This window comes from Cavia porcellus, unplaced genomic scaffold (assembly GCF_034190915.1).
Source record: "Cavia porcellus strain 051 isolate PalLab524CR breed Dunkin Hartley unplaced genomic scaffold, mCavPor4.1 scaffold_23, whole genome shotgun sequence".
Classification (NCBI taxonomy): domain Eukaryota; kingdom Metazoa; phylum Chordata; class Mammalia; order Rodentia; family Caviidae; genus Cavia; species Cavia porcellus.
In genome coordinates, this window is record NW_026947506.1 from 48,074,243 (window position 1) to 48,146,331 (window position 72,089).

At 41.9% G+C, this 72,089-nt stretch overlaps 1 long non-coding RNA gene across 1 annotated transcript; it reads left to right on the forward strand.

The window, feature by feature from the left end:
• Positions 1–17,143: 17,143 nt before the first annotated feature.
• LOC134472381 (uncharacterized) lies at positions 17,144–19,035 on the forward strand. The gene is made up of 2 exons (XR_010042186.1): positions 17,144–18,244; positions 18,491–19,035. It is a non-coding gene; the product is annotated as an uncharacterized LOC134472381 (long non-coding RNA).
• Positions 19,036–72,089: the final 53,054 nt, after the last annotated feature.

A 72,089-nucleotide genomic window follows, 5' to 3' on the forward strand; every position in this document is an offset into this window, starting at 1 on the left:
TATTACTCACTACGCAGAATAGAAATGAATAAATTTAGGAAGCAAACTTGTGTATCATCTTCTGACCAGCCAAAAATTAGACACAGTTGGCAAAATAAAAAACACTAGAGACCTATTTCATTAAAAAAATTAAAATCAACAGACGCACACACTCTGGAAAATTTGATTGTGGTTCGGTTTGAAGCTGAAAAATGAAACAATAAAAGTAAACTTTAAAGAGGTAAAGAATTGTCCAGAATGTCTTAGGGGAGGGAAGGGGCGAAACCAGGGAGAAATATAACTCCAGCCAGAACCACTTCAGTGCTTATCAGCATCACCAACTCCAGGGTAAGATTTAGTGGGTTAATAAATTTTGAGGACAAGAGCTGGAAATCAGCATTTTTATAGAATCTCTACGTTCTCTGTACTTCTGTACGCTACAATTTATGAAGCATCACCCACATTTAGGATGTTCTAGGTAACTTGAAGAACCTATAAGATAAAAATTAATGTAATCACAGGAATTAAAAAATTATAATCCATTTTGCTTTTATCTATTTAAAAGCACGCTGAGAGGTGACTGGGGGAGCTGCTGTCTAAGAGATGCAGAAGGAAATGTCATCCTCCATGCCCTAAAACCATCCTTATGTGAGTGAAATAAGCCTTGTGCACTCACATTTTCCTAAAATAATGTTTTTTATTAAGGACCACATCATACCACTGAAAGTTAATTTATTATGAATTATCTGAAGTACTGTGGCTTCCAGTCTGGCTTGGTCCATGTATAAAGCCAGAATCAGCAGTGAAGCAAACCGGCTTCGGAGAAGCTCTGGTGGTATTTTTCATAGAACACATTTGATAGTCATTAGACTTCTTAAGGAGTAAACGGAGATCTACATACTCTGAAAGTCAGCCAAGGGAAACAGGAGCTCAGTAATACGTGGACACTAGAGAGCCGAGCTCTGACCCTAGGGCACAGGTGGCTGAGGACATGGTGTCCCCTTGATTTTGCCTCCCTGAGATGCTCAGGAAAGAGGAGCTCCAGAGCCTCTCCAGAGACAGGCAAGGAGGACAGGCTAAGCATAGAGGCCAGGGCCAGTGTTTCCTGACCGACTAACCGCAAGGGTCTTTTTCTGTAGTTTTTATTCTTTTGAGTTTTCACAGTATAACTTGGTCACATTTCATAAATTGTGGGGTGACTTGGGGATAACAGAAAATTGGGAATAGGATATTGAGAATAGGGGATTCCCAATAATTTTGCACAAAAATTATTTCTGGATACTATCTAACATTTGTTGAAATAAGATAGCCCATCAAGAATTCCTAATTCTAACCAAAAGATGCATAAGACGTAAGCATTTTTAAATTATCAAATGACTGTAGTTGTTAGAGATGAAAATCGGTGCTTTTTATGAAGCTGCCTATTTTCATTAAATAAAATCTTTTCAGATAGGAAATGTTCATGAAAGTACAAAGCCCTATGCATGTTTTAATTTTATTTAGACTTACCCCTTGGAAAAAGAACAATCAAAAGATACTTATAAAAGGTATGTAAAATGATATCCCAAAAGATTTATGCTCTATTACTAAAAGTTTGATTTTTTAAAAATTTTCATGTTGTTACATTCAATTCATTGCCATTGTTTTTTATATACTTTATTTTTTATTTTAAGGAGTAAAAAATAAAATTTCATTAAAAAGATAATAGAAAGGTAACAATGGTTAATACATTGCATATTGTTATCTCTAAATTACTCAGAATCCAAGATATAGGCATTTAATTTGTCAAACAATATTAACTCAAATCTTTCTTTTCACTGAAATAATAGAAATTAGTAATATTGCTATGTTGAATACCTTGTGTGTGTGTGTAGGTACACAAATATATATGTATATTTTTTGTTTTTATCTTCCTTGTTTTCTCCTTTCCCCATCTGTTCATTACCATTATTTTGAATCTTTAAAAGTATCTGTTGTATTCTGTTTTATAGGCACTTATTAATCATTTCCCTCTCTGATTAAAGTGGTTTAAAAAAAGATAATGTGAGGCTAGGGATTTAGCTCAGCGGCATAAGTGCCTGCCTTGCAAGCAGGCAGTCGTGAGTTCAATCCCCGGTACCGATAAAAAGCAAAAAGACAAAAATAATAATAATAAAAAAAAGATGTATTCACACTGTATTTTACAATAATATTCATATTTAGACAAGTGTGGCAATAGTAAATTTGTTCCCTACAAACTTTAAATAAAAATTACCTCAGTCAGTGTTCCTTATTCCTAGTATTCATTATGATCTTTCAGTTTCTGTCACTGGAAAAGAGAAAGGCAGAGTTTTTGAAAAGTCAGTTGCCAGTAATCCCCACACTGGGGAGGCTGAGGCAGGGGACTGCGATAAGATTAAATTCAGGCTGACCTACAGAGTAAGACTCTCAAAAAACCCAAAACAAACAAACAAAAATGTCAGGTACTTGTGAAAATGTACTTATAGCCTGACTTGAATTGTCTGGACTCATGTTCATGTTGACAACGTTGTTCAGAAGCCGCTGATTTCATATGGAACACATGCCACATGCACACCGCACTATAGCTCCCCAAGGGGACAGGACCTAGGGTCTCCCTCTGGGAGGGCACAGCATCCGCCCACCCTGCAGCGCAAGTCAGGACTTCCAATGAGGAAACTCAGAATCTTTGTCTTCTGAATACACAGCCTTTAAAATGTCATTATGGTTCCAAACAGACTCTTCAAATCTCTTTCCTATTACTTTTTAACACAAATGGAGCTTTTTAAGTGGATACTACAAGACACAGAACAACCTTCCAAAAGGAGCATGGAAAAGGTTCCCTTGGGTCTTACTGAGTAATCTATCTCTATTATTTAATATTTTTCTTTAATTTTTACTGTAAATGGGTAAATTATGGTTGTGCAAATTTATGGGGCAATAAGTTTTTGATATATCAATACAAAGTGGAATAACTACACCAAGCTAACTTACATACCAATCACTGCAAATGCGTATCATTTTTGTGGTAAGGATGCTGGAAACCCACTCCATTAGAGATTTTTAAACACGCAGTGCTACCTCCTACTATACCCACCGTGCTGCACAATCTATCACACAGGAAAAGAAGTTCATTCCTCCTGTGGCCTGACCACCCAGCTCTCACTCCTTACATGCTGGAAACCCTCATCATAGTGGAGCTCGGGGCGCCTCTGCCAGCCTGGAAGTTGACTGACATGAAGCTGAAACTAGAGGAACCCCGAGGAGAAGAGAGTGCACCTTAGCGGAACCTCAAGCTGCACACCCTTGCGGGGGAGCCAAGCCGCTGAACCCCACGCCTGTCTGCCACCACCGACATTTCCTCCCTTTTGCTGAGCCTCCGCAGTTGGTCCCGGGATCTGTCTGTTTTGCTCCCTGCTGCCTCAGGGTCTGTACCGGATTTCACTCTCTTCCCCTTAATGGGAAGTGGAGATACGTTACCAGGTGCTGAAAATTCTACGTCTTTTGATTTGTCTGCCTGTCCAGATGAATCATTAGAACAATGAGTTTATTTTCTACACTACTTGAATTCTCATCGGATTTTAATGTCCCCACATTAAATAAGTGACTCTTGTAATTAATGAATATGCAGATTACCATTTTATTACATGTTGAAACAAATAAACCCCACAGGGGTATATTATAGCCTAAATTTATTTTTACATAGTATTTTTAATTCACGTATGTTTTCACCTATGTTTTGCCTGTGACCTGTTATATGAGATCAGTACAAAACACTGAACTTGCTGGGGGTTTAGCTCCGCGCCACAAGTGCCTGCTTGGCAAACACAAGGTCCTCAGTTCAATCCCAGTACCAAAAACATAAAATGTTGAACTTGTTAGCATCATGTTGATACTCAAAATGTTTCAAGATTTGTAGCATTTCAGACTTTGACTTTTCAATCATGGATGTTCAACCTGTAGAATATAAAATATCTAAAACACGTGTTAAACCTTTGCTCAGTGCACCAGCCATCAAATATTCAGTGAAATAGCCACTGTGTGGCAGGTGAATCATTTGGTTTGAGACTTGACTGGTGCCTGAGACACTGGCGCAGACTTTGCAAAGCAGTCAGGGAGGAGGGTGCATGAGAGAGAAATCACAGCATAGCCCAAACAGCACAAAGTTTCTGTCCTGAGCTGGGATCTGATGGGCAGCAAGGTCCACACCTCAGGCTGTGCTGATGAGCCCGGAGCAAGTCCATGCAGGGTGTGACTTCCGGAGCTGCATCCTGTGTGGTACTGAGGGAGGTTACAGCAGCGGTACTGAGTGCATTGTTTCAAAAGAGTTTCCTCACGTTCGACCTTCTTTGGTTTCTATGGCAAGCAGCAAAGGTCAGGCTGGAATGCTCAAAGCCTTTCTGGAGCTTTCTGGGTTGAGAGGAGGCATGGGGGTGTGAAGGAGTAGCTCTTCTCCCCAGCGTCCATGTAAGGAACCAGAGATCCCAGTGAGCGGCCCAGGACTGCAGGAAAATCCTTCCTGTGAGCCAGGTGCCACCTGTGCCCAGGCAGCAAGCTTAAAATCCAAGCCCACTCCTATGTTTTTCTCTGAGAGTCCACTCCTGAAGTACCGAAGCCATGCTGTTCCTTGGAAGGAAGAAGTGCCCTAAAGTCCGCGACAACACAGAGGCCTCCCCAGTGCACAGTTACCACACTTGGGTGCTGTGTCAGGGATAGTGTGGTTGTTAGAAAGGTTATGTGAAATCCTTGCAGTGAAACATCCCCTCAGTAAGTACTGAGCCATATGGGAGGGCTCAGGTTAATCAGAGGGGCCTCGTCAGCCGGATGGGAAGGAGCATGCGTGGAAGAGGATTGCATGGTTCATCAAGGACATCTCCCCACCGCCTGACAGCTGCTGGGAGCCACAGGGCTGCCACGGTGTGAGCTCCTGAAGATGCTGGTGGTGCACTTGCCCAGTGCTTTCTGCTTCCATGAGATCCAGGAGCTTCATGGTCCAAGGGGCTCAACAAAGGTACCGGCTCCTCTGGAGCACGAATGGAGAATTGCTTTTTAGTATCAGTTCTAAAGCCATCTTCCTGCCACACCCCGGTTTACACTAAACACACACACAGAGGAGAGGGAAGTGTGTGTTCTAAAACGTGCTTCATTAGAGCTTGTGAAACTGCTCCAAATGCCAGGCACACTGAGCACACTCGGAAGACAGGAGGACGCACAGGTGGCCCTGGGCTTTTGAGCATCAGCACTGCTGCCTTTAACCCCTGTCTTATCACTCAACGATAGTACAGAGAAACCTTGAACTTCAGAGAGAGCCAATAGGTAAAGCAGCTTAGAGATTATAGAAAATTAGGTAAAATGGTTCAATGGCACTCACTGGCCTTGGACTGAGGGTCAGCACACACACACTGGCTGCGTGTGTGTGTGGGCTTCTGTCACACACACATACACACACGGTGTTCCTGTGGGGAAAGAAACACATTGTCCTGATTTCACCTTGTGCTCTCTAATCAGCTTTCCTAAATTCAGACCTGCACAGAGTTCAGGAGTCCTGACTCCCTCTGCGTAAGTTTCAAGTGGAAACCATAGCAGGCTCCCCTCCGAGGGACGGACCAGCATCCACACCCACCCTACACTCATGGTCTGGGCATTGACGTTGCAGCCACAGATGTGCAGGGCAGCCTGGAACCCACATGGTGATCCTCACATCCCCTGCACACAGCTGTCTGCCAGGGGCACCAGCAAGCACAGAAGCACAGATTGGAGATATGGAGAAACACACACTCTGTCTGCAGGTATTGGCGGGGGTGACACAGAGCTGGCTGCGTGGTCCCAGTGGCCTGCACCTCAGAGGAGCGGTCGCCTGCCTGCAGCTGTGTGCTGGATAATCACGCGCTTTTCAGAGAAGCAGGAGCTGGAGCCCTGAGAGGTCTGTGGGGCCATTCTGGGATTTAAAAAAAAAAAGCAAAGAAAAAAATTCCCTCAAATCCAGCTGACTTCACGGGCAAATTCTGTGAATGGTCATTTTGATTATTTTATCCAAAGCTAAGATGGAAGAAAAGAGCGTTTTGCACAGAAACTGAAAGCCTCCGTGTCTCCCAGCCCTGACCTGTCTCTCCTGACATCACTGTTACGTCTGTGGTATGAGACGAGGATCCTGCTTCTGAACATCCATCAAACCTTTTCAAACTCACTACACATTGGCCAAATTCTTTACCACGTGGATTCAGTAGTGAGGTCCTCCAAAGAAGAACTGGAGACCCTCAGGTGTGTGTGTGTGTGTGTGTGTGTGTGTGTGTGTGTGTGTGTGTGTCTGTGTGTGTGTTCACATACAGCTGACTTTTTTTGTGTTTTGGGATCCATATCTCTGCATTTCACAATTAGTAAATAAAAAACATGCAGAACAAATTATGTCTGGTCTTAAAGTTTACAGATTCTTTAGCAATGCCATATGCCCAGTATTTACAAAGCACTTACACTGCATCAGGTACTTCAAGTCACCGAGAGATGGCTTGATTTAAAGAGCTAGCAGAGGTCTGCACATGTTATGTGCAGATTCTCTGTAGGTGGAGCTCGGGGTCAGTGTCCACAGGGCTTCTGGCCCTCAGCTTACAAGGCCATCTAGATAGACATGATAAATTAGCTCGATGGATGATGGTAGGTAGGTAGATAGATAGATAGATAGATAGATAGATAGATAGATAGATGAAACAGATTCTAAGGAGTCAGTGCACATGATGCAGAAGATGGCCAGCCCTGAGATGCACAGGAGAAACCCCAGGAGCCACGGCTGCAGCCCTGAGTCCACTATGCAGTTCAGCCTGCATCCGGCTGCCTCTTGGTCTGGCGCAGACCAAGGTTTCCATTCCAGTCCAGTATGGAGGACAAAATGACCCAGCTTGGAGGCAGCTGTGAGTAGTGACTTCTTCCTTCCTGAGGGGAGTGTCCATGTTTTCAGCTCTCTATGGGGCCCATGCCCACCAGAGGAGGCTGGCTGCTTCCTGCAGGGATTAACCTCGGTGTAAATCTTCTCTGGAGACACTGAAGACAATAAGCCAGAAAGGTATCAGGGACCTGGTGAGTCACATTCTGGTCCCCTTGAAATCAGTCATGAGCCATAGTTCTCTAACTAAGGCCCAGCACCAGCAGAGAAACACCACAGCGGTGCCACCCTCCCTGAGAGAGGCCAAGCTGCAGGTGAACCAGCTCAGCCAGCCCAGGACAGGCACAGCCAGCTGGGTTTCAGAAAATTCCCAGCCATGCAGATTCAAGCTGTTAGTGGAGAAGCCAGCTGCACAAGCTGTGCCTGGCTCTCTGCTGAGCCTCCCTCAGATAGGACTTCCTCTTCGGGGACTCAGCATCCCAGGTGATTCCTGCAGCCTGTGTCTGTGCCTGGACCCCATGGCATTTGGGCTCAAGTGGCTGAAATATCTATTGTTGGGTAAAGATAATTTTCCAAGAAACAACTTGGATAAGCTACTGACAGTAAGCTTCTGGACTTCAGGGCAGCTTTGCGATCAGGGAGCTTCCCAGGGGGCACAGAGGTCTCCACTGGGAACCCAATAGCATCCTGGGCCACCACACAGCATCCTCGGAGACAGACCTGCTCCTTATGCAAAGTTAAAAGGAAAATCATCCAGGTACCTTCCTCAGCACGACCAGTGAGAATCCGGACAGCCAGAGTTCTCGGATGTGCTGATGAGATGAAACATACCCAACTGCTTCCACAAAGAGTTTGTAACACTGAGATCGACCTGGATAAAGATGTCACAGTTCATGCACACAGAGAAAGTGACAGCAGACTGTTGTTTATTGTTCCTTATCTTTTTAAAATTAAATTTGCCAGAGATTTTTCTTTAGTTTTATTCCTCAATTTTTCTTTTATTCAATCATTTAGGTAATAATAATAAATGATAATAATATGCATACATTTTCACGGTAGTTAGCAAAATCCAGATCCTGTTGTCTGATAATTTTTACTTTAGATTTTTCATTTTATTAAATCCTGCCCATATTTTATATCTCTATTCTACTTTCTGTCTTTTGTTTTTTGTTTTTTGTTTTTTAGTACTTTAATGGGTTTTGGGTCTCATTTATTACCATTCTCACACTTTCTAATTACAAAATTTTATAGACTATACTTTTTTTCCTCAGTAACAATTTCATTACATTCCAATAAAATGATGTGTGGTGTTTTGTTCAATATTCACATCCAGGTTTTATTTTGTATTCCAGTATGAAATCTTTGATGCAAGGCTGGCTTACAAGTATCTTAGGAGATCTTTACTTTGTTTATTAAATCTTCACTACCTATGCATTTATATAGATAACAAGATTAATCAATTACATATTCATTATATATGCAAAGTTCACATGTAGATAAGAGCGCGCGTGTGTATGTGTGTGTTATGTGTGTGTGTGTGTGTGTGTGTGTGTGTGTGTGCTGTATACCTACATTCTCCATTCTCACTAAGAAAGCTATTCTTCACTGAGTCTACAATATGGAATTGCTTAATTTTTTTGCATGTTTGCTTTTGTAATGGGTATTCGTCTAATTATTGAAGAGTTCTGTGTTTTTAACTTATACTACATATAAATTAATACTTCATAGTTCTTCAGTTTTGTCTTTTTTAAATGTAGTAATCCTCGTACATTGTAACTGTGATACATTTAACAGATTGTAGGTGTGAAAAGGAGCCTGAAGCATTGTACAGCTTACACAAGAAACCCTCAAAGCTACATGCAGTTTGATACCAGTGATTCTCGGTACCGAATTTGGAACTCACTGGGCAGTGAACCTCCGCTCATGAGCTCAGCCTGTCCCATGATTCTGGAAGGATGCTGTGTTCATGTCTGTTAGGGAGCAAAAGCTGTGCTCCTGTTCATCCCCAACGCAGTGTTTGCAAACCAAAAAACAAAAGCAAAGTTTTGCCAAGTGTCTCTGTGAGCCAAATTGTGTGTAAGCAGAAGCATTTGTGACCCAGGCACCCCTGCATTGCTGTTTAGACATCTTCCTCCTCCAGTGATCACTCCAGCCCAACAGTGACTTCCTTGGGCGGTCCTGTAAGAAGGGCTGGTACTTTAAACTCGTGCATGGTTCACTTTCAGTCACATGAATATGCAACAGGAAACCTCAGACCAGTTCATCTGAGATCCTTCCGGGACGAATGTTTCCCACAGCTCTCAAACACGAGAGAAGCCTCTTGCTTTAGCTTTACTGCTTCCCGGCTTTCCAGGAGCCCTGCTGTGTGGAGTCTGTGCTGAATGGTTAAAGAAGGTTGTGCCTTTCAAGTCAGTGATAACTGGGCTGGATACAGTAAAATATGGTTTTCTTGCTAATTATAAAGAAATGACACATTCAAATTTGTTAGTCTATTTTTAATTTATTACATTAAAATAAACTCTCCACCTGGAAATCTACTTCCTGATGGCAAAACAGGAAACCAGACATCCAGACACTGAACTTAAGGAAGAAGACATGCCAGATACCTCCTAGCAGGGCATGGCAGTTTCACTTTATTCTCAATATTTATGATACTTTTATGAACATTCCAAGAAAACTGTTGGTCGTAGAATTTTGATGAAATTTGTAATGCAGAGGTAAAGCATGTTTGTTCTTCATAGAGCAAAGTCATCATAATGAAAATACTTCCTTCTTATCAAAATTTTTGATAAAATCTGTAGGTGAATAAAGAACATCAATTACCACACTGATCTGACCCTTTCTGAAAGGTGCTTTCCATGCTTTATTTAAATAATGTTCATTATAATTATTATAGCTTGATAATGTTATTTTCCAAATTAGCAAAATACATGATAAAAATTGTCCTTCCCACTTAAATTACAGAATTAATAACAAGTTGCACTGTACTTAAACCACTAACTGATCACTTTCAAGACTATCTGTTTGACCCTGTATCTCTTCTACTCAGGATGTGAGGATGGATCTTTCTGTTACTTGTTATGTACATTAAAATTAATTCTAAAGCCACTAAGAGACACGTGGTTTCCCCACTATCTAACGGAGAGGTTAGAACAGTCAGTTCTCCTTCTAAAAGAACTTACAGTGCATCCCCTCCCTTGAGGAAGATTTCTTTTTCTTCTCTTACTGTGTGTTGACACATTAAACTGTGCATATTTAAGCAGCAAACCGTGATACTGTGACTTTTGAGCACAATGCGGAATGACCAAATGAAGCTGGTGAGCACTTCTTATAGTCCCTTGTCTTTCCCCAGTTCTGAGCCTCGCAAAGGCTTTTCTGTTATAGCTTTAAACCACCCATTCTCCACCAACAGAATCAGTCGTTCTGGAAACAGCATGAGAACAAGGTTCCAATAATTCCTGATAATAATGCTGCTGCTGGAATTCTTTTCTTCAGGAAAACACAAGCCTGCAACAACTGGGGATTTAGCTCCATGTCCAAAGGACTTGCCTCACAAACATAAGGTTGGCAGTTCGATCTCCTGTACCAAAGAAGCAAAAAACAAAAAGAAAAAACATGAGCCTGTGATTCCACTGAGTTATAAAAACAGTCCCTAGTCATCGCCTGTGGAATCTGCCTAGAACAGAGAATGTCCTTTTCATGTATCTTAAAATTACTTGTAGTTTCTTAAATTCACAAGATATTTCTTCATGAAGCTTTTTAAACAATTAAATACACAATGTTATTTAGGTAAGACAATCTGATTTAACCGTAGTCCTTTTGAAAGTCCTTTATGATGAGAGTAGTTTTAGACAGAATTTTAAAAGTATATGAAAGTATGAACTCTTATACCTTACCACACAGAGCCTCGAGATTACTGTGAAGTTCAAAATAATCTCACGGAAAAAAGTTAATGTGTAACTGAAGTGTGAGTGGGAACCCTGGCTCTGCCGCACGTGAACACAGCTGAGGAGGTCATGAGAACACACTGCAGTGACCAGGCCAGGACTCGGGCATCTCCAACACGGCCTCTGCTCCTTGTTGATGTGTAGACAGACACACAACCTCTCTAGGGCCTTGCACATAGTACTGTTTGACTCCAAGCTGACCAAAGTCAAAGCCAAAGCCCAGCAGTAGACACTTGGACTTGGAGAAAAGGAAAAGTGGAAAGAGATGGCTGTGGACATCACAGCACAGCAGTCGCCCTGGAGGAAGGAGGAGCACACGCTGGGTGCAACACCAGGAGATGCCAGTGGGTTCTCAGTGGCCTTTGGAGACTCGAGCAAGCTGAAAACACAGGAGTGGACATCAAGCTGAGAGACTTCAGATTCCAAAGGGATGGGGCCAGGTCACCGGGACAATGGCAAAGCTGCAGATCCCAAATGGCATTTCCACCAGCCTCGCAGGCACTGCAACACGCTCTGTCCGGTTCCCACCGTGGCCAATAATGGATGGGAACCGTGAGAAATAAGACCTGGGAAAACACCGACAGCACCTCAGTTACTTCACTCATCCAACCTGCAGCAGAGGAGGGCATCTGCCAACAAATGGCCCTCTCTTCCAGTGGAGGAGCAGAGTGGGCGAGCTCGGCCCACTGCCCATGCCCCATACCTGCCCCGGCTCTGCGGAGGGCGCCCCTGGTCTGTGTGCAGGGCTTCGGTGAGTGCGGCAGATGCAGCCCCATCTCCACCAGTGTCCTGTCCGCCTGCTCAGGCTGCTCTTTCTGCCCTGCAGGCCCGGCTGGGGCTGGGGCTCTGAACCCTCCTTTATCGTCTCTTCCGCTGAGCGTTGCCTCTGACCAGGTGGAACTTCAGGCTATAGAAACTGAGATGTGCGCCTCTTTGACTGGATTCTCTCTTCAAAGTAAAGAAAAAGCTGGACTGTCACTTGCCAAACATTTTACTTTTTAATTTCTATTTTCTTATTTATTTTAAAAAATACATTAAATGTCATTTTGCATCAAACTTTGTGAAGTGAATCAAGATTTCCTTGATCTAATATAACCTGCAAAATAAAATCATGTAGTGCTCTTGAAGTAAAATGTGTATCTGCCACCAAAATTCTCATAATTAGCAAATCTACAGCAGAGACCCAGTCACACTCATGTGTTCTCAACACAGTGCTTCTTTATTTCTCAAGACAGCCACGACAGAACTTTGAAAAAGGGCAATCTGTGTTTCAAGGTTGGCGAACAATTTTCAAAGCATTTTTATTTTAAAACTAGTGCAAATCACTGCAAAACAATGAAGGCAGACTATGACTTTATACAGGAAATCACACGAGACAGACCGAAGGCCTAACTGGGAGAGCTGAAATGATGGAACTTTTGGGGAAGAAACGCTTCAATTGGCGATGTTCCTTTTGACATAAAAAAGGCAAAAACCAAGGAAGAAATGAAATGACAGAACTTCATACAGTTAAAATGCCAAGAAAAAAACAGTTGTACATCAAAAGACCCACTGAGTGCAACAACCAAATTAAAGACGAGAAGACCAGTGAACACACAGTCCCCAGAGAAGATGACAAAGGGCTAAGCAGCGCGGGAGAAGATGACAATGGGATGACAGTGGGGAAAGGCAGCGGGCAAACCCCTGGCACAGCGGTAGCCACTGAGGCGCCATATGTATTGGTAGCGGACCCTCTGGAGTAACGGGGATGCCTCCTATCTATTGGAATAATTAAGGTATATTAGTAATATGTGCACATAGGTGACCCTTATGTTATACACATCTATTTGCATGTACACCTTACAGACAGCAGGAAATCCAGTGTACCAGGCTGTGTAGAAAATGCAATCCCCCTGCTCTGTGGCAAGAAAGTGGAAGTTTCCATTTGCTGGAAGTTTGCTAAGAAGGCTGGAAGAAGTCACCAGGCCAGGTCCCTCTCTCTAGGCATCCAGCTCAGGGCTGAAGCTGGATGTGTCGCTGGTCTGTGGTAGCCTCGTCTCCAGCTGACTCAGGAGCCGAAGGCGGAGGCCAGCAGGCACCCACGGGCAGCTGGGGGGGGGGGGGCTTGCCTGAGCATCCCTCCCAGATGTGTGCCACCCCAGGACGAGCCAGGGCGCAGAGTGACGCAGCCGCAGGGTGGCTTGGCGCACTGTTGATTCCAGTCACGCGGGACAGAGCAGCCCGGGTAGACACGGAGATAGGCAGGGAGCGGCTCCTTGGGTGGGTGCCTCCAGTGTGGTGGGAAGGTGCAGGGCCAGCAGTCGTGCCCTGCTGGGTGTGTCTGGTGTGCCCGGTGTTCTGGACATGGGCTCTGGAGACGCACAGTGGGTAGCAATTGCGCAGCTGTGAATCAGGCGCTGGCAGATCAGTGAGGTGCAGGCCAGCGAACCGCCCGGCAGGGCCTGGACACACACTGGCTGGGGGCGCATGCGGAGATCGCCCCGCCTTTGAGAAGCTCCCTTCTGCTGCTCCGGCTTCCGCTGCTGCCCTTACCTGTGAGCCTCAGCCTCCAGCTTCACTGCGGACTCGCACCCGCGACTGTCGGGGGGTTTCCGGGGGCCCTTCAGCTTCCTGCTGTGCTGCACCCTCCGTCCCTAGTTCCTCTTCTTCCAGCTTCCCGGGCTGAGCAGCTGCTGGGCCCTCACTCTCCTTTGTGCAGAGGCTGCTGTGGGCTCTGCATCCTCTGACCCTGGAGAGGGACCTAAGGGGAGGGGGGAGAGACAGACAGAGAGAGAGAGAGAGAGAGACAGATGGAGGGGGAGGAGGAGGAGGAGGGGGAGGAGGAAGATGAGGAGGAGGAGGAAGGAAGGAAAGAAGGAAGGAAGCAGAAATAAAGAAAGAAAGAAAGAAAGAAAGAAAGAAAGAAAGAAAGAAAGAAAGGAAAAGAGAAGAGAAAGAGAGAAAAGAATCCTCTTCAGAATCCTAAACAGCAGACAGGTATGAGCTGTTGTAAACTGTGATGCTGGTAATCACAAGTCCAAAGGCCCCGCAGCCTGAGGAGGCCAGGGCATGAATCTGAGCAGTGAAAGGCAGACTGTGCTGCCCCTGGGATGGTAGGTGGTGGGAGAAGTCTGCGTCTCAACTGTGGGACCAGAGAGAGAGAGAGAGAGACAGAGAGAGAGACAGATACAGAGAGAGAGAGAGAGAGAGAGACAGAGAGAGACAGAGAGAGTCAGAGATACAGAGAGAGAGACACACACACATACAGAGAGACAGAGACACCTTAGAGCGGCTTTTTTGTTCTGAAAAAGTTGAGCCCCCACGAGCCCGAAGGGGATCCTGCTGGGCTGCAGACTCCCCAGGAGAGGAAGAGCTCAGAGAGCCTGGTTGCTGCTTCCAGACGTAATCCCCTTCTTTCCACCCTCCCTCCCTACAGGCCAAAGATGTCACCGTGAGGGGTGAGGACGGGAGGAAACCAGGCATGCTTATGACTTTTGGTGAATACACTGGGGTAATTATTGGTGTTTATCATAAATTATGCACATTATACAACCCTTTTTCTCATGAAAAGGTGAGTGAAGGGTGCTTTGGGAGGTTCAAAACACATTCTAAGTGTTTCCATTATTGATTTTGGAAAAAAGAGTCTTGACTTACAACCAACTTGAGTTACAACCAAATTGAACAAATTGAGTTCATAAGTCAAGGGTCCACTGTTTTAAACATCACACTTGATTGTTAAAACACATATTGTTTGGCTTATTAAGTTTATTGTACACTTTAGATATACATAATAATCACACTCATCATGGAGAATTTCTCCCTGTGCAGATATATCTATATTCCTCCTCTTTTCCCATTCTCCTCCCTCTGACACCTCTTACAGGCTTTTCAACCTTTATTAACAGAGCAGTTATGGTTGATCTGAATTTTTACTTTTATTTAAAAGCCTTTTTTCAAATATTTGCTTCTTTGCTTTCCCCTTTTGTAATATGGTTTTGCCTTCATGTCTTGTGTTACTATCTTTCTTTACATTCTTTTATCTCAGTTTCTCACTCTTGCCTTTTAATTCAGAAAACCTCTGAAATTGTCAGCCTGGTTGTACTATTAAGTTTCATTTTCTTGGGACTTCCAGGAAGATGGTGTGATAGTAAGTTTTATATTCTTTGCTTATAATGTCAAAAAAAAAAAGACTGTTGTTGAAGAAGTTGACAACGCTCTACTTTCTTTCACCTCTTCTTCTGCCCATCTTTTGTTTTCAGGATGTCTTCATCATGCGGTTAATCAGTATAGGGGCATGAGAGACTAAGTCTCCATGCTGGTCAGGTTCTCTAGAGAAACAGATTCAGAAAAAGCATGCATCTGATTGTACGTGGGATTCATCAGGCAGCCGCAACAGGGTGAGAAGCAGAAGGTCCCTTCGCCCTCTGCAGCATCGGGATGGCAGAGCTGACAGTGATGCTCTGGTGCTGCAGACCACCAGATCCGGAGCATTCAGGGTCGCAGACTGAGAAGCTCACTGCAGAGACACCCGTGGGCATCGCTGCGAAGCTGCAGAGTCTGCACTAGAAGCTGACAGAACTGGAGACTCCAGGACAGTGGCAGTCACCAGAGATGCCAGAGAAAGGGAAGCACTTTTTCTTTCCCTTTTTATTCTGACCAGGGTACACGACTATTGGTTAGAGCCTCTCACCGGCAGGCTGGCTCTTCCCCCGCCATTTGCTGGTCCTCTTGTCAATCATCCACAGATATCATAACTCAGTGATCCGCTAGGTGGATCTCATCTTGCTCAAGATAACACAAGCACAGTCAGTGTTCTTCACTCCACAACCCCTACTCTTGTGTGCATTTGTGAACACACACTCTGGTGTGGGTGAGAACACAGACACTCTGACCTCTGTCTGGAAGAAGTCTGAGGATGGACTAACTCTGTTCCTTCATCGTACTTTGGGAAAAAAAAATCATGCATTTAAATATGTATGATTTTTTTTTCTCTTTCCTTTTTTGGTGTCAGGATTGGAACTCGGGGCCTTGAGCTTGCCAAGCGGGCACTGCACCAATGAGCTGCATCACCAGCTCATAAAATTTTCTGCAATGCTCTGAGTGGTATTTTTTGGTGTGTGTGTGTGTGTGTGTGTGAGTGTGTGTGTGTGTGTGTGTGTGTGTGTGTGTGTGGCAGGAATCGAACTCAGGGTCTCAATCTTGCCAATATATGGATTTTTTAAGCTTTAATATTGCATAGCTTCAGCAGAACATAAATGTATATTGGGTCCAGAACTTGTTTTGCAATTTGTAATTAGTGTTCAGTGTACAGGGTGCACATCAATTCTGTACAGAGGGATTCGTTAATTTAATAACCAGTTTACATTTTTTACAGGCTGGTATATAGACAGTTGGGTCACACCTGTGGCGTCTGCTTCAGGGACATCAATCATTTGATTCTTTCTCCTTTTCTGCCTTCTTACGACTTTAATTTTAATTGTACTCCCCTATTCTTATGCTTTTACCCTCTGCATGAATTTCAGCCCATATGTAATTACAGTGTAATCTCTTTAGGAACCAGCACCAAGGGATTATGTTGAATTATGTGACAACTGATACCAAGGGTATGAGAGATGTCCACAGGTGACAGGTGATTTCTTCATACAGGGAAAACTACATTTATCTTTATTTTATGACTTATGTGCCAGTGATCATTCAACTTCATGTTTTAATTTCTCTCCTTTAGCCAATTATATAAGTGCATCTGTTCATTAGATTTAGTCAGACACGTTCTTATCATATAGTCCTTCTTCACTGGTCATGAATTCATTAAAGTTTCCCAGACACTGTTTTATTTATTAGGACCATCAACTCCAGATATGTTTTATTATTTTTGCAATAATTGATTCTATCAGTTCACTTCTATTCAAGAAACAGTGAACTCGAGTTAAAAGGAACCTCAGTATTTCTGAAGGTTTTCGTTAGATTTCCTTTAAAACTTTGCTACTCTTATAAGACACTGTCACACATTCACCTGTATTTCTGTGCCTTCAAATAGCTTTTTTTTTCTTCAAGATTTGAATCACAAAAGGCCAATTTTGCAGTCTACCATTGTCTGTAAATAGAATGTTACTTGTATTTATCTAACTGACTCTGGGTAATTTTGTTCTTTCTGGTTTCATTTGTATATCCAAAGGACATTTCTGTAAGAAAAAAAATAAGCCATGTCCAAATATCAACGGAGATGGTAGGTAGGGAATCTTAAGTAGTAAAACCCATCCTTCACCCAACCTTCTGATAATCTTTGGTGCATATCTGGTCCACACTGCTATCTCCAGATTCTTTTGTTCCACCTGCTTTATTTCCCAGCTGAATACTAATTTCATGTCAGGTGAGGAAATTGGATAAAACCTTCATGGTGTTGGGTGTGTGGAGAAATCCTTCACCACTCTAGTGTCCTGTATTTCAGACCAAAATTAACACTACTTAATGATTTATTTCCAGCATGCACTTGTGATTACTCTCTTATTTAACTGAAGATGTTTGTCCTACTCTGTTGTGACAAAATGCCTTACACCACATCATTTATGAATGACAGAAATGCACAGCTCAGGAGTCAGAGGTGGTAGACGCAAGGTCCAGGCTAGCAGGCACTGTCTGGTGAGGACTCTGTCCCTCCATCCCTCTGACCCGCTGTCCTTCCGTCCTCCATCCTTCCATCCTTGCTTTGCAGCGGGGCCCCAGCCACTGTTGCTCAGGTGGCAGGGAGAGAGGACACTGCTGAATTCTGTCTTCTTGCTTACAAAAGAGCACAAGGTCCAGACTCACACCTGCAGGCTTGTACAAGGGACTCAGACAAGAGGCTGAATCAGTCCTGAAAGCCCCTTTAATACTGCTGCATTGCGTGTCAGATTTCAACCAAAAGGTTGAAAGGCTCAAAATAGTCAGACCCTGGCACTGCTGTATTGCATTTGTGGTTTGAAGAGAAGGACGTTACTTGCTTACAGTTATTCCTTAAAATAGTTGATTCTTACCAAACTACTTGCAAAGAAGAACGTAGGACCAGTTATGTTGCAACATACTCTTCCAGGCGTTTCCTCTGTAGTTCACCACAAAAGCCTTCCTGCCTCCTTCCCTGCTTTGTCTCCCAGCTGTTTTCAGTCTTGAAGATGTGGTACACGGAATGTGAACATCTGTCTCACATCTCAGCTCTACAGAAGTCCTGCTGTGACAGTGGTGCAGTCCAGCGCAAGCCTGGGCGCCTGCTGGCCAACATCCAGGAGCTCCTCAGCGTGTCGGGCTGCGGAGATGCAGCGGTTCAGCTCCAGGGGTGGAGGGCACCGCCAGCCATGGCATCGCTGAAACCACACTGGGCAGCGGAGACACCAGAGCGGCTGCCCCACCCCGTGTCCTCAGGAGCCTGTGTGACAGCTGAGTCCTCCAGGCTGGGCGAAATCGCTCCGTCCTCCACACCGTGAAGAGATTGGTAAGAACCACTCTTGATAATGTATCGGGGGCAGTTTTCTAAAAGCTGGGAATCTTCTCTGCGTGGGGAAGAATAAAAGAAGCTATCAATTTTGTATCTTTAGACTTCTTAATTTTAATTTTCTCTATTTCTCTATTTTAAGAAATTTAAAAATGTCTTCCTTGAATGTGTTTTTGCCTTCATCACTGTGTCTGTGTGCTCCTAAGGGTCTTCCTTTTTCAAGTGTTCATTCTCTGTTTACTTCAGAGGACTAAGAAAAAAGGAAGCAAGAAACCCAGATCACCTGCCTGGAATCAGAGGAAGACCAAGAAGAACAGGAGAAAAACAGAAACACTCAGGAAGCAAGCTCCTTTCTGTGCACCTGCCTTTTCCTCCGAGAGTACTCCTTTTAAAACCAGAGCCTGGACCTGTGGCTGCAGCAGTAGCACCCTGGGGTGCTGCAGGGGTTCCAGGGTGCCCTGCTCTGTCTGAAAGGAGCCCCCCTGGGATTGAGATGATCAACTGTGAAATCCTGCTCCTTCTTTAGGTCTTATCTCAGTGGTTCCCTTTATGGGGTCTTTCCTGTGCCCTCCAGGCCAGCTAAGGGAAAGGACTTCATGCGTTTGCTAGGAACTTTCACTGTAATTCTTGTCACAAATTGTTATTTAGGATTCACTTGGTAGTCCTGCACATTTACTGCTCTTAGTTTACTACAGTATATTATGTTTTTCTTTTCTTTTCCTTTTTTTTCCTGTAATTGAATGCAAAGTCTTTAATAACAACTTCTCCCAATATAATTTTAACCAATTCTATCCACTATTGAAATACTTACAGACTGGAAAGAATATACAGCCCGTGCAGCCTTCTCATGCATGGAGCAGAGAGGCAGTCCTTTCCACCTTCCTGAGACCTTGCTTTCAGATGTGTGAATCCCACAAACTTCTACATAAACTGGATCTGTAACATTTCCCACCCAATTCTTCACTGGCTCTTGAATGGTGATAAGAAGATGGTCCAGCCTATGACTGAAACAAGGAAATCTGGGAGGATTTCTTGATGAAATTATATTCACAGGAATGAATGAATATCAGTATGTGTGATTGCTGATGAAAATATCTGAGAGTGGGAGAGAATGAAACACAGTGAGGGAAAAGTATTTGTTAGCTTTCTGCTGTTGTGACAAATGCCCGAGAAAAACATTAAAGGAGGAAAGATTTATTGAGCTCAGTTTCCCAGGATACTGTGTTTGAGCCAGGATGAGGCAGGCATAATGGAAGTGGAGAGAGAGAGAGACAGACAGGCAGAGAGACAGAGAAGAGACAGGATAGAGAGAGGAGAGAAACAGATAGAGACAGAAAGAGAGGGACAGAAAAAGAGAGACAGGAGAGGAGAGGAGAGAAGAGGAGAGGAGAGGAGAGGAGAGGAGAAGAGAGGAGAGGAGAGGAGAGGAGAGGAGGGGAACACAATTGTAGTCCCCAAGAGCCCAGGTTGCATCCCGGTCTCTTCAGCTAGATCTCACTCCAGGTTTCCATCACCTTCCATTCATACAGCTCAGGAAACCACAGAGAATAAAGCCTCACACCCAACCATCTTTCAAAGCACCACTGCTGAATACTGTTGCTTGAGGGGCAAAGGTCTCAGCACCATCCTTTTGAGAGGCTGGTTAGGACTCGAACCATACCAGAAGATGAGGTGCATTGCTGAGTTGAGTTCCAGTGTGAAAACAATTCTTGTGTGTGTTAAACTGTTTTCATATAGTTTCCCAGCACAGCCACACACACACACACACACACACACACACACACACACACACACACTGCCTTCCCTCTGTTTTTTCTCGGAAACAGAAGGGGTAGATTCAGGGGCCCAGGAGAATGGCAAGGTCACCATCAGCCGAGTGAGCTTGGGGAATGGCCCAAGGAAGGAAATGAGAAACAGCTCAGACTAACACATTGCTAGCATGTGATGAAACTTCTGGAACTCATTAGCAAGGTAATCAGGGAAAAGATGCTGTTCAAAGAGCATTTAAAGAAAAAGAGTTAACATAGTGATGCTGAAATGGCTTTCAAACTCAGAACTTGCTCTAGGATATCTGTCTTTCTATCTGTCTATCTATCTATCTATCTATCTATCTATCTATCTATCTGTCTGTCTGTTTGTATGTCTGTCTGTCTTTCTATCTATCTATCTGTCTGTCTACCTATCTACTTATTGACTTCTAATCCAATAGACTGTGGCATGTGTTATGTTTTGGTACCAGTAACCAAATGCAGGAACTTGTGCTTGCCAGGCAGGCCCTTGTGCAACTGAGCTATATCCCCAGGCCCACATATGTGTTCTCACTGTTAAGAAATGTTAACACAGTTCTCTGAGCCAACCAAGTAATCAAATGAAACCAAGCCTACTAATTATAAAAATTTCAAGTCAGCTTACAAGAAACAACTCTTGGTAAGCAAAAAAAAAAAAAAAAATAGATGGATCACAGAGTTTTAAAGAGCTAGAAAAACAGACACAGAAATGGATAGATATGTGGACAGAATGATGAATAGATGGATAGACCACATTATCATGCTTTGTTTCCACACTTAGATTGACTCAGTGTAATGGAAATGTAGACGAGATATTTTAGGTCCTCATAAATTTTTAGCAGGGCAACTCTTAGGGTACCTCATGGTACCTGACCATTCTTCCAAGTCTGATTCCTTGTATCTCTCATGATAATGTGGATGCTGCATTGGAAATCTAACACAGGTAACTCTCTCCATGACAGGGAGCAGTGGCTAGAAGCTACCAATGATTTTGTGTAACCTGATTCTTGATCCAGATGTTCTTCTCAAACTGATTTGGTCCATTAGGAGTTTCAAGATAAAGCTTATACAGTCAGAGAAGTGAGAGAAGGAAGCCAGGTGGGCACACAGCCCCCTGAGCACAGCAGAAAGCATTCCCTCCTCAGACCTGGTCCAGGGCAGACCACAGTACAGACACTAGAAGCTTTTAAATGCCCAGGCCTTCCAGCAAAAGTTAACATTACATAACCATTTATACATCCTTATATATCTCCTTCTATTCATGTATTCACATATATTTCTTTTGCCTCTTCAAGTTTTCTCTGTGGTTTCAATTAAACACATGAAATTTGTCTAACTTTAGCTGTCTGATAGCAGTAAATTACTGCTAAAACATGAGAACTACAACTACTTTTACTTTTTATTACACTGAATATTTTTGAAAAATGGATTTTGGTGATAAGAAAAAAAAAAAAAAAAACTGCAAGTAAACCAGCCACTGGGGCGAAGTGTGTTCAGTTTCTGCCCGTCACGGGTGCTCTGGAGTCAGGGCTCTCAGCCTGGTCTCTCTGTTATTTCTGTTCCCCCCCCCCAACAGTGGAGACAGCCAAACCCACGCATGAATACCATCCCCACAAGCTCCTCCACTTGCCTGTTCACGTCCACATGTGGATGGGAGAATGAGTGAACCTCAGCAGGCCTTGTCCTGCTGAGTCAGGTGAGGCTCAGGGATGACCACGCCTGCAGAAATGGCCAGGGTGATGCCACAGGAGAACCAGGAAGACACACGTGGATTCTGTATATATTTGGGTGGAAGAAGCCACAGTATATTATAACATTTTGGGATTTGAAGAGTGAGAAAAAGGTTGTGAATGGAGGTTACCTTCAGTGTCCTGGTCATGAACCTGGATGCAGTCATGGTGCACAGGACTGGAAAGCCCTCAGTGGAGCAGGTCGGGTTATGGTGCTGGGCCCAGATGATGGCTTCCTTGGTGTGTTATGTGTGAAATGCACACGGATCCCCAAGGCGAGTCCCACACAAGCTCTAGTTCTTCACAGTGGGATCCCAGTGGGAGTCCTTGTTCATAGATGTCAATTCTGCAGTCAGAGAAAATGGAAAAGTTCCGGCTTAGGGAACTCGGTGGCTCTCCACAATCTCATTGCAGAAATGACCTCAGTGTAAGGACGCAGGGGAATCAATGTAGATTAAGTATGTCGTTCTCAATTTCACATCCCTTCCTTAGGCTCTAACATTACCTTAAAAATATGTGTGTAAGTGCTCAGTAGCCACACGTAATGTTTGGTAATTGCATAATCATATTCTACCCACATTTCCCAAATGACACTCATTTTCACAGTGAATAACTGTGACTATGAAGTGGGTTTAAGTTTGTCTTTTCTGTCACATATTGCTTCCTTCAACTTGATTTTTAACTCAAGCCATACAGGGTTTCTTCTATGACTCTTATCACATTGGTAAGATACACTGAGGGCTCTGCAGTAGAGGAGAGAAGAATGCAGTTCATTCCACAGTAAATGCCAGTGGCTATGGCTGGAGAACCTGCATTCATACCCTTCTGGTGGTGACTGCATGAGCTTCTGAAGTTACAGCACAAGAAATCTATACATCCAAACATTCGGGGGACAGTAAGTAGGTGGGAAATGTTTCCTGTAAGTTTCCAACATTATAACCTCCTTAGCTTCAGGATTGGCAGAGACTGGAAGTCCCCAGCTAGCAGCATGCTAGGTGAGACACACGGTGAAGGTAAATGCCTGTGGAATGGCCTATGCGTGCCCAAAAGCAGTGTTGGCTCCTGACCCTCAGTTTCTGTCTCCATACAACGCCCAGTCAGGATCAAGCAGTCTGCAGGATTTCAACAAGCATGAGCTGCTTCAGAGAACTTGAGTTCCACAAAACCATAAATATGCGATTTTATTCCGGAGAGGTGAATCTATTGAGAAGTCTGTTCAAATGCTGAATCCGGTCAGAAACAGTGCAGTGGTGAATTTAGAACAAGAAGAGAATGTAAGAAAGCACCACAGACATGGCCTTGCAGACCGCGTAATGTTAAGCGTGTCATTGGACTGCTTTCAAGGGAGAATATAGAGAACCTAAGAGTGTTTTTAATAAAGCAAGACCAGCTCTATACTCTGATCAGATCCACAAGGGATTAGAGGATTAAACAGCATGTAGAATTGTGGCTCCCAAGGAAAAACTAAATAGTTCCCAGGACCTCAGACCTGCCTGTCCTCCCATGGTGAGCTCCCACGCTGGCTACCAGATTCTGTCAGGGGACCTCGATGGCAGAGAGGTGCAGCCCCTGGCACCAGTCCTGCTGCCCATGGTGACCCTCAGGGCCTCCGACCTGCAGGGAGGGTGTGGCCAGAACCAGTAGAGACCAAAGACACTGCGCACAGCCTCCGCTGGCTGTGGGTCTTTTCAGTGCAGAGCAGGCGCCCTTGTTTCTCAAAAGAGCTGAGTGCTTGAAAATTGTCTTTGAGCAGAGTGTTTGAAATCATGCAAACTGGAGAGGCAATAAGGCAAAACCATTCCCTGCATGCAGAAAAATCAGCAGAAGCTTTCAAACATGCGAACTATGAAACCACGCAGCTGGGATTCTTTCAAAGCAGCCAGTCAGGTGATTACCCAAGCACTGAGGACGAGGCTGTGCTTCCTGCTCCATTTCTCTCAAAAGCTGCTGAAAAGAATTGACAGGCAGCAAGCAAGACATGGGGAAAGAGGTGAAAGGTGGGCACTGCTATTCGTACAGGAATTTTTTTCATTCAGGGAAGCTTCCGGCCTTGCTATCAGTCAAAGCTACAAGGAAGACCCTGTCTCTAATGTATGAGACCCTTTCCTGACACTTAGAGGAAGCACACCGAGGGGTGGGGGAAGGAAAAGCCAGGCTTTCAGCTCAGTACCTGTGGACCGCAGTAATCTGCATGCTTCTTTGCAAGAGAAATAAATTTCTACATTTCAAAGCAGGGACTGTCTCTCTCTGTTAGCTGTCTGTCCTATCGATCATCTGCTTATCTAGTACAATGGTGATTTAGAGCAAGAAAGGGAAAGTAAGAAAGCACAATAGACACCCACTTGGAGGCCGCCTACTGTTTAAATGCAAGCAGCAGGGAAACATGGAACCTGAAAGTGCTTTTCTTAACGAAGCCCTGCAGCTCTGCCCTGTGACCCGCATCCCCCAGGTTCTGGAGGATTAAACAGCACGTAGAAGGGAAAATAAATAGCATCCAGGACCTCAGCCCCTCCTGTCCTGCCATGGTGAGAGAGACAGACAGATTTCAACTAGTATAGGAATTTTATAATGAATACAAAAACTAATTTAAAAGGCTCTAACCCTTATGAGTAAAACAAGCAAAGATGGAAAACAACAAATTTTCCTGAGAATGAGAAAACAGTTGCAAGCTTGTGCATCTTGAGAGCAATGTACAGTGGTGTGGACTCCATGGAAAAGCCACTTCCTTGCAATGGTAACAGAGCTACCACACGGTCCAGCAATTCCACTTTGGAATATCTACTAAAACACAACAAACAAACAGACAAAACTAGGCCTCAAAGCTGTATTTGCCACCAGAGTTTACAGCAGCCACTCATAAGTAAAAACTGAAAATCCCCCTAGCACCACTGACAGTAGAAGGGATTGGTGAAATATTGTGTGTACTACGTGCAAGGGAATAAGATTCAGCCTTATAGAAAAGGCAGTGCTGACACTTCCTACAAGTTAGGCCTCAGGGACATTAAACTAAATGAGATGCCATCCGCAAAAGTTCTGCCAAGTTTCCACTGCTAGAAGATACTCAGAGTAATCAAATTTATGGGCACATAAAATCCATGAGTGGTCACTGGGGTTTGGTCAGCAGAGCCATGGTTTTTGTTTATGAGATTAGAGTTTCAGTTTAGTATGACTAACCTTTTAGAGTTTGCAAAATAATGCCAGTGAACACGTTTGAAAAAGTTTTATATCCCAAAGCAATTAGGATGATATATTTCACTTTCTGTGTGTTTTCCACAGGTTAAAAATAAAGGAGAACCAGGTAAGGGGGGGGAAACATCGTATGTTTATGAATATGAAGACTCAATATTCCCATGACATCAGTTATTCCAACATCAACCATAGATTCTATGCAATGTCAGTCAGTATTCTAGCAAGTTTATTTCATGAGATGAGAAAGACTGAAAACAGTGAGCTGAGTGTGGAAACACTATCAAGATAGATTGATGCTACCTGAACTGAAGACTTACTATAAACTGGAGTGGTTTTAGTGAGAAAGAGGCTACAAGATCGAAGGCCCAGGACAGAGAGCGGAGAAATTGCTCTGCACAAGTAGATTCAAATATAAGAGAGTAAAACGAAGTTAGTCAACACAGGTATACCCACATGCCAACAGAAAAATAAAAGTAAACCTAGACACCGAACTTAATTTTTCACAAAAATTAACCCAAAGTCGATTGTATAACTCAGTGCAAAAACCAGAGATAAAAACACTGGACGATCACATAAGGAAAATATCTAGAAAAACTTGAGTTTGGTTATGGATTTTTAAGTAAGGAATGATCTATGAATCAAAACATCTAATTGAAAGTTTTTACCTTGTGAAAGGCACAATTAAGAAAATGAAAATACAAGCCAAAAGCTGGGACATAGCATACAAAGCAAATGTCTGACAAAATTTTATGTGTAATATTTTTAATAAGAACTTAAAGTTTAAAAGTAGGAGCTCTCACTGCCAGTGGGTTTGGCCACTTTGGAAGACAATTTGTAAGATTTTTATAAAAGTAAACGAACATTCTCCCTAAGACCCTGCAGTGTTGTTCCTTGGTACTGACTTGTGAAGATGAAGCTCAAGTCCGTGCAAATGTTTAGAGACATTTGTTCATCACTGCCCAGGCTGCTGAGCCACCAGGATGTCCTTCTTTAGGTGAGTGTAGATGCTGGTACGTGGGACAATGGAATGTATTCAGTGCCAAGAAGAAACGTGCTCATAAACTATGAAAAGACAGGAAAGAGACTTAAGTTCATACCCCTAAGTAAAAGAATCAAAATATGACATTTCAAATTTAAACTATGACATTTTAGAAAAAGTAAAACTATGGGATGGTAAGAAGACCAGCAAAGTCCAGGGGTTATATGAAGGAAGAATGAATTCACAGAGTGAAGAGGGTTTTAGGACTGTGAAAATGCTCTGTGCCACGCACAGGAGTGGGTGAACCTCACTCTACCTTACAGACAGTGTACCACCAAGAGGGAGCACATGGGTGAACTGTGCACCGGTGATGGGGACAGTCCAGGGAAGTCATGAGCTAAGAAACACACCACCCTGGCGGGGGTGCAGAGTGATAGTGAGGGATGCTGAGGGTCCATGGGAGGAGGAAGCAGGTGGGACAGCACTTCAGCTTCTGTGTACGGGCCCTGGCTGTTACTGTGAACATGCTCTAAAAATAATGCCTAAAAATTGGGGAATTATAACAATGCACTGATGTCATGCTGTTTGCTACAGCTCCTTCCTCACAATCTCAGGGTCATTGCTGAAAATAGGATGGATCAGAAAGACTTGAGACAGTCTGCAGTCTGGGAGTCCCAGCCGGAGGTCGGAATGCAGGGAACAGGAGCTGGAGGAGTAATAGGCAGCCTGGACCCACAGATAAGTTTGCAGGGAGAGGTCAAGGGAGAAAGGAAGCAGGCTGGTGTTTTATCTGTGTGAAAGTTGAATAAGATTTTTGGCCCTGAAGAATAAGAAGGTCATATTATGACTATTTTAGCAATAGCTGTACATACTACACTAGCTAGAATTACTTTAAGTTATTGTCTACATTAACTATTATATGAACAAGTTACAGAAGGAAAGAGTAAAAATCATGCATCCATCTTTTCCATTTCTTCCGGATACAATGTTAACCTAAAGGATTTTAAAATGTGGCCATACAATTTTAAAATTCTTCTTTTTTTCAGTACAACTTTTTTTTTTTTTTTTTTTTTTTTTTTTTTTTTTGTCTTTTTTGCTTGTCTTTTTCGTTTTTATCGGTACCAGAGATCGAACTCATGAATGCCTGCTTCCAAGGCAGGCGCTTATGCCGCTGAGCTAAATCCCCAGCCCCCAGTACAACTTTTAAAGAGAGAAAAGATTCTTATTTATAAATTGCATAATATAAACTGCACATAAAAGAACTGAGAGCCTAAGTGCCAGGGATTTAGCTCAGTGGCCTAAGCACCAGACCGGCAAGTGCAACAAAATGAGCTCAAATCCGGGTACCTAAAAAAAAAAAAAAAAAAAAAAAAAAAAAAATAGAATTGAGAATTAGAATATAAGAAAAGAATGCTAAAAGTAAAAATGCAAAAAAAAGTACAAAAAAGTATTAAAGCAAATAACAAACAAATATAAAGTTATCCCACAATATTGAGTGTGAAATTCGTGTGCACAGCTGAGTGGGCTCTACGTTCTGTAAGCAGCATTGCAAAGCCAAATGCTGTCTATTTACGCCGTATCTAGAGACTCACACGCTGCCGTTTCATTTTCATGATGTTTTGCTCCTTATTACACAGCCATTGGGGGACAATAGTTAACCTCCATTCAGTATTAATAAATAACTCGGTTCCTGGGATTCTAGTCTAGTAGTATAATCTGTAATCTGTAATATATCAAATGACAATAGTCGATATGGAAAGTATTACAAAGCAATCTGACCTGACCATTCAAAAACTGATTATGCAAATTATTTCATATTAAAATACCAGGAAATATGCAATCATATATAGTTATTAATATTTCTTTAAAAGTGATTCATCACCATTGTGTCACTGCTTAATAAAGGGCCATATAGCCACCTGGGTGTCTGTCTGTCCACAGCTGGGCTCCCTGCCCAGCACCTTTGTATGAGCAGTGGTGAAGTATCCAGACTGCCCCACGGCTGCTCGTGGAGCTGGGTCCTCTGTCCCCAGGGGCTCCCTGTGTGTCTCTTCCCTGCTGGAGGCTGGGTGGATACTCTGTGGTCTCTAAAGTCACCCGCAGCTCCTGGCACCAGGACTCCCGATGTGTAGTTCACAACTTTTCATGTCCTGTACGATTGCTCAAGACCAGAAAGAAGGCTCCTGTTCCTACCTAAGGCAGATTTTATGTTTGTCAAGAAGCAATGGTGAGTGTGGTTTCCACCCTTACTGTCCTGTCCTGGACACACAGAAGGGGCCAGGGAAGGGCAGGTCGTCGAGGTCACCTCACAGTGTGTGGGTCACATGGCAGCGTGCTTCTTACACTGGGACAGTAAATGCAAGAGAGCAAAGCAGGAGGGGCCTGTCTAGAATGACACAAAGAATGGAGAAGTACAAAGTAAATAAACCAAGCAGCAGTTTCTCCAATATAATAATGGATCACTTTCAAGTTAAAAATACCTCAAAGCAAGAAGCAGCACATGAAAGAAGCCAGGAAGTGAGTGCTCTAACTGCTGTTAACCACAGGCAGGCAGCTACTCTACATCTTAACGTCAGGGTTCGGAACAGCAATGCAATTCTCACTTTGCAAGTTTTAAAAGTAGATTCTGAGACAACTTAACATGGCCAAGATTGAGTCCAAAATTATCTGATGACCTTTTTAATTTAATTTCTTATAAATAAAATCATGGAGTCTCAAATCAAAGAGTTTCTAAATAGTTGAAAATTAGAGGTTTGCGAATATTTAAAGAGTTTCTGGAGTTTATTTAGAAACTATATTTATTTTCAACACATCTTTAAATGAAGTCCTTATATAAGATCTGGATGCAAAAGGATTTACACAATTTTGGGAAAATCAAGACAAAGCAGAAGGGTCAGGAGGCAATGCACTTAAGGTTCACCTAGAAGAATTTGAGGGAAAAACACTAGTTGGGATTAAAACAAATGAATTCAAGAAAAAGAAATGAAACAAAAAAACATGCCCATGCAAATTACTTCTGGTACAAGAATATCATTTTAGCTGGAATAATTTCAGTGTTTTAAAATCAGTCGTTTTCTTGCAATGAACACTGAAATCTGAGCTGAATAAAGTGTGGATACATCTTTGCAGAAGCAACAGGCAGCATATTAACATTAAAAAGTCACAAAGACCTCTTGCTCGCCTGACCTGTGTTCCCACTGCCGACCAGGTCCCTGGCACTCTGTGTCTGCCTAAGACTGTGTGAGACCATCTCCTCCTGCATGGGCCATGCCTGACAAAGCTCAGCCTCAGATTCCCAGCTTCACCTCGCAGTGCTCCACCCTGGCAAGCTGAGCGAGAATCAGTGCCCAGAGAGGATTCTGATGCCAGCACTGCCTCCTGGACCAGCCAAAGGCAGCCATCCGAGGGTTGCTGTGTCGAGCGTTTCTTCCCAGGCGAAGCCCTAAACAAGGCCGCTTCTGCTCACAGCACAGTGTCAGGGTCCCAACCCCAGGAGAGAGCAGGAGAGAGTCTTCAGATCCCTGTTCTAGAAAGTCAGCTACACACGTGCTGGACACATACAGAAGAGCAACAATGCATTAGATAAGGTTCTGGACACCATAACTAAAATTTAGGATTGTAATAAGCTGCTAAAGCTATTTATTACAGTGTCCTTCAGTGTAGATCAAAAGAGCAATGCTAAATTAAATTTCAACAGTGTGGTCGAGGAACAACTGTCACTGTAACCAGAAATATTTATTCAACTGAGGAACTGAAATCTGAGGATTAGACTTAGCATACTTGAGCAAATGTTTTAGAAAAAAGACTACAAATATTTTTTATGCAATCATCATTAGCAGGTATTAATAAATATGGAAGTAGTTCAAAGTAATATTTTCTGTTGAGAAATTGCTCAGGTAGATTAAACTTTCATTTGGTTAACAACAGGAATTTACAACAGTCTTACAAAAGTTAGGGTACATAAGTCGACATGTCTCTAAGTCGACATGTCTCAGATAGTCATCTTACCTCTTCCGAAAATGAAGCTTAAAAGATGAAGGATTATTTATTTCAAGGAAAGAGCCCTAGATGGTCTCCAACAAATTGAGATTAGTAATTGAATTATGAGAATATTAAATTATTGAATTTTCAGTATTGACATGGATAACTTTTGACATAAATTCAGCATTGCAGTGAAATCTCTGGACATGGTTGCTACCATATCTATGTAATTTCACTTTCTAGTGAACCACCAAGATAAATTATTTGATACAACCAACTTGAGATAACGTATACCCTTTATATATTTTATGGACTCATTGGAAAAAATCCAGTTCAATACTTGGTGATGTATGCCAAAGTGAGTATTATATTTCAAACCTATTTAACACTGTGCAATTCTTCTTGCAATTAGTAAGGCAGGAGAGCTAATTGTCTTTTGAATCCACACTTACAATATGAAATCTAAACCTTTGTACTTAACATGGAGGTAAAGCCCCATTTGTTCTACCTAATAGCAGAAAGGATACTTTTAAGTTTATTCTAACCGGGATTTATGTCATTAGGGTAGGCTTAAATCATGAAAAAATGAAACAGGGATAAGGAGGGGCAAAGGATTATGCTAAAAACATTGACTCATAGTTTAAGATTGTTAATTGACCCTTCTTATAAAAATGTCTTAAAGTTATGAAACAATTGCCTTATCAAAATAAAACAAAGGGTCCCATAGATGTTTTTGCAGCCTCCCTTATATTGATTTGCATCATCTGTGTAAAGGTTTGAATAGGAAGTGTCCACTTTCATGCTGCAGGGTCTCCCAAGGTGACAGGAAGGGTGACCATGACAGGCACAGGAGGAGCCTGCCCCGGTACACAGCGGTGACCTCCACAGAGCAGGGGGAGCTCAGGCACATTCTGACTAGAGTTTAGGAATGGGTGGTGCACAGGGCAGAATGGCTGCAAAATTTCTACCAGCACATGCAGCTTGCTGTGGGCTCACCCCTACAGTACTGAGGGCCAGGGGAGGGGTGTCGGGGAGAGGCTCGCGGGGCAGATGGCATTTCAGGACCTGTTGTGTTTATTGTCAGATTACTGAATATTAGAAATGTAGTGCCTTTCATTTCATTATGTGTGTGGTGATAATTTCTCATTACAATACAAAGACATAATCAATGAAAGAAAAAAGATATATTGAGTGTTATGAATGTTAAAATCTTGAAGTCTGTAAAGATATTATTAAAATAATTCCAGACGAGACTCAGGCAACATATCTTTAGAACACAATTTTGATTAAAGGTTTGTATCCAAAATAAATTAACACTGAACAAGTAATTTCCTAATTAAATATTGGGCAAGTTATCTGTACTAATGCTTCATGAAGTATATACATAAACCGCTGATAAGCAAATGAGAACGTACTCACTGTCAGTTGCTAGAATTTGCAAGTGGAATACTAGTAAGTCTACAACCTGCAGGTCCTGGTGTGGCTGGTACTGCCCCTGAGTCAGAACAAAGGCGCTCCCCGCCAGAAGAAGCTGCAAATTTAACAGGCATTTGAGCAATGTTCTGTGTGGTTACCAAAGTCATGCCATGTAGTCTATAGTCATAATGTCTATTGTTTACTCAATTTAATTGAAAATTCATCTCCTTGTAAAAACCAGCCTATGTGGGTTTATGGCAACTGTAACTATAATTGCCAAAGGCAGGAACAGCAAATGTTCTTCTGTAGATGATGAGTAAACATGCCACAGTGCTTTTGTGCTGTGCAGCACTGTTCCAAAGTATGACAATGGAAAGACATTAAAGAATGCTAAAAGCATGTTCTGAGCAAAAGGACTTGGGCTGAAAGCTAAGACTTCAATTATGGGGTGTTCGGGAAAGGGCAAATGGCGGAAGCAATGGTGGTTCAGTGGTTGCCAAGTCCTGGGCTGGGGAAGAGGCTTGCCTTGGGATTCCTGGGCTGGGAGGCTAATCCTGGTGGTGCTCACTGGGATGAGGGATGCAGCAACTCTGCCTTCTTAGACTCCATATGGTTTGCCACAGGAAGGCGGGGTCGTCATGTAGGGTAATTTTCCATTAAATTAAGAGTCTTGGAAGTCGAATATCAAGTACAGCATGTGGAAAAGTGAAATAAATGTATTTCAAGTAGACAGAACAAATTCACTGGAAGGAGCAGCGTCTCCATGACTAATGACAGTAGGTGATCTGTATAGCTTAGGACAGGCTGTGAGCTTCTTCCCACAGGGTACAGCTTCATATGCTGGCACTGTAATGCAATGTCACATAATTAAAGACATCAGTAAGTGAGCTCTGATGGCAGGTTCCAGGATATCAGTGTACTCCAGTGCTGCACAGGAACCTGAAGACACAGTAAGCAAGGGCTGGAGGCAGTGCCAATGGATGTAGCAATAGCTTAGGGCTGGAGGTGTAAGTATGAATTCATGTGTAGGTTAACACAGACACAGATAGCCATGGACAGAAATGTTTACAGATGTGCATACACACACACGTACACACCATGCATATACACACTCCCCTCTCTGCGGCTGGAAAGGCCTTAGAAAAAGTGAAGTCCGTTAACCATGAACACATTTGGTGCACAGGCCTGGATGTCTAGTACTATTTTCCAAAAATCACAGGGTCATCTCTTAGAAGAATTGGCTGATCCCAGACCTGGGGCAGGAAGTGCAGAAGCTGAGCCCGGGGTATCCTGTAGGGCCAGAAAGCAAGATAGTGTTCAAAATCCCAGTGAACAGAACAAATCCAAGACAAAGCAGTTGTAGTAGGGGACACAGGAGCTGATGGAAAGACCTACAAATGACCAGTCAGGAAGAACTGAAACAACATGAAAGGCAGTCCTTGAATGACAACCTAAACATAAAATGAATAGCCGTGACTATATACGAATGAAGAACACAAATCAGTAAACAAGTGGAGAGGAGAGAGGAGAGATGTCTCCTGTGAAGAATTCCCAAATAATGGATGTGGACTCTCCACACCTCAAGAGTTGGCAGCTTATCCCCAGTCGTCCACAGTGACACCCTTCGCGGAGCTCAGGACAGGGAGGGGCCGCATGGGCACCCTTACTTCAGAGATGTCTGCCCACCCCTGTGTCATCCGGGTGACCAAGGCAGCACCAAGAGTGATGTCCTGTCAGGTATGCACCTTCCTGGGTGATGTCATGGACATGGCTCTTTAATTTTGCTTTGTCCCCAAAATAAGCAATCCTATGTACTGATTAGAACACAGCATAGTACAATGCAGTTAACTTTTTCTGCATCTTTCCCGGACATACTACAAAGAGACAAGACACTTAGAGATGTTTTATGACAGGACTATGCCACCAGCAAGTGCGATTTGTTATTAGCATGAGATAAACCAGATACATCCTGGCTTTCATGAAGTCACCTCTGTCCTGACCTCTTCATAAAGCTTTGTCTTTCTGATTGGAATTGCAAGGATAGCCCAGGTGCCACCGCTGCCCAGGGCCAACCTGCTGAAGGTGATCTCCCGGTACTTGGAAGTGTGCTATACCTGGGTCTGTCCACCTTCATCTTCAGTGTCAATGCATCTTGTAGCTGGCTCTCCTACTGTGGATTCCATGGTTTCCAGGACTCTCGGGGTCTTCTGGCCTCGCACTTTCTAGAGAAGCAGCTCAGATGTGTGGGGAGGAGTCCCTTCTTTTTCTCCAGCCTTTGTCCTCTGTCTTCCCCACTGGACTCTGGCCAGTCTCAGGTCTGTACGTGTGCTGGGTGCAGGGGATCGAGTGCTCATCTTTCAAAGCCTCGCTGCAGAAGGAGCCCTATCTCCCTGTGCAGGATTATCTGGGGTACTGGGACACACCAATGATCAGGTCTGCAGGTTGAGCTAAGGCTGGCATTGACTCTTATTTCTGTAAACTCACGTTCTAATGTGGCTGATGTGAGGTGATTAGCTGGCTCCTTGGAATAAGGTGTGGAGGGAACCCCATCACTTTTTACTCCCTGTTATGTTATGTATTTGATTGTTCATATGCAGTGTCACACTATATTAAATGCCAGTCCGGAGGCATGGAGTCCAACTGTCTGCACCTTTGGTAGGAATATAAATTAGTGCAGGTAATGTGGGAAACAGCCTTATGGGTTCTTCCAAAAACTAAAACCATAATCACCCTAGAAATCTGTCAGTGAATGGCTGGATAAGGAAACCTTACAGTGTACACTATGGAGTATCATTAAACCATGAAGACAAAAGAACTCATGTCGGAACTGGACAGACTCAGAGAGACAAGTACGGCCTGTCTCCTGCCATATGCAGAATCAAAACATAAAAATGGCATGAAAATAGTAGGGAGATGATTCTCAAGATGGAAGGGTCCCGGAGTAGAGGGGAGATAGGATGGGGTAGGGAAAGAGATACAGTCCAACCACCCTAGAGGCAAGTATAGAAATATCACAGTGTCACATTAATTAGCATAACTAACCTGTGCCAAAATTATAATAAAATCCTGCCACAAAAATAAGATGTAAAAGAAAAAAAAAAAGTAAAACACAATCACATATCTTCTCCTGGTCAGCACATGTGTATAAATATAAGTATACATTAATTGAAACATGAATCATCCAGGCCATGGCCTGCCTGTTCCACCACAAATCACAGATCCAGTAGCCTGGGCCCATCCCTGAGCAAGCCTGGGGTGTCCTGAGAAGTACTCAAGTGTTTACGACTGGTCTCCTGGTGGCTCACACAGCACTGAATTGATGGACCTCTGGACTCTTCCACATTATTTCTGATTCAATTTTGTTCTGGAGGGTGGGTCTGATGATAGGAATCTGGGTGCAGAGTAGAGGCTTGGGTACAAAGGAAGTAGAGATGTTGGGTTTTACATTTGAGACTCCTAAGATACAATGTTATTTCCATGCTCTCTAACTTTTCTCCAAAACTTTAAGGCCTAATGGGGTAAAGACCAACGTCTTGTTTTTTTGGCACAATTTTGATAGAGGAACATACAGGATTACCACTATGGTATTTCCCTTGGTTTAAATTTGTCTTTTTCACAGAATTAATGTTTGGGAGGCCAAATAATGGTTAAAGGCATAAGAATGGTTAAAGGCATAATGATTATTACAGAATAAAAAATAAAAAAGACAAAGGAATGGTGGCAGATATTCATAAATTATATAAGATCACAGATAGATTTATTAGAGGAGCATATCTACAGGACCTGTAGTTTATAGCATATTTTGAAAATGGATCCCTAAAAGTTTTTGAAATATCTTTGTGCACTTCTCCATCAGCTGCTCTCAGTGCTGACAAGGGGCCTGGCTGATTAGGGTCCCCGCCAATTAAGGTCCCCAAAGGAAAATATTTTGGGAAATGTAAATCAAGGTGGGGAAATGAAATGCGTTAGACTGCTCTCTCCTCTCATCATCAAGGCTCTAAAAGGTCTCAGGACAAGTCTTGTCATACAGAGGTCACCTGAAGACATTGTCCTGCAGACAGCAGTGGAGAAGACAAAGCTGATTGGTCCTCCTGTTTCTTAACTGTGAGCTTTCATCTTATGGAGTGCTGTTTAGCTAGTGTTCCACACAGCTTCAGAAAGTGTCTCTTTGATGAAAATCTCAGAAATCTGATGCAAGAATTAAGTTTGGAAATGGTGTAAGGATGCCCACACGGCCAGCTAAGGTGACGGGGAGGAATCTCACATTTTGACTCAGCTAAGGTCCTGGGCAGCGAGTTTCTGCTTGTAGCTGGGAGGAGGGAGTGTCCCATTTATCAACACTATCACAGAGTTAGTTAAGGAACTCATGTACTTAAAAGCTTTGCAAATGCAAGGGCTCATAGGTAACATGTACAACAAAATGAAGAAAGGTATCCATAAATTAATAACTGATCATTGAACCTTGAATCATTTACTATGTTGCACACAACTTCTGCACCATGAACACACACACATAGACATGCACACACATGTATGCATATACACACACTCATACACACATGTGCACACAGACAGACTTGAACACAGGACTCCTTTCAATTATTTAACTAAAAGTCAGAGATTAAGAAGCATTCTTATTTTTAATGATGGCACAGTGATGTCTTTTCTAATCTGAAAAATAATTGGGACAAGGAAGAATCATCAAAGATGAAAAGGTCACTTAGCTGAGCCCTCAGCCCCCTCTTCTCCTCCCTGGCCCTGCTTCCTGATGAGGGGAGCAGCCGGTGGGGACCTTAACCCAGGCAAACATTACATGGAAAGTGACCAGACGCATCAGGGCCAGCTGGGCATGGGGCACCTGTCTCCAGCATCGGCATTCTGGGAGGCTGAGGCGGGCATTCTCGGAAGGTGGAGCCCCAGCTGGACAACTTAGTGACTCATGAGAGACCCTGTAAGAAAAGTAAAAATGAAATAAAAAAGGGCTGCACATGTAGTTGAGTGCCAGTGTTCTAGATTTAATCCCTAGTACTAAAAAACAAACATGCGGATGCACACGTGTGTACAACACACACATACACACACATGCACACATTCAGAAATGCATGATCTGAGAATCCATATGCAATGGGAGGTAAAAGTCTTGCTATAGTAAATAACAATTTAAGTGATGAACTACTTTTCTTCTAAGGGAAACCTTATCCAACATTAATATGCCCACAACAATGTAAATATTTACACTTTTTATGTTTATTTGGTTGGAAAAAATAAGAAAAAATACTGAGAAATGAATGGTCCCACTTTTATGTCAGCTATATGTGAGCATCTTTTATGTGCTAATTATTTGTAGGAAAACTGGAAAATAAGAAATGACCTTTTCTATGAGACTCTAGTCTCCTGTACTTAGTGGGGAAAAGTTAATAATTTCAACAAAATGTGAAAGTAATCTATATACACAGCCTGCATCTGCTAGATTAATACTGTTCCTAGTAAGCAGAAAGATTCAAGTTTATTTTGTTAATCTGATGAAAAATATGGAGTGGGACAAAAATGGGGAAACACCACAGTCCCGCTTGCTGCTTTGTTGTTTAGAGTAGAAAGCTGGCAGTATTGTTTAATGATCAGAATGCTGTTTAAAATGGTGGTGTAACAGTAACCTGATAGAGAAAAACTACTGATTATTTGATTACATCCAAATTAAACAATTATAACGAGAAAGACATTGAAGAGTAAAAGAAAAAGAATGAGTTTATATAACATAGTTAGAAAAAGATATGTCATGCAATAAACAGGTATTAATACCCTCCAGTCTGTACTTAGAGATACAGCTAGGCTGTGGGGCTTAATTTCAAGGAGTACATAGAGTAGGTAAATAGGACGTGGGAGATTAAAAAGTATAGTTTCCCTACAGTGATATAAATCAAAAATTGTTTTTAAGCTTTAAGAAAAGGTAGCTAAACAGAGTAGACTTGGAGTTTCAGGAATTTTATAAAAAATAATCTAACACTGGAGCAGGAATTTCAGAACTATTTTGAGTTTACAGAAAAGAAACAGATAAAAAATGAGTTGTATTTTGGAGACTGACAGCCACTAATGACCATGAAGGAAATCCACATTGGCAGGCCCTTTGGTGACACCTAAGACAGCAAAATGAGGAGGTCGTCCTACAGAAAGGGGAATAATTTGAATTTACTGTGGAAGAAAAATGGACAGCTTTGATCAGGGAGTGAAGAACTCAGAGAGAGCATTAGAATATTTATTCTAGCTGAAGTCTAAGGACGGGCTGGAGAGAAAAGCAGAGCAAGCAGTTAGAGAGACGAAGGCTTGAGATTTTTGCTTGGAGCATGGGAAGTGGAGTTGGCAGGGCCGCCCCATCAGTCAGACACAGTAGAAGATGAGAGAGGCTGATGTCCGCCATTCAAGTCTCTGCTTACACTGTTGCCTGAGTGGTGGTGTGCTCACAGGGATGCTGCAAGTTCTCCTATTGTCTAGGAAGACCCTGAAATCACAAACTCCAGCACTCAGTCCTCTAAGTCCCCATTAGAATAAAACAGAACGGGTATTTCAGTAAAACTTATTCTTTGCACAGAATTTTACCTTGTTAAGCTTCTCTAGCCACCTACTAGATTTCAGATAGTTCACAGAAGACAACTGTTGCACTTATGAGGTAGGACAGAGCCACAGCAGGAACAGGGTAATGAGCTCCAGGTAGCAAAACAAAAATAAATCATCAGCAGCAGATGCAAGGCACTGAGCCTGAGATGTGAGGTGTCTCTGTGCTTTGGATATCCATGGCCTGTGCACAGAACCTCAGTCATAAAGAGCATACCATGTAAGGATCATCCTTGGAAAACAAAATTCATCCCATTTTGCCTACAACTTCCTCTTGATTCTACCTAAAAAGCTTCCTAGTTCCACGCAGTGTAGCACTGGCAAGCTGGGCTGTTTCGCTGCAAAGTTTCATCTTCACAGCCAAGACTTCTCAGGCAAGTATTATTTCTCTTTAACGTGGTTAAGCTCATTTGCAAAGTTTGCCATGTGATAACAGGCAGGCCTTTCTCATGGTGGGTAGAAAGGAATTTATCATAGAAACAGACTCTGAAATAAATAACTAAGCTAAAAGTTACTCAATGGCATTGACTGAAGGATGAGGCTCTGAGTGTAGTCAACGGCCAAGTGAAATTGGTTGCACGTTATGAACGAACACTTTCCTTTGCTTGGGAGATGGTGAACCAAACACAAAATATAATACTTTGCAACTTATATTTAACCATCCGTGCCCTCAATTTTATTTCAAGTGAAAGTACTATTATTTTGTAGTGGCTTTTCCTGGACTTTATCATGGACTCAGAGAAAACTGCTCAACAATTGTTTTCTACCCCAGGAAGACTGACATAAACATTCATTTAACTGTCAGTGTGTGGTAGGGGTTCTCCTGTTCCTAGTTTTGTCCAGCAATCCCAGAAACACTACGCAGTGAGAACGATTTCCTTTTTTTGCTGCCGCAACTGTTGTACCTAAAAGTAATAATAATGAGACGAGAAATTACAAGTTGAACTTAAACCAAAGCAGTCAGTCACTCAGTGATATTAAACATGCATCAGGAGAGTTATGACAGCAACTTGACAGTTTGGGTTGTGTCAGGGTCTAATTTAAAGGAGATATTCTGCTTCAGGCAGAAATCCACACTTCTCAACAAAGAATGCTTTGCTGTTAAATTTCCTTGTCTATCATGCTATGCATTCAATTTGTTTTTGGGGTTTTTGTTTTTGTTTTTGAGAAGTGAACAGGCACATAGTCAGGATACTCAGTGAGCGTCCTAAGCGTTTAGGCACAGGCTCTGGAAACCTGTGACCTTCGGAGGCTGCATTTGAGGGTAGAAACCCTCTTCCACTTGGAACAACTCTCGTTATCTCTGCTGTTCTTTCTCCCCACTCACACCAGAAGGAGGCTCTTAACATTTTTCAGAGACAAATGTGTGGCTTGTTAGGAGAGATGCTTATGCTAATACGCACTGGTCCGGGCCTCTTTGTCATGAAATAATTACTGCTGCAAAATACCAGCAGGTGTTGAAAGAGCAGGATTAATTTGTAAGAGTTGAGTGACATCATCTTCAAATGGCTTATTAAACACTAATTAGATTTCAAATCATGTGACTCTCCGTACACTTGTGGCAGGATGGGAAAGTTTAAACATCTGTGTTCTCTGTGGTGGAGGTGAGCAAGGTTGCCGTTTAATTTTCATAGGTGGCGGTTTATCGCATGAAATCAAAATGAAACGATCCAGGCTTGTGCTTCATAGGGGGAGGATGCCTGCGGATCTTTTCGCTCAGGGTCTTAGCCAATTAAGCAGCTGTGCTAAGTGGCACAATTCCTTCATCTGCTCTTTGTAATCCAAAGCACTTACATCATGAGATTCCTTCAGATGTTTTGCCAAACGACAGCATAGTACTATTGTTCTGAGAGGAATTCTCAGAGCATAATCAACCTCGTGCTAACCCTGCATTTTATCATTCTAAATTTAGAAAATAAACATATCTCATTTATTAAGTGCCATTGCACTGAGTAACTTATCTTTATGCTTTTGTTTATTTATTTTTAAGGCACATAAGGAGAGTTATCCCAGACAGACAGAAGCACATGCTCGTGTGCAGAGTGCTGGTACTTAGAGACAAGACCATTTCATGTTAATTTTGAGAAGCCAAATTACAATTATATTAAAACAAATCAGCAAACATAATTGTCTGTGGGCACAAACTAATGTGGTGGGTATTTTTTTAAATAGAAGAATAGTTTTAACTACGTACAACAAGAAAAGTAAAGGCCTCATCAGACTGCAGTCTGCTGAATGCCATGAAATACATAGTTAAATTCAAGATAGTGACAATGCCATATGGAAAGAAAATTGTGTCAGAAACTAGCAGCCAGTTACTACTAAAAAAAACTAAGTTAATGGATTACTCAACACAGTAATACTGCCCAGAAAGTCAATTTATTTTATGTCCTTTGTAGGGGGAATAAAACTATTTTCTCATTAATTCCTCTAACTTTGCTGAGAAAGGGCACAGATGCTGAGTGTCCTTGTGCTTCTCACTGTGTGAATCTCCGAGACACAGGCTCCTGCCCTCTCACGATCCCCATCCCGAGCACCGTCCAGTGCTGTCCACCGACACTTAGTGAACTGTCCTGTCCTATCTCAAAGTACACAGGAGGCTCAGAAAACATCTGCAGCCTAAGCAGGATCACAAATGTGGGCTGTGCACTGCCCATCCCTTCCCGCGCTGTGCACTCCTCTGACAGCTATATTGTCCTGCACCACAGTCATGGCTGTCTACACAGCTTCACACACAAGCCGTCAGAGCGCACTGCCTAGTGACTTGACCCTGTGTTCATCAAGGATGTGCTACAGCAGAGGCTCTTTTGTGTTTTGAAATACTGCGCCACCATAGTCATTGCCGTAATTGAGGTGCTTTTTGCATCTCTCCAGATTTTGCCCCTGAGATCAGTGTTTTACGCTCTTCATCTTCATCACATTAGTTAAATACCTTGAATTTTACTATTTGTTTTAGTCACCTTCCTAGTCACTGAGACATATTCAACACCCACAGTTTTAGGGAAGAGAGGTCAATTTTGGCTCATGGTTTTAGTCCATGCTGAACTGGTTCCAAGACAGAAACAAGAAGGCAGAGGGGCCTGGTGAAGGGCAAGATGCTCAATTCATGGTAGCTGGGAAGGAGAGAGAGAAAAGAGGAGCTGGGGTCAAGAGTATAAACTTCCAGGTCACACCCCAGTGCCACACCAGGGTCACCTCTACCAGCATAGATGGCTGTAAAGCACCATGATCCAAATATCGTCCAAAAGCCCCATCCCTAAAAGCAAGCATCTCTGGGCTCATGTTCTAGGCCTAACACTTACAGCAGCCCATGAACAATCCGTCCCATCTTGTGGAGCTCTATGCTTGTCTCCACATGCATCCTCAGAGTTACCCTTAAAAGGAAAATGTACTGGCATTTGGGTGCTGGCAAAGGTCCTGTGTGCTCCGCCCTCCCGATTTCTGTCTGTGACTCTAGTTGTTCCTGCCCTGCCTTTCTCTCCACTAGCAACGCAAGTTCCACCAGCTCTCCCCCAGTCTTCCTCTTGTTCCTGGCACAAAATAGGTACTGAATGACTATGCTTTGAAAGAATCATTGTACTGAATTCTTTTGGCATAGAACCTGCAAATTTTTAAATGATAAATTTACTTATTTTTATGAGAAACCAATTACCATTTTAGCGATTTAATCAGAGAGAAAAAGGAAATTATAGTTGTCTATGATCTTTCACACTAGCTCTGCTGAGTATTTTGTTAAATGAGAAAAGAAAGAAACTCCGTGCTGGAATAGCCCACTTAGGTGAGCACACTCTGGGTGCTACCCTTCGTGAGGGGCTCCGGTGACCACCATAGATTCCTTTCTGGTGCAGAGGAGGGCCACTGGCGAAGTGCATTACCTGCCATGATGGGTCTGTATTACCAGGATGAAGCACAAAAAAGATTAAAAGAGCTGGAGTTCACTAGGAAAGCCATCTACTTTCTGTACAGGAGACACAGAAGAGCCTAGAGGTAGAGAGTACAGGAGGGCACTGAGTGGGCTGGACTGTCCAGCCTCATACTGGGAGGGGACACAGGTAGGAGTGAGAGGAGCCCAGGAACAGCTTAGGAGATGGACAAGGGAGCAGCTCATTCTTTCAATTATGCTGTTCTAAACTAGCTTCTTGTTAGATCGTATCCTTAGCCATAACTGAAGCACTATATCATATTTTCAGAAAAGCTTGCATTGATGGATTGTTTCACTTATTCACTTAAGTACTTAAAATATTCATTTTGTAACTTCTATACTGAAACAGAATATACAGACATAAGATGAATGATGGTATTTTTTAAGTGAATGAGAGCCTAAGTAAACACTAACTAATGAGAAATAATCTAGTTCTAAAGATAGCTGCAAGATAAATGGAGTTCAGCTTTGAATTATGCCAATATTAATATGGATCGAAAGTTTTTGGAGGATAAGGCACAAAATATCTTCACAGTGACACATCTCTAAAACAGTAAGTGGTTTTCAAGTATAGAAGATGGCTCTATTTCTAAAGTAATATTGGCTGATGGAAAGTGGCTGTGATCCTTGTGTTTGGTGCCCAGACTAAATTTCATTAACTTTGTGATCTGTCCAATTGACTATGCAGGAATCAATGGAGAAACAGATGAAATCATTGATCTAGTGAAAAATGACCCAATAGCAACATGCATCAGTGACCAAAGTGCTTCTCCTCAAAAGCAAAGTGCAAACAGAACTTAAGCATTTCTACAGAAGTTACAGAAAACTAAAAGTATCTTGCTACTCAAATAAATGTGGCCACATTGTTCTCTATACTTTGGGTTCATTTCTCTTTCTGCTCTTTATGTTAGAATGGTCAGGGATCTTGCATGAATGCTGACTAAAACTTTTGGACTTTGTGATGAAAACCTGTTTGGAAAATCAGATTTATTTATTGACAAGTTTCCTTGGGATGCAGCCTGAAACTCATAACAAACCTAAGAGCTCATAAGGAAGTCCAGGGTGTGGTTCTGATTCTAGGAGCCCAATCATGCCACCATCCTCAGCGCTTCCAAGTGATAAAATGAAGCAGCTTTTGCAACATAAATGCACACTCTTGATTAGATAAAAGTCTTCATTTTCCTGTTGGGACTTTGACGATACAGTTTGTAATACTAATTAAATGTAGGAACCGAAATTTTTGCAGGATTAAATCTCTACACTGGAACAGCTAGGACAAGCATTACCTTCTCAACATACTGGGTAAATAACGATCACCTTGTATTATGTTTTTACATTATCTATTATGTCCACCCTTTTGACTTGACCGATTCTGTTCTGTTATGTCACATTTGGTTTTACTCTCTTCCAAAAAAGTAATAAGAACCGTGGGAGCAATGAAACCCAAAATGTGTAATAGTCATGGTACAAAAGAGAGGAAAAGAAAGTGCTCCAAACTATATAACTGCATGTATATTTAAGTGTATAAGATAGAAAATGATATCACAGAGTTTTATTGGATCAATGAACAGAACTGTTTGCAGTATCATTGATGGAATGTCCACTTTACAAGCTTTAATTTTGTGACTTGAACAATTATTTCTAAGATGACAATATGTAATCCATTAACTAGTAATTTCCTACTGTTCATTTTTTTTCTGTAAATCTGTATAACTTGTACCCTTTCCCTGCTTTTTTTTTTTCTTTTCTCCTTAAATAAAATTTAAAAAAAAAAAAATAACGGCATGGAACGACACCACATTCTCCTGTGAACAGCTTCTCATGTGGGGTTTTTTGGCTGCGTAGTTTTCATTTGTCTTAGTTCTGCACTAGTTAAAAAACAAATCAAACCAAATAAAGTAAAGCGGAAAACCTTTTTTTTTTCCCCAGAACTTTTACTATTTCAATTTTTGGCCAAATTGTTTTTGAGACTAGCAGTCTGTCTAAAAAGGTTCTACTTTTCCATATATACTATTTCTTTGGGTACATGGAAAAGTGACATAAAAAAGCATGAATTACATTAACCCTGACACCCTTGTCCCCTTGCAGGCTAGCACGATGTCTGTGGATATGTTTGCGAGCGATCTCATGTCACTGAATGGTGTGACTCCATAAAAGTCTTCAAAATTTGCATATAAGCTCAATATAATTTCAGTTTGCACAACAAGTCTAACTTGGGAAATTCATTTTCTTCCTAACATTTTCTTTGGTTGAGATTTCTGTTTTTGTCTGGATCAAAATGATACAGACTATCAAAAAATAGGAAATTAACATTAGTTAATATATTGCAGATCATTATCTTAAAAGTAGTTGTTCAGATTACAGGATTTAGGTATGAAAAAGTGATCAAGCAATCAAACAATGAAAACACAAGCTGTTCTTTTTGATGAACTAAAAAGAGACTAATAGAACAGTTGTCTATCATATATATACATATATATATATATATATATATATATATATGTATGTATATACACACATATATATAATTATAATCTTTTCCCTTCTTTCTTTTCTTTTTCCCCTATCCCAGCTTTTCTTTCCTTTTGAGCACTTTCTTTCTCTTTAATTTTCACAATATCTGTTGTATGCTTTGGCTCTTATTTACTCTTTCCGTTTTTTTTTTTTTTTCAATAAGGAAACTACAATACTTACATATGTACATCTCATTTATTCAACTTATGAGTATGGTCTTAAGTTGCGTCAGCTTACCTGTAAGTTCTCAAGTTTATTCCTCTTTACAGCTGAGTAATGCTCATTGTGTAAAAACATAACACCCTTTCTATCCATTCCTCAGTTGATGGACACTTAGGTTGTTTCCAAGATTGAACTATTACAAAATGTGCAGCTATAAACATGGGTGCACGTATACTGCTGTGGCATGATATTTTCAATTTTTCTGGGAAAATACCCAGAAGGAGAATAACTGGGCCCAATGATACTTCCACTCCTACTTTTTCAAGGAATCTCCACACTGATTTCCACAGCGGTTGCATCAGTCTACACTATACTCCCACCCACAATGGTGAAGGATTCATTTTCCTCCGCAGCCCTGCCAGCATTTGTTATTGATTGATTTCCTGATTTCACAATGGTGAATACTGAGCACAGAGATGAGCAAACAGTTGACAAAACCCCACTCCCAGCAGAGAGAAGCCCACTGTGGTACAATAGGAGAAACGTGTCAGTTAAGGTAAGAGCAGCACAAGGAAGCACCGAGGAGTGCCACCTCCCCAGTTTACTAGCCACTCAAAAACACACTCTGGATGTCTTTGAGAGTATTTTACTTTATTTCAAACCATAACATAAATAGCAGAAAATAACATGATAAATTGAAACACGATGATTGCCAGCCTAATGAAAATTTAGCACAGTAATAATAAAGCAAAGGGGAAATCATACACTCAATGAGTTCCAGCAGTACTGCAGAAGGTAGCTCCCAAATACTTAGCATATAACTTAACTGAAATGTAAACAGCAGTGGGAGGAATCAAAATGCCCATATACTACTGTTGGAATTCACGTTAATGTGATCAATCTTTAGGATGATTTGGGATACATACGAAGCCTAGAATTATTTGTTCAAAATTAAATAAATACAAGTTTTAAGCTTTAGGAAGAAAAGGACACTAATGGAGCCACTTCTAAACTCGATATTTTCCATAGTGTAAAATGTGTATATATGATGAAAAATGCGTAATCAGAGAAAGTCATAATTATTTATCTAAAATAATTTCCAAAATTTCAGAATACACACAGGTGCCTTCGTGTACCTATAAGGACTCACACGTGCACGTGTGTGAAAGGGTGGTTTAAACACACTGAGAATCAGGCCCACATGATAACTTTCTTATGGCAAAAGAAAACTAATTCAAAGAAAAGCTAAGCAATGAATCAGCCAACCTTGGTTACAATGGGAGAAATTTCACTCCTCTTTCCTGGTTTTCTATGATTCTGTTACTCACACAGAGTTGGACTTTTTGAGACCTTGTTTTTTTTTTTTTTTTTTTTTTTTTTTGTTTTTGTTTGTTTCTTTTGTCTTTTTCTTTCTTATGGGTACCAGGGATCGAACTCAGGACTGCCTGCTTGCAAGGCAGGCGCTTATGCCGCTGAGCTAAATCCCTAGCCCCTGGTCCTTTGTTGTTGTTGTTGTTGTTGTTGTTGTTGTTGTTGTTGTTGTTTGTCTGAGACCTTGTTGAGAGGGCATGAGTGACCTTTGTGGGTGTGAAAGCTTTCCCCCCGCTGATTTTGTCAGGGTTCCTGAATCAAAGCAAGAGCTCCACTCATGAGACCCTGCGACTCCCGCCCCCCCGGTGGGGGCCCCTCCACACTGGCTGGGGCCCGGCCATGGCTTCGGCAGTGTGCCTGCTCCTGTATGCAGCAGTCTGACTCTGTCAGTTGACATTTTAGGTTTTCATTATGTGTGTTACAGCATCATTTTAGAGTGCAAATTTATAATTACTCAGAGAACTTTATTTGCCTGACCATGAAAGCTTCTGGCAGAGGTGTGGTTTGGAAGTAATCCCTGTTCCCACAGGTGAGGAACAGAGGCTGTGTTGACAGTTTCCATCCATAGAACACAGGCAGACCATCGAAATAGGCATGGCTGAAAAACTGGAGCACACATTCAGCCTCGCAGTAAAGACACACCAGGAAATGGCATTCCAAAAGACAGAGTGGTATAGATTATTTTTCAGTAATGCAGATTTGCAACAAATTATGCCATCCACATGTCCAAAGCAGGGGGAAGAATTGTGTGTGTAGACAAGAATGGATCTGAAAATGTTATGGTTATGAAAAAAGTATGGAGAACTGAAATGATTTCACCTTTCATGTCAAGAAACAGGTGAAGCTGGGTGTGGTGATGCCCTGCCCATAATCCCAGCACCCTAGGAGGCTGAGCCGTGAGAATTGCAAATTCAAGTCCAGGCTGGGCAACTTGGTGAGTTAATAAGACCCTGCCCTAAAGTTTACAAAAAAAAAAAAAAAAAAAGACTGGAGAAACAAACAGAATCCTAGGCTTTGAGGATAAGATACAAAGAATAAAACACAAGCAGAGAAGTAGAACTGAACTGACTGTCTTTACCCACTGGCAATGGAGTAAAATCTGAAGACTAAAGACACAGCTATAAAGTTCATATAATAATGTCTTTCCTGTAGCTTTTTAAATGCAATTATTAGCAAAACTTGGAGAAGCAGAGAGGTTGGTGTGGGTGGCTATGTGTAGAATCTCATGTCACATCCGCTGACACTAGTGTGATACCTGACTGCAAGGAGTGGTTCGGGAAATGAGTGGGAAATTTGAGAATGGTCCTGGTGAGGAGGGGTGGTAGTGGCAGGGAGCACAGGTAGTTCCACCTAGGAGCGACATGAGAGCATGTGACATGTCCTAACAAAAAAGAAAATAACCAAATTTATGGAGGCAGACAGCTCAAGGAGGAGCACGTCAGATGAAGCAGCCAGCAAGCTCTTATTGGGCTGTAATTGCTCGGTGGACAAGGAGGAAATCTTACTTTTTGTGAGTGTCACCTCTTTCCAGTGCAGGGCTTATCACCTGGTGCTGTTCTGTGACAGTCACCGTGAAGGGAGTACGCAGGGACCTCCAGGACAGCAAACAAGGTGCACCTGCACCAGCTCTACAAAACAAAACAAGAGATTGTTCCTTAGAAGGTGTGGGCACAGCAAACCGTACTGCAGACTTTAGAATTCTCTTCAGTGTCCCTTTTTACCATTTAGAGAAGTCATCTTTATTATGGCTAACATCCACCACCTTTGACAGATTTCTCTAGAAAAACTGTCACTTTTCTGTATTTTCTTTTTGTATTTTTTCAGTTTTCACCCATTATTTACATTTTAATGATAAACCATGCACATTCTCAGCAAATGTATTTCCAGGCTCAGCCTCCTAATTTATTTTAAATTAATCCACTGCCCTACAGTTTCTGTACACACATATCTAACTAAATTCAGGTCTTATTACAAATGGGAAAGACAGAGATTTACTTACAAATTGTCAAATTGCCTAATAACATCTCTCAGTTCTTAAAGGTACTGAATTTTGCAGAGTGTTCGAAAGGGCTTTATGACATCAGCTTTAGTTTTGTTCTGATACATAATCAAAATAACCACTTTGCACTTGCTAAAGATGGAATTCAAGTTGAAAGTTTCCCAGCGTATTAAGCTGAAGCTAATACATCCATGCTTAAAATTCTGCCAAAATCATGCCATCCTTCTAATCCTAAAGCCCAAAATAAATGATGGAGATACCAAAGTGATTAACTTCAAATGTCCCCGGTAAATAATAATTATTGCTAAAATGTTAAGAGGTGACCTTTTCAGAGTAGAAGAGATTCAATGAAAGGAAGTTATCTAAAATGTATTGCTATTGAAATACCTGTTTCTATTTTAAACTATAATCAATACATGAAAATATTATGAGTCTGGTCTCTGTATTTTCACATATTGTAACCTTTGTTAATTTTAATTTTAAAAAAAATAAAATGTAACACCTTTTAAAAATTACATCGACCCATAAGGCAGAAAATATTGTATTTAATCATGTATTTTCTAAGGGAAAGTAACACCAGCAATGTTGGCGAGGAGGAAATTATGTGAGTTGAACTTTTATCCATCTGTGTAAGGGTCCCAGTGAGAGGCCTGTTTTTCGCTTGCATTCTCTTTTGTTTTTCATAACTAACTTACTAAACCAAAGCAGTCTGTAATACTTAATGGCACGAACTTGGTATGACTTTTTGTTTTCTCTTTCCAAATGCTGGTGTCTTAAAGCTTTCTGGTAATTAGCAGAGTGGATTAGGCTGCATGAGTCCTCAATGAATGTTTCTCAATTGCATCTCTGAATTTCAAAGGTTAGTTGAAAAACTGGGTGTGGAAAATGAAAGGCTGTCGTTCCCTGTCATTCACTACGGCCTGAGGAACACTCAGCAGCCTGCCCTGCCGGCAAAGTGTGCAGGTCCATCCATCCCAGAATGAAGGGCATGTGGTCCCTCATGGTGCAGCTCCCGGTGCTGCTGCATGGAGGGGTGCTTCCTTTTGACGGTTGCTCCAAAGCCTGGAGTCGCCAGGCAGGCCCCTGTGGTTAGGTCCCTGAGCTGTCCTCACGTGACAATCAGAAAATGACTTCTTCAAGAAAAGGTGTTAACTGAGGTTTACACTTAAATCATTTCAAATAACCGAATAGTACTCATAAATGGTCATCTGGGGCAATTCTAACACTCGCCCATCAATACTATGTCCAGGATGCAGGCTTTTCCAACCCGTGATTCCTTGGTGAAATTATGTCCCAGCAGCATGGGGGTGAAGGGACCGCAGGCAGCTTGTTTGAATATCCTGGTGAGTTACCACATTCTCTCATCAGTGGCCCTTCAGGGAATGCGTTCTTACATGTGTTATAAGACAGTGAGCTACTTTTCAGGTGCGGTAGAGTGCACTAAAATCAGGAGGGTAGAACAAGCTCAGTTTCATCCCAGCTCCCTTAGGGTGCATGTGGTGTCCGCGAACCCTCCTCGGCCGGTGATTTAAAGTGCGGCTGTGCTTCATGATTCCCTGGTTCCTTCATTAGAATTCCAGTTCTGTCGCTCAGAGAACTGCATGATTCCTGCCTTTGATTTCCTTAAAATACAAGTTCCTTCACCTCTCTGTTACCCTCCCTTCACTTATTGCTAGCATTTATATGAGCACCAGTTAGTTTACAGGAGATTCCTGCAGTGTAATTGTGCTACATTATCAGGCATAGCTACCTGGGAAACCAGAACTCAAACAAATATCACTTACACTATGAAAGTGAAACTTGTGTGACAAACGAAGTTTAGGAACTTTAATAACAATTCTAATTGCAAGCAATTGAAAAGTCTTTGGTAGGGCACCTGTGAAATGCTCGCAGAAGAATGAGCACATTTATCATATCTAAGTCCCTGCTGATCTTTCGTGATCATTTGCTTCTACACCTTAGCACCCAACTCTGATTCCCAGGTGAGCTCCGGTCTTCGTCCTCTCCTTGTACAGTAGACTGCATTTTCTGGAATTCCCACACGACCTGACTACTTTGAGGTGCATTGTTGGTACAGTGGGGATCAGTAATTGTGAGGGACATTCTGTTCTCGCTTCACCCTCTGCCTCACCTCCCCTGTCATGGGCATCTGGGTTGGCGGCAGTTTTTCCCTTTAGTAAAACCGTGATGAGGCAGCCTCCACCGGTATGAGAATCGATACTTGTTTACATGGTTTCTCCAGCAGACTGACTGGATGGTATTTTAAGTGAAGACTTCACTTTATTTTAAAAACTCTGCCAATGAATTTTCCAAGCTAACTATAATTTTCCATTTCCTCCTATTGATTCCAACTGTTCTGTGCCTGTGCTAATCCTTCCTCAATCTCTGGGACTTCAGTCAATCTATTAGAAATGTAGTAGTAATTCCTATTTTACAATTTGAAACTTTTTATGTGCCTATTTTTCATACATTCATCTATTTTTGTTTAAAACTATATGGTCTTACATGATAAAAATTCAGGGTGAAAATCTAATGCAGTGGGAATATAATGGAAAACATAATTTAATTAATAATAGAATTTAGAATAATTGACTTGTTTAGTTCTTTGTGTTTGATGTGTATCAGAAGAAAAAAAATTAACTCAGAAAATAAAGATGTTTAATCAAAAGAAAAACTTTAACTCAGAAAATAGCTTTACGACCTCTTGACTGTGACCTCTTGACTCACTGATAGGAATGTTTCAGTTCGTGCTACTACAGAGTAACATTTTCACCTGCATTTTTGTTGACACTGTAAGTTCTTCTGTTGCTCTGACCACATATTTTTAGAATTTGTTTGGAACAGTGATGTCACAGAAGAGCCCTCCTCCCCTCAGCTCCCCCAGGTGACATCTCCCAGAGCCTTAGGGCCCTGGTCCACCTGCGTGGCCACCTGCATCGGTCCCCAGTTCCCCTTGCTCATTTCACTCCCCAGCAGTGCACAGAGCAGATCTAGCATCATTCTGCCCTGTTAGTCTCCTCTCACCTGCGCTAACTCTTCCCTGGTCCTCTGGAGCCCAGAACACTCGTCTCAGATGATGAAGCACATCCCTCGGTGTGGCCCAGCCTGCTCATGATGACACCGATTTTAGAAGTGTGCTAGGAATGTCACAGAGATGAACCAGTTCTTGTAGTGCTGTCTCAGAGCCCAGTGTGTCACTAGGACTTTCTCCATGCTCATGTGACGAGGGAGGTAAACTCCAGGTTCACTTGCCCTACAGCCAGTGTCCCCCCTGCTCATATTTGGGTCTCTGGGGTGAGTTACTAGAGCCATTCCACACTCAAGGGGGTTGATGCATTTATTCAGTTGCTTATTTAGATAAATATGAACTTGAAGATGGTTATATTATACTTTGTCTAATTAAATTGTGCAATGTAATTTAACCCCACATGCTTAATTTTGTTGCTTAGATTCTTTCAGTTTTCTATTGTAAACTCTCTATGGTTGGCCTTTCTGCTTCTGGGAAATGTCTCCATTTTGTGTACTCAGCACTTCCATGCTTTATGCCCTAATAAATAGACTCTTAGCTCATATGTTCTGAGCTTCAGCTGGGAAAAAGTAAATGCTCCAAGAAAGCCTTCCTACTTCTTTTAACAAAATACTTATAAATTCTGAGAGCTGAGTACATTCATTTCTACTGGACTGTCTGTGCCTTGAGACTTCTCAGTGACCAGAGCTTGGAAATAAACACATCTAAACTAACCTGGGCATACAGGTGTGTCTATAAGTGATTCTACAACAGGTTGTAGCATATATGTGTGTATGTGTATGTGTGTGTGTGTGTGTGTGTGTGTGTGTGTACATTCACATAAACATACAAATACATGCATGTATATTCAGATAGTTCACAGATAGATACGTATACTTAAGTTCATGATAAATTTTCTTATTTTAATACATTATCACAGGTTTATTCTAACTGCTTCTTCTTGTTTATATGCTACTTTGTTTTCTACAATTAGAAATTTGGTTTATCACTCTCTGCCAACTGATTTTTTTAGTCCCAGAATCTATGCAAAATTCTTGCCGAATTTCTAACCCTTACCTAGACACAATTTTGCTTACTATAGTGCAGTATTCATGAAGAGTAACCTGTCATTACTTTGCTTTCTAAGTAAAACAATGTTTTTAAGTCTATGTGACTCAGTTACTGCCCTACCTGTCCAGCAATATTAAGCCATATTTATCTTACACAAAGTGACTTATTTGTCACAATCTGAATCCCATTCTGGGATCAGTCAGCACCCTGTTTGAATTTCATTTAATTTGATAGAGAAAAGTTTACTCAAGGGAATATATTGGTATGATTTTTACAAATGCGTAAAATCAGATATTCACCACTAATCATTATGCAATGCCATCACGGAACACCCTGATGTTGGGTACATAGATAGAATAAAATCTCAAAAGGGGAAGGTATAAAGAGAAGAGGATACATTTTGAAGGATAAATGGCCAAGAATTTACCTAAGCTAGTAATGGAAACCAAATAGAAAACATAAAGAGCATCAAAATGCTCTAAAGGTAAATATTTAAATTGCTGGAAGGAGAGAGAGAGAGAGAGCGTGAAAGAGAGAGAGACAGAGAGAGAGACAGAGAGAGAGAGAGAGAGAGAGAGAGAGAGAGAGCACTGAAGGCGGTCAGGGGACTCCAATGTCATTTTGTCCACAAAGGAATGAACGACGGCCTACTCCTCATCATAGATGATGGAAGTAAGAAGACAATGGAAGAATGTGAAGTGTGTAAAGAGAATCCATCACTTCCTAATTTTTTATCCAGTAAAAGTGCACTTCAGAAGGTAAAGGAAAACAATTTGCACAAGTGAAAAGATCTATTTTATAACATTAAAGTAAATTCTTCAAGTAGAAGGGGCCCAACTGGGTCATTTCTGTTGCACTATTATGTTCAAATCCACTGCCTCTGCCTCAGTATTGTTTGAACTACTGATGACTTGAGCAGACATATCCATCTTAGCTCACGCTGAGGTTCTTAGTGCTTCTGCTTAATCTTTTCTCATGGCTTCATCTTCTGCAGAAGTTACTTACATGTCCTCAATTGTCTAGCCTTTTCCCAGACCCCTTTGTCATACTAAATACAGTTATGGTTAAATTTCTAGATGAATAGTTCAGCTTCAGTCTTATATTAGCTTCTGCTTGTCTTGTTAATTTGTGTTTTTCTGGCCACTAATTCAATTAAAAGTTGGGGTGAAATTTTTGATATGGTCACTCTCAGACTGTGGGGACTCATAGTCTTCTGAGGATATCTTGCTTTCTTTCATTGAATTTCTTTTAGTGGTGGAAATTGAACACAGCTCCTACTGAGCTACATGTGAAGCACTTATTTAAGGTTCCCATGTTGAGACAGTGTCTCACAAGTCATTAAATTGCACAGGCTGGCTTGCAGCCTTCCTGTCTCAGCCTCTCAGAGTCAGAGGATTGCAGGAGTTCACCACCATGCTGGCAGTGTGGTGAACTTGCATAACCCCCTTGCTCTGCTTCTTAGAGAGAACACATCTTCTGCATGACCACGACTGCCTTCTACTCTTTAGTCACTGGCTTGTTGCTACTGTGGCATTGTGAAGTTCCGAGAGGAGGGATTTTCTAACTTCTGACAGCACCTGCCTGGCAAGCTTGAGGTCCTGAGTCCAACTTCTGCTATGAAAACATAAAAATAAATAAATACATGTCTGATTGTGACCCTAAGCACTGGGATGGCGGCCCTCATAAAAGCTTCTTCTGGACACAGCTTTGAGCTTCACATGCCTCCCTCCGCCCAGAGCCACCATCCTCATTCAGCTGTCTTGTTACCTGCCCACCCCCCCCCTCCCATTGCAGCTGCTCACAGCTCCCAAGACCTCGGCTCCCAGTCCTGCATCTCAGATGCAGGAAACACACACTGACTCGGGTGGAGTAGCTTTGCGTGTTTTCTGCCACTTTTCTTTACATCACCCAGACAAAATTTCCTTCTTATATAAAATAATGTTCAGATTTTAACTGACAGTTGTGCCTATTTATGGATAGAGCATGGTGTTTCAGCACACGTGTATGATACTTAAGGATCAAATTTGGAGTAAATGGCATACCTGTCACTTGAAGCACATATGGTATCCTTGGGAGAACACTCAAAACTCTCTTTCAGTAATTAGTGAAAGCTGTGATAAAGCGGATCCCATAGAAGCAGAAAACAGTGACAGTTATTATAACAGAGAGGGAGACGTGGAAGGGAAGGGAATCCTGAGCATCAAGCGAGGATTACACAGATGAGAAAAACATCCAGTTTTCTGCTGCCCTTGACCTGACTATAGTGTAGATTTCAAAACAGCGAGCAAATCTTCTTCTCATGGTTAAGAACTCACAGCAAGGATGAGCCTTGTGAATGTGAAGAATCATCTCCGGATTTCACGACCTGAGCTGACCGTTCATCTGACTGTCCCCTCATCATGTGTCAGTGGCATCTCAAGGGCAGGCCTTGCAGCACCTGGGAGAGTCACGTTCCATCCACAGCTTGCCAAACACAGCTTGGCTCAGAGAATTTGGTCATTCTGCCCCAAGGTACCCAAGTTTCCGGACCTGCTTCTCAGTATCAGCTTTTGCCAACTGTAGTACTGAGGTAGATTTTGCCGTGACGTGACTTTCTGTTAGATTCCTGAACACTGTTGGGTTTCTTCTTTTATTTTCCTTGTTAGGCACATCACAAAGCTGCCCTTAGCAGACTTCTGTCCTGGATCTTACCCTTCCAGTTCAGCTGGTTTCCTATTTCATAACTACATTTTTAAATCTATTGAGATTTCCTAGATGTTTGCAATGAAATCTACACCATGGTCTCAAACTAGTAGCACTTGAATCTTCTGTTAGTAAAAATGAGGTTTAAAATTCTAAATGTTCATGTAGAAACTAATTATGTGAGTAGAAATGTCCCTATTTCTTTCTAGATCATAAAGTTATATTTTGAATAACACAGCATATCTTATGCAGTCACTCTTCAATGTCATCATTGTAATGTGTTCCCGATATAATCATGTCACCACTATCACTTTACCAATATGTGAGTACTGGTATTTAATCATGAAAGTAAAGCATGCAATATTTCATATATAAAGTCTCAGATATAAAATATCATAATATTGGTGGACTATTGCTGTTGGCATAATTTTGTAATAATTATAAACCACAGCAGCATTACGCAATGTTTTAATTGACAAAGCAAATTCAATTTCCAACTTTCTTCTCCTAGGAAGAAATTAAGATAGGCTAATTTTTCACTTTTGTTTAGAATGTTTATTTGAAAGTGTTTTGATTGCTCAGTGGGGATTTGCTTTAAATGTGGGACCTTTTAGTGAAGAATACACATGAATTCCTCTTGGTGCAGTAGAGCCACATGTGTAGGAAGAAGACGAGGGCCTGTCTTGGTTAAGCATGCCCACTGTGGTGAGAAACACAGGAGAACATCAGCAGTAGGGAACTGTGGTTAATCTGTGACCCCAAGGCCTTGAAACTCATCCCATACATTTCATGGGACCCTTCACAGAAACCCTAGTGAAATTCTCTAGGTGAGACAGTTAAGGGAAGTTCATTTGGAAAGCCACAGAGATGTCCTCCTACATGTGGGACCTGGAGAGATGAGGATACAAGAGCGCTGATGTCTTCTGCTTCCCCAGGGTTGGAGTCCGTTATGGATTAAAAACTGGTGGTCAACTGAATGCCAGCTGAATTAAATCAGCAGGATGATGAACATAAATGTTCCACCTGAGGAAAGTTGCCAGCATAGAGACGTGGAGAAGGAGAACCTAGGTGTTGAGGTGCTGTGGGCTTCACTAAGTGTTGCTGTGTGAGCTGTGGGTTCTGCTGGAGAAGCTCTGATCCTCACATCGAGTATTGCTTCCTGGCTCTGTAGAGGAAGAAATGTGCTGCTGGGTCTCCAAGATGAACTCATTGCAGTGGTTTCCTGACAGGTACTCGACTATTCTTGTCATCAGAGGAGCTTGGGTCTGCTGTGGTGCTTTTCAAGACATCCCTGGTCCTTGTTGTGAGTGTGACTTCTTGGCTCCAGCATAGAACCCTTAACCTATTAGCACAACTCCTTCACCCTGCTGACATAGATTCTCTGGCTTCCACAGCTGAACTTTGGGCCTTTCCGGCTCGAATCCATAAAAGAGTCCTTGTGGGCTCTAGACCTCCAGTTGGACTCATGGGAGACACTGTCATGAGCTCTGGGACTTCTTCTGGATTCATGTAGGACATTGCTGTGGGATTTGGGCCCTTGGCTAAATATTCTGTTTTTGGTGTTGTGGATAGATTTTTTGCATTTTGTGTTAACTCTGAGTGACCATAATAAAATACTATTATAAACTCCGTGTTTTGATTCTAATTGTTCTCCTCACAACCCCTGACTACAACAGGCTCAGAGGACTCCATGCATGTGTGTGAAGTCTTCCTTTCTGGGTGGAACTTGATCTCACATGGACACCACTCCTTCACTCCGGGACCCCTATGGTGCTTGCCCTGCAGTGGTCTGATGTTAAAAAGAGAGTCTTCCTGGCAGGCAAGCTTTGGGGAATCTCAGTAGTGGTTTCCCTTGGGGATAGGGGAACTACATGTTTTCGTGCCATGAAGTGAAATGTTAGCTGTTTAAGGAGGCTCAGAACTCTTAAGATATTTCACATTAGACTCACCGTGTCAGATAATGTCCTTGACAAAGCAGAGGTTTTATTGCAACACAGTCTAAATTGAGTTTCTGTGCTGTCCTAGGGCATCTCACAACCTGCACACTGCCTGACAAGGAAACTTGATGGTATCTGAACAAATCCGCTTTATGACAAAGATAAATGTGGCTGCGGCCCTAAGCTCAGCCATAACCTGAGCTGAATAGCCTACCTTGAAGGACCCATGGATCTGGTGATTGGGAAAGGCTGTAACTCCACACAGGATCACACAGTGTAAAATAACTTTCTAGCATTCTTATTTTTAAACCAAGTTTTGGTAAAATAAATCAGCCTATATGAAAAAGTGTAGTAGAGAATTACAGGTAATTATTGGGAGCAATTTCTCCAAGAGTCTGCACTCCTGCATGTCTTGAAGAGAGGGATGGAGGCAGTGTTTAAAGGCTTTCCTTCTGAAGCTGCTTACCCTGTAAACAGCCTGGGAAGACAGTCTCCTAGGCAGAAAGGGATCCATTCCTCGACCAGACTGAGTAAGGCAGCAGCTCTCTCTGATGAACAGCTTGGGCAGACTCAGTGACATCCCTGATAAGGAAACTGGAAGCCTTCTGTACTTTTAACCACTGCAGAAGCCCTCCAGAAACCGGACTTTGGGCCACTGTGTATGTGCCCAAGGAGACCTTGGGCCAAGAAGCCAACCCGTACAGAAGGGCAAGGCCCACTGAGCCAGGAGTAACAGAACTCTTCATCCCTGTCCGGGGTTTCTTATGCTACCTGCTGACAACCATAAAGCTTCAGCTGCTCAATTTGTTAACTTGCAGATAAGAAAACAATCTGACTCATCGCAGGAAGGATCCTACAGTTTTTTTTTTTTTTTTTTTTTTTTTGTTTTTTTTATTTGCACAAAGTGCACATGAAGAGTTTCTTCCCCACCCAAGGAACACACAGGAGGGTAGCAACACTCTGAGCTCGGAGAGCAGTTTGAGAGCGTCACCCCATGCTTCTCTCAGAGGTGGGAACCTCAACAAAAACCTATGCAAATCAAAATAAAACTCATAAATCATAAAACCAAAACAGACAAGCCTCTTATCTATTGCCTTGTGATCATGTCATTGTTTTCTCCCCAAATCAGCCACCAATATTTATAGATACATAGTTCCTCATCTTTCTAGCTTCAAGGTTGGGGCACAGTCCTCAGCCCAGGTTTGGCTGTGCAGACAGGGGAGCCCTGTGGGCTGTGGAGTAGTTGAGCACCCCGCTGGCTGCCAAGGGGCTGTGAATTGTGTGGCACAGGTGCTGTGGCCTATTTTTCATAGTCCTATTGTTTTCTCTCTTGGTTTAAAGACAAAAATACCAAAATGTCACAATATTTCTAAAGCACCTTGCTCAGGGCCAGGCCTTTGTGGCTGACCTCTATAGTTTAATTCAGTTTATATCAAATCTGGGTCACAAGTTCAATTTGTTCTTTAAACTCAAAATGTTTCCCCTGAACTTTGTATTTTCTTTCAGAAATATACTTCAGTTCATTCAGCCGGCCTGAGCTGGCCTTCACCGGTGACGGTCCATTGCGTAGTACATCGCTGGCTGTGTACCGTGGGCGCTGGCCTGCTTAGAGCTCTTCCCTTTCCATTCTCAGCTGATATCATCATCTGCACGAATCTGAGGACTCACTTCAAACTCAGGCATCAAACAGGTCTCCCTCTGCCCCACGGGCACTTCCCACCCTGGTGTTCCCACCCTGCCTACCCTCCCAGCAGAGTGCAAGGTGGTCTCAAGTGCTAACCACTGTACTTCATGGGCTCCCACTCGGCTGCACCTGCATCAAGCTCTCCACGAGGTCCCTCATTCCCGGACACCTGGGTCACACGAACATCCATCTTCAGCCAGGAGATCACTTCTCCCTTCATTGACTGACCCAGTACTGCCATCTTCCACGTCCTCACTCTTGCTGGGAGGGTTTTGTCTCTATTTTCTCACCTGAGTGGATTCCACTTCTGGGTCTCAGATCAATCATGGCAAGTGTCAGGTTTGTGGGTGTTTTGAATTGGGGGTTGATGAAGGCCTCCACAGTGCTTTGGTCTCATTCGTTCTTCACATCTCAGGTGCAGGTAAAAAGAGCAACAGGTAGTAATAAATCATCTGTATATGCATAAGTGACCATATCAATAGTTACATTTATTTAGGAATTTTAAATCCCAGCCACATAATCCTAGAAAACTACACAGGGTAGATGTCTACTAAAGATAGTAAATTTATTTTGGAATTTCATAATATGTCATATTATTACTATATAAATATTACCAACATGGAATCCAGATGGAAAGAAATCCTCTATTGTTTGACTTCAGATGTGAATAACAGGTCATGTTTGCACTGCGGTGACAAGAGTTTGTGGAGACACCACTCCCTTCCAGGCAACAGTGCAGCTCTGTGTCCAGAGAAGACAGCTCCAGCTGGGAGGACTGATTCATTATTTCCTGTTCTGCAGAAAAATCCTAGAGTCACCTTATTGACAGCGATGTTTTATTTTGTTTTCTTCTTATAAGGATAAAACAACACCCTTTGGTTTCATCAGCTCATAGGTCAGTGAAGAGCAAAACTACACCCTAGTCAAAGTAATGAGTGGAAGAATTAGTGAAGCCTTTCCACCTCCAGAAGCAGAACAGTTCATAGAAGCACTGCCTCACAAAGATGCCAGCACTGATATTCATGTTGACTGGAGGACCTGGCATGATTGACTTTCCTCTGCATGTTTCCCATAAAAACCGTAAGTACTATGGGTCTTTATCTACATGCTCTTATTTACAACATAATCTTTATTTTCCACCCTTCTCCATGAAGTGATAATAGGAAACTGCTGGCAGGACACTCACTTTTCTGAGTTACTCGGTATTGAACAGCCCAATGTCTGCTGAGTATTCTTACCATAAAATAGTAAAAGCTAATTTAAATAATAGCAGGAACACACAAAATAATATTCTTTGACATATTATTTATAGAAAAAAGAAAATCAAAACAATGATTCCAATTTTCAGTTTTTTATATTATCACATGCACAATTATGTGTGTTTTCTAATTCTTTTGGTCACAATTCATAAGGCTTTCTTTTCCTCATGAACAAACCTTTGCCATTTATAATAAACAACCTGCAATGATCATAATACCATGGAAAATGATAGCTAACTTCTGAACACTCTAATTTTACAATGCTGTGCTATAATGTAATGGATACTGGGTTTACTCTTGGTTGGTTGAGTTTTTGTGCTGTACACAAGAAATACATGTTAAACACTGAAGAAAAAAATACGAAAAATCAGAAATCTCGGTTAATGCATTGTTTCTCCAGAAAGGGAGGCAAATCGCTAAGTGCATGTTACAAACGCACCCTCACCGGACATGTGGAATGCGTGAAAGCAGGGAAGTTCATAGCTAATGAGACACTGGCACTGGGATTTTGCCAGAGAATGCAACAGTGCACAGCAAATGACTCATCTAGGAGATAAAAGTCAGCTGGTGGAAGAGTCAAACAAGAGATTTGTCTAAAGAAAGAGAGGCTTGAAAGACTGGGACATAGAGGGGTTCTGAAGACAGCAGCTTGATAGGTAGCAGGGTAGAGAGCCTCTCTGAGAAAAAACAACTCAGATGCTAGGATTTAACAACATGGAGAACACCAGACGAAAGGAGAGGGATTCTCATGACCCAGGAAGACACTGAGGAAAAGAAAAAGAAAGGAAGGAAGGAAAAACGTGGATGAAAGGCTGAAACAAGACACGCTCACTGGGACAGGTCCCATGCTGTGCTGGGCACACCCTGGAGTCGGATAATTCATAGGTGCACTGAAGCTGCGGCTGCTGAAACCAGGAGTTGGTGAGTCCATGGCCCTTGGCAGGAGGATGTGGCACAGTGTAGAGTGGAGCCAAGCTGAAGAGCTGCAGTAATTCATGGTGAATGCTCCAGTTGAGCAATACAGAGAGGGCCTGAGACCTCTACCACACATTTTTCTGAAAGAAATCAGAAACATGACAAAAGAAAGAAATAAGAAAAAGCCTGCAGCTTCTGACCCTGGAAAATAAGTCCAGGAGAGGTAAATACAGAAGAGATCCAGGTCAGCAATCATGCAAATTCAGTCACAGCATCAGCGGCATAAAGAAATACCTTCATGACCTCATAGACGAACTTAAAACTGAAATCCTAATCCAAGTGAGGCAAGATATAAGAAGATTAATAAAAGAAATGCTAAGCCCCTCCCAAGAAAACACAGATGGAAGAACAGAGGAACCCAGAAAAAGAAGAGAATCCTTTGGCAAAGAATATAAACAAAATCTAGAATACATGAAACAGATCCAAAGAGATTAACAGGAAATTAAAAACTCCATTGAAATCTGGCAAAATGCCTCGACAGAAACTAAAGTTAACCTTTCAAAATTTGAAGATAGATTTGCAAAGTGTGATCGTGAAAGAAAAGACCTCTTAAAAATAACAAGGAACCAGAAGTAACAATACAAAGGCTGGAAGACAACAAGAGGATCTGTAACTTAAGAATAAAAAACATGAGTAAATCAGGAGTAACCACAAATGAATTACAAAGGCTATTCACAGAAATAAGTAAGGAAAACTTCCCAAGCATAGGAAAAGGAAATGATATCCAGATAAATGAGACATACAGAACTCCAGCCAACTACAACTAAAACACATCTACACCCAGACATATAATAATCAAGATCCCAGAAATTCACTACAAGAACAGAATATTAAAAAGTGTCAGAGAAAAATACAGGTTTCCTATAAAGGACAATCCATGTCAGACTTCTCAACACAAACTATCAAATCAAAAAGAGCTTGGAGTGAAGTAGCCCAAGCCCTGAAAGAAAATAACCTCCAACCCAGATTGATGTACCCTGAAAAACTCTCTCTCAAAATTAATGGAGAAACATGATGTTTCCATGACAAGGAGGAACTGTGGCAGTTCATGACCACCAATCCAACCCTACAAAAAATACTGAAGGACATTCTAGAGAGAGATAGCAAAAAATACCAGGATTCCAGCAACAGTGGCAGAAGGGCCTCAGTGAATGGGGCAGACAGTGGAATGAAGGAGAAAAGTGGACAAATAATAGCAGAAAAATAGAATAACAGAGATGAGGCAGAGAAGACTAGCTATAATCTCTAATATACATGGCCTTGATACACTAACAAAAAGAAGCACAGGCAGAGTAGATTAGGAGGCAGGATCCATCGAGATGCTCTGAATAGGAAATATACTCAACCTTAAAGAGGGTTAATAAACTGAAGGTCAAAGATACGAAAATGATGCTTTATATGACAGGGAACCAGAGACAAATAGGGACAACTTGTCCAGCAGCTGCAGATAGGCTGGAAAGTCATGACACTTTTGTGCAGTAGAGAAATACTCAGCTATAAGGAAGGAAAACCTTGAGGCTTTAGTAGGTAAAGGAATACAGCTCAAGATCAAGCTCAGGAGTAAAAAGGTTCAGTACCACTTAGATAGATAACAGGTTGTCCCCTTAATCTAAAAACTAAAGGAGTCTGTGGGACCCAAAATATCCAAAGCACCCTGAGAAAGGGAAAGGGGAATTGTCCAAAAAAGGAAGGCGGAGGACATTGTCAATAGTGTATCAGGATTTAAAAGCCACATTAGTCTTAACACTCTGCTTAGTTTTATTTTATTCTGTCCTAGTCTGTCTACTCATACTAGATTTGAGGGCACAGACAGCTATCCCCAAAATAGCAGGATATACTAAAGTAGCTATCCTTAATTTCCTATTAACTTAAAGTGAAGCCATGTATTACTTGCATTGTCTATGACTGATCTTATTTGAAGCTGTTTTGTTAGACTGCTGTTTTTTCTTGACTGATTTTATTTGAATTTGGTATATTTGATAGTATCAAGTCTAAGAGCAGAGGCAACTACCCTCAAGATGACAGGATGCAGTAAGATACCTATTCTTGTAGGATTATTAACTGCTTTTGAAGTCCTACAATGTCTCCAATATTATGTTTTTTATTAAAATTGCTATGTAATGCTATGTTCAATTATATTATGTCTGATGCTGTAGACAATTCTAATGAAAATAACAAGGAGCAGCATAGTAACTACTGTAGATCACCTAGTATTGTGGTTTTATATGTCTTTTTCATTTCATGTTTTTCTAGGAATTTGTTGTCTTGTTTTGATCTGTTTTTCCCTATAATACAGAAAAGATAGGTATATATGTAGAGATTCACACGTGGAGAATTTCTAAACAGTTTACGGGAACAGATTGTGTAATGCAAAATGTAATGAACAGATACTCTGAAAAAGAAGAGACACTAAGTTACCCAATGCTAATTCTGTAGCATTATGATATAAAATCTAGCAATACTGTTATTCACTGTTCAGAGGGATATTAGTCTAGTCTCATGTTTAATTTCAACATACATAAAGATATGGATAGCTATTTTGAAGAGAACGAGAGACATTATGGCAGCCATTGTTGACTTCCCTATTGTCTAGTCTTGAAGACCTAAAAAGTCTTCATCATCCTGTTCTGATTAGTTTAGTACTATATTGTTCAGTATGTATTCACTGTGTATGAAGATGTGGACAACTATTTGGAAGAAAACAAGAGACAATATGATAGAAAGTGAAGATCTCCAGTGGTCTTGCTTTCAAATCTGTGTTTCTTAAAATTGTTTCCTTATGATCTGTTTTGTTCTGTTTAATTTTACCTTCTTTAAAATAAAAAAAATTAAAAAAAAAGAAAGACTGGGACATAATTCAAGAACCGCAAGTAATTTGTTATAAAAAAAAAAGGAATTGGAAAATCAGTGTCTCTAGAAGGATAAATATTGATCAAATGAACAGCAAGCTTCCAAATATAAGGAGTTTAAAGACATCGTCAAACAAAGAAAAAGACCCTTTCCTGTGTAATAAATGAAAATGTAATTTACTTAAATTCATTTTATTTTAGTACAAAATCTAATTTGGAAAAAGTGGACTAAGTTTGGTGTTAGATCAGATATAAAATTACTATGTGATTTTATGATAGTTTTATTTAAAAGCATTGGCAACGGAAATCTATATAAATTGAAAGTACCGTAAAATCTTAAGTCTGTGAGCATAATTCATTCCAGAACTATGCTTGCAACCCAAGCATTTGGATATCAAAAGTAATTTCCCCATGAGGAATGAGAAGTCAGATGATTCATTTCACAGCCTAAAACATTCATATTGTGATTTTAATGCTGTAATATAATGCAAAATAATAAGGAAAACACCGAATTTAAACAAAAATAAATTAACCTGCACTTACCTTTGAAAACCTCTGTGGCTGGGTGAGATGAGAGAGAGGAGCGGTACTGGGTGGATAACTTTCCCCAACACTGATGGGATCCCTGCTCTCCTCTGGCCCAGTGGAATCTTCCTTTCTGGGCAGCTTTCACAGGGAACCTGTCCAAGGACACTTGTTGCTGCCTTCTTTTGAATATTTGCTGGAAACGTGACACTGTGTTGTCATTAAGTGGATTCCTCATTCGCACTACTATAGCTTTTCTCCAGTGGTGGTGACTTTCTACAAAATGTTACAGTTTGCCACACTTTATCTATCTCCCTAATCTCATCTGAAGTGAGGAATTTGTTCCTCTTTATCTCTTTCCCTCCTGGGCAGATGAGATTTTCTCCTTAACAACTTGCTGATAAGAGAAATTCACCCACAATCATTCTGCAACTGGAAAGAGATAGATAGATGGAGAGAGAAAGAGAGAGAGAGAGAGAGAGAGAGAGAGAGAGAGAGAGAGAGAGACAGAGACAGAGACAGGGAGAGAGAGAGAGACAAAGATACGCAGAGAGAGGGACCATTGGATCAATTGTGGTTACGTGACATGTGGAGTCACATGCTGCTATTGCAAGACACTTCTGTTGAGCTAGAATTTATTAGGAATGTTTGTTGTCTTACTGAATGGTTGCAAAACCAGTTACAATGCAAGATTTTATTGTACTTTAAAATTTACTTTAAAATATGTGTTCATTGTGCTTTGCCAGACACAATTCAATTTGCTTTGCAAACACTGATACTAGGAGCCAGCAGGCAGTGGGAAAGGCATACAGAAGAACTTCCGCCTCAGCTGCAGGCCTTCTGGCAAGGGAGGGAGGCCCAGGAAGGAGAGGATCACCAGAGGCCAATGAGTGTCCACTGGTAACTTGGGGTTGAAGCCCCTGAGAACCACAAAGGGCAGCAGCACCCTGGGCCACTGATCCCTGAGCGGAGCTAGGAGCTCCTACACCCGGCTGCTCATCTGTGTCCTGGCCACATTCCTGACCACGACTAGGCGGCCATGAGGTCCCCTGTCTACACTGTACATGGGAGGAGACCTGCACTGGTACAATAGAACAAACACACCTACGTGTGGGCCGTCGGCTGGCTATTGGCAAAACTTTCCAGTGCATCTTTACAGAGCAAAGCCAGCCTTCTCTGTAAATCCTGTTGGCACCGCCAGCTCTCCCTAAGGAAAAGTGCTTCCCATCCTTCACTTCTCACCAAGTGAAGATACTGCAGTACAGGAGCACAAACTTAAGTATTTGAAGGAAAGTGGATGTACCTTGGGAACAAAATGTTAAGTGACATAAATCAAACACACAAGCTCCAGTGTCAGATGGAAATCTATATAATTATAGCATAAAAATATAAAACTGTGAATATAGTACAAAATAAAAGATAATAGGAAAAAAGAGAATAACATTTTTATCTAGCATGGACAATGTGTCTAGAATTATACCTGGATTCAGTATACCTGTTTGATGGGTTTTATAAGTTTTTGACCTATTAACTTAATTATCAATGTGGCTGTGTTTCAGTGGTAAAAACTACAGCACCTGGGCCACAGCAGTCCCCAGAGCCCTCTCTATGGACACGTGGGCCGGGTCACCCAGCACTGCCCCAGCAGCCTGACATTCATCACTGGAACATGTCGTCGTCATGGGGGCTTTGGATGTACTCTGGACTCTGACTCCCCAGAAGTCTCCGCCTCAATCACTGGTGTATAAGATGACTTCAGTGTCTCTCAACATAAATAAACATGGCGGCGGAAGGTAAAGTGGGCTGGAGGGAAGGAGGAAGAAGCAAGTGAGATGTGCTCTGTATTTGAACAAATCCCTACAAAGAAGGTAAATATTACACATGGCAAAATTTTAAAAAGAAATGGACTTAAAATGGATATACAACCTAAATTTAAATCTATAAGTAGAAAGTTCTATCAAAAACATAAGAAATTTTTACCCACTACACGCCCAAATTGTTTTCAGAACACAGAAGAGCAGGATGGCTGAAGTGATGAGCGATTTTACTGCACACATTTAAACCATAAATACCCAGTAAACGCCTACTGGCTCATATTGGTAACGCTACACTAACAACTTTAAAATGTAAAACAAATTAATTCATATATTTTTGGAAAAAATTAATATAATGAATGTGTCAGAAACAGAAATTTTACCAAACTATGAAACAAATTGGAATAATATTAATATTTTAAACAAAAGGACAATGCCTGTAGAATTATGATAGATGTCTTTAAACTAGCATAATAGTCTCAATATATAAGCAAAATGTTCTGTATATCACTGTAAAAGTTGGAAAACATCAGGATTCTTTAAGGAACACCAGAATAACCTTGATACCAAAACCCGAAAGACTGAACAATGAAACTCCAGATATATCTTCCATTGAATGTAGTGCCAACATTTTAATTTAATTCCAACAAATCAAATCCAGCAGTACATTCAAATTATGACAAAAAACAATTTATTTCAAGAACAAAAACCTGATTCTAGGTAAAATGTTTTGTGCAATTCGTAGTTACGACTTTCAGCACTTTTTAAAGCTGTGCTCTCTCTGGACAGCCTTTATGTGAGAGGTCTACAGTGATTTAAGGTGTCTATTTAAAAACTCACGAGATGGGGAGGTGGGAGTGGCTGAAGTATCTGAGTTAAGGAGAAGCCTTTCCATCTGCTCCTCTGTCCTCCTGTCTCTGCCTCTGTGGTATCATCTCAGGTCCTGCCCTGCGCGCTCAGGTCAGAGGAGCCCTAGAGTCCGCTGCCTGATTTCACCCTTTTCTGAGTTGCTCCCACTGAAGTAACTGGAGTTCCTCCAAATATATCAACAAAGCTAGGAAGGAAGGAGAAAAGGGGACTGGAGGGGAGTGAGGGAAGGAGAGAACTGAGAGAGACAGAGACAGACAGAGCAGAGACACAGAGACAAAGACAGAGACAGAGAGAACCTCCTCTATGACCATGTCATTCTCCATGAGTTCTGAACCAGTGGTCCTGTATCATTTAAACATTTGTTTATTACTTTCCCAGGAAAAATGTAGCTTAAGGACTGAGAGTACTGGTTTTAAAATACTCAGATTCTTTCACAATCAGTAGATACTATGTTTAGTCCAATGTCTAATAATACACGTCTTTATATGTTAGGGTGTCAATTGTATCCTAGTCCTTCCCAAGTCTTACCCTCCTGGATGCTGTCATACTGTGTGAGTCATGTTGGAACTGACTTTTACCTGAGTTGTTTTGTTCTGTGTTGACCCCTAGGACATTCTAACACATTTCCTCACTGCCTACACTGCCATCCTGCATGTGTATTAAAGCACCCACTGGCCCGCTGACCAGGCTAAACCATGCTGCAGTCTCATTCCAAGGATGTCCATCGCCAGGCACCCACGGCCTCACTCAGGGGACAGGAACCTGCTTCTTCCGCACCAGCAACTCCTGACAAGTCTCTGTCCCTAAGAGCTGGGTAGTTCTGCTGTACTGCGTGGTGAAGACTTCTCTTTGGCCTCCCTTATCACATCTCCTGGGGAGCCCTTTACCCATTCCCTGCTGCAGTCTGTGTCTGTGTCACATGACAACCTCACATCACACCCCAACCATTTACAGCTCCTTCCTCTCCATTCTGCCCTTCTTTGCCTAGCCCCACAGCCCTCCTCCGAGTCTACAGAGGTGGCCTCCCTGCTTCCCAGATGATCTGCTTTATTTTTCTCCTAAATTATTTATTTTGCGGGTTTCTCATAGAAGAGAAGCCCACATTATTAACCGTCCATGTCTGAGTTTTTCAGTTCACGTTACTGTTTCCACGAGTAACTCAGATTTAACCTTCTTTAGGGCTGTGTAGACTCCAGTGTGTATACATCACACTTTCTTCATCGGTTCCTCTGCTGGTTGGAACATTCAGCTACTGTCAGGTGCACAGCTACAGACACAGAGACTCACAGGTGCCTTTGGACATGTAAAGCCTTGCACCTCCATGGAAGGCATTGCAGAAATGCCTCCAGACGCTGAAAATCAGCTCTATCTAACATAGCCCCAGGTTTCCCGGTCACTTCCCAAAGAGTCAGTGTCCTCCTGTCTTAGGGCTAGCTTTGTGGCTGCTGCAGAGCTGTGTGCTTCCAGGAGCACTGTGACCAGTGTGAGACTTGCCCAGCCTCTTCCTGCGTGGGAAGCAGCTGTGGCTCAGTTCTGAAGCACAGGGATCTCTCGGGGTCAGGGTGCAGGCGGTGAGGGTGATGGACCTGCCCATTCTCAATCCTTCCCCAAAGCGCTGTACTCCAAGCTTCATCCTCCTGCGTGTGCTAGCCAAGGGTCCCTGCTGCAGAGCCCTGCCCTCCTCCGCAGAAGTCTGACCCTTGTGGTTTGAAGGAACTTAACCATTCACCTCTGCTCAAGGAAGCAAAGCTCTGGGGCGTGTTTCTTTCCATCAGCTTCTGACAATCTTAGCTTTCCAGTTGGATTTTCGGCCCTTGACTTCATTTTTGATAGATGAAAAAGTGTTATTTTTGTTTGTCATTTTTCCCCTTATTAACTTCACTGGAGTGGTGCCTGGGAAGACAGTAGAAGCAGTAGAAATTTTTTTTTGAAAGTAGAGAAGTTTACACCAAGATTCCTATAATGTCTTAACTCAAAAAGTAGAAGAGGTATAAGAATAAGAACTGAATTTCCAGTTTTAAAAACTTATGAAATAGCTTACTTTAACTTCATCATTATTTGCTATATTTCAAATCCAACAGTTTATAATGCTTTCTAATTCTCTTGTTTCTATTTTTTTCCTAGTTTTCATTGTATTTTGGTGATTTTCCATAAAAAGTTTAGAAAAGTAAAGAAGGTGGGCGGATTTCTTTGGCCCTAATTCAGTGGCTATAACCTCTATTTTTTCTTCCTTAGTTAAATCCAAATTTTGCAGAATTTGGGGCTGATCTGTAGGGTAAGCACCTGCTAATCAGGTCCTGAGTGCTTTCAGCAGAATTACTTAGTGTTTTCCAAGAGACTTCCAGACCTTTCCAATACCTAAGGAATGGTCATACACTACTTTATTGTATTTCCACTAAATTTTAGATATTAATTGATTAATGATCTATCTTTATATCATGTTGTTAAACTTTCCTGGCCACAGTGTATTATTTTTTCCTAATATATTACTGGAGTCTGCTTTATAGTACAGTGTTTAGGATTGTTATACTGATATTCCCATGATACTTTGGTCTTATGTTCAATTTTGTGTAATTTTTTTTATCAATTTGGGTAAGTAAGGTTATTGATGATTCATAAAACAAATCAGAAGCATCTTCTTATCTTCCTGTCTGGAGTTGAAGACACTGGAATGCTAGAAAAATCATCTGACATTTCTTCATGAAATTGTTCTTTCAATTGCTTTCTCTTTCAGTTGATTTATGAATTAACAGTTCATATTAGGAAAAAGTCTTATAGAAAAGTGTAGTTTTATAGGAAAGTGTAGTTCTTTTGGAAAGATAGAAGGGAAGATAGGAAATAAAGACAGAACTAAAAACTGTGATGCATCTTCAACGTACTCAGGGAGAGCCAGAGGGTCGTGCTTATTCTTTCTTTCTCTTTATGTGGACAGCTTGTTTTACGAGCTGTGCCTGAAGACATTTTAAACAGCACCATTCCTCTGACTGGAAAGGAACCCTATTACTAACATCCTACACAAAGCCACATACAGATTCAGTGTGATGCTTACCAACAGCCCAAGATGATTCTTCACACAAATCACTTTAAAATTTCTATGCAGTCACTGATGCCTCTAAAGAGCTACAAGAATTTTAGCAAAGTAAACAAAGATGTACACATCTCACTTTCTGGTTTTCAGCTAAAGCACTGTAGCTGTATAAACCCAACAGCCCCAGAGGGCGGGACCATCACCCACACAGAACAGACTGGGCACATGGGAGACACCCAGGAAACAAACCCAAAGCACAGGGTCAGCTTCACCCCACAAGGGCACTGTACTGTGGGAGAAAAGAATCTCTCCCAGAAGTGATGCTGGGAAAACTGGATTTCCAAAGGCAAAAGAAGGAAACTGGAGCATTTCATTACAATCACCAGATACAGAAGGAAACACCAAGCGTAAGGCCTGAAGCTAAGGCACACATTCAGAAACTGCTGGGAGAGAGCGCTTCAAACTGGCTTTGACAGTGCTTTTTTATTTTTCTTTTTGATAACGCACTAAAAACTCAGGTTACTAAGGCAAATGTAAGCAAACGATACTACATGAACATTGCAAATATTTTGTGCAGCCAAAGGAAGAATAAAAATGTTCATGGAAGTTCACAGACTTACATTCAATTAAAAAAAAAAGAAGTGATTTAAAAACAGAAAGTCTGAGCACACATGTCTGCAAAATTACAAAAAAAAAAAAATAGGTAGCAGGTATATGAAATAGGATCTCAGGTAATTAATCTGAAGGAGGTGCACACACCACTCTGCAGCCCACTCTTCACCATCCACTGGGCCCCTGTGAAACCTCTACAGACCAGGAACTCGGGGAAGGTGTGGCGAAGAGGGAGTCCCTGGAAGGGACTCGGTGCATCATTCTTGGAAGCAGGAAGGTTTTTAAGCAAGTTAAAAATAAACTGTCTTATGATCCAGCAACCACTCTTCCGGGTACCCACCCCCAGGAAACAAAATCACGACTCTGTAAAGTAACTTCAGTCCATGCGTACAGCCAAGACACAGACACATCTGGGCACCCTGGACCATGTATCGTCACAGGTGTAAGGAAAGCGCACTTCTAGGGACACAGACACTCCCGGGTCAGGTATGGGAGCATCACCTTATCTGACCCTTGGGAAGGAGATGGCACCCTTCGTGCAGATCGGGATGAGTCCACAGGACTTTAAGCTAAGGGAAGTAAGGCCAACAGAAAAATGTTGCATAACTTCGCTTAGTTGCTGGATGCATATTTTTAAAACACAGAAAATATACCGATGGGAAATCAACCGCGGGACGCCAGAAGAGGAGGAAGGCCAGGAGGCAGAGATGAGAGGAAGGAGCGGTGTGGACACCGAGGCAGAGTGCGCATGGAAAGCAGAGACCACGCGGGTCGCGGGGAAGAGAGCATGGCATCGAGCTGCGGTGCAGCTGGCGGCCTGCGGAGCGCCTCGGTGAGGGCAGCACGGATCTGCTCCGCCGCTGTACTAATTCTACCTGGGCAAGCTTTGGTAAGGTCACGGAGCACGCCTTAAATACTCAGGCTGCACTTCACTGCGCAGACTTCTCAAGACCTTGTCCTGTCATATTTTACATCTACTTTCATTGTTTATTGCCCTCTTGTGTTACCATATTGCAGGGCGAATTCTGGAGTCGCTTAAGGACACCTCGGATTTCTCCGACTGCTGGCAAGGAGGGCTGGTTTGCTCTCACGTGCACCTGTGATGTTTGTTCTGCATCAAGGAATTTCTTACTGCAGTGTGGGGCGTGGTTTAGAAACACATTCCCTCACATTATTCGAGGGAAATAAGGTTGCCGAACGCTCTTTCTTGGGTAACTGGAAATTTTCACAAAAAGCGTCTATATTAAGAAAGGGCACAATTTATTGGCTTTTCAAGACTATCAATTCTTCCAAATTTTATAATGGAAGAATCGCTTTCTTACGTATTTGGAGAACACTATAAGGTCAACTGATAAATAAACATTTTAGGGCAGTATACAGTACTGGTCACACACGTCAGCTTCTAATGCAAACAGTTTGGGTTTATGTTCTAGCAGCAAAAGATCGGTAAAGCTCATGAAATGCAAAAGTTATTACTTTTTCAAATATTAGAACCTTGTCATGGTGACACACCTTGGAAAGCTGAGGCAGGAGGATCACTGAGAGTTTGAGATCAGCCTGGGCTACACAGAGGGTTCAAGGTCGTCCTGAATTACATAGTGAGACTGTCTCAAAATAAGCAAACAAACAACAAACAAAACTTGGTATAGGAATATATATATATATATATATATATATATATATATATATATATAATACAGACAGACAAGAAGAAACCTGGGGAAATTTGAATTATTTTTATCACCAAACTACTAGCAGCGTTTTCTGTTTCTTAAAAAAAAAAAAAATAACAACTCACACTTGCATTCAGGATAATCCACAAGGCAGACTTTTTGGCTGTTTAATTTCAACTAACCCTGCGATGGGTAGGAGC